A 71,263-nucleotide genomic window follows, 5' to 3' on the forward strand; every position below is an offset into this window, starting at 1 on the left:
CATCTGTTCATTAGATTAGGCTCCCGAAGTCCTCTATTTGCCTTCACATTAGTTCAGTTCAAGTTACCGTGGACCTGAAGGAAAGTACAACTACTTTGTTGAAGTGATCATTCAAAATAGCGAGGAGCTACTGATACAAGAGAAAGAACATAGCTCCTGAGCCAGGAGACCAGGGCTCCAGTCCCAGCTCCACTATTCTTTGTGCTGTTGTGGGTGGCCCACTCAACCTCTCTGGGCCTCAGTTTGTCCATCTGTGAGATGAAATGGCTAATCTAGATCAGTGACTTTCAAAGTGTGTTCCACAGGGAAGGAGACAATCAGAGGGCCCAAAGGCCCCTGTGACCCACCCAGACCCCAAGCTACTCTGTTTCTATCTGTATTATACATTGGAGTTCCAGTAAGGTTTTATTTGGGGGGAGAGGGGGGGAGTATCCACAGCTTAAACAAGTTGGAAAACAACTGAACCAGATGACCATTAATCTCTGCAGCTGCTGACATTCAAAACAACGGAAAGCCAGGAGTGCCCCTATGAAGGTAATTCCTAAAAAGCATGTGAGGATTCTGATTGTGGAGGTTTGCAGAGGGTAGGCCAGCACCTCCATCTGCCACCAGGAAGCCACTGGTTTCATGGGCTTCTACCTCATTATGCAGATCTAGCAGGACACAGAGACATTTTTGAATCCACAAATAACATTTACTTTAAAGGTCTTTACCCCTCAATCCCCTTGATATTAACAAGGAAGCTCAGGCAGAAGACTTTGGCCTCAATGATTTTAAGTCTCACTTTCAGGTGGCTCATCACCCCCTATCTGGTAACTCAAAGCCTGAATGGGGTCACACCTGAGAACACACTGTCGTCCCAGGGTCCTCGCACAGACACGGCCTTGCTCGTGTGGGAAGTACTCCGTAGTTACCGTGTGCCACTCTGGTATGTAGCCAGAAGACCTGGGCTCCTCTCTTAATCTGTTACTTAACGGCCCTGTGCCACTGCTCTGGACACATATCGTTTGGTCTACTTAGCATCAATCCCACACCCACCCTTTCTGAAAACTGTTTTTTCCCTCAGCCCCGTTCTAGTATATGGTTCTATAGGGAACTGCCATGTTCTTAGGTAACCAGCCTTTCTGCTTAATCCAGGGGGAGATCACAGAATTCAGCTCTACTTGAAGTCCCTCCATGAGATCTTTAAATTTGGGACACAGGTCCACTTTTGCAGTGGGGAAAAGCAGAGAAGTGAGGTGTGGAAATTTCCAATGACCATTTGAAGAACACTGGTTTGCATACAGAGAAGAGAAAGGAGGGACAGCGACAGGGCTGGTGTCTGAGTCCTTGGCAGCAGCTGTCCTGGTGCCCAGCTGCACCTGACCTGCCCTTTTAAAAATTGTGGTAGAAAATACGTAAAAAAATTTATGATCTTAACCATTTTATAAGTGTAAAGTTCAGCAGTGTTAAACCACTGTGCTGTGCAACCAATCTCCAGAACTTACTCGTCTTGCAAAACTGGAACACTATACCCACTGAACGACTCCCCATTTCCTCCTCTTTCCAGGCCCTGGCAACCTCTATTCTACTTCCTGCCTCTATGAATTTGGCAACTTTAAAAAAGTGGAATCATACAGTATTTGTCCTTTTTTGATTGGCTTATTTAGCATATCCTCAAGGTCTGTCCACGTTGCAGGATGTGTCAGAATTTCCTTCCTTAAGGCCATATAATATTGCATTGTATGTTCAGATCACATTGTGTTTATTCATTCATGTCAAAGGACACTTGCGGATTACTTCCACCTTTTGGCTACTGTGAATAATGTTATGAACATGGGTGTACAAAAATGTCTTTAAGTCCCTTTTAGTCCTTTTGGATATACACCCAGAAGTGAAATTACTGGATCATATGGCAATTCTGTTTTTAATTTTGGGGGGAACCTCCATACTGTTTTACAGTCTGGAGCATCTTACATGTCCACCAACAGGGCACAAGCATTCCGAGTTCTCCACATCCTCACCAACATTGATTAGTTCCTGGTTTCTTGATAGGTAGGAGCCATCCTAATGGGTGTGAGACGTCCTTGGACTTTTGAACTCAGAACCAGAGAAAGCATCAGCACAATCTCTTGGATGTAAAAGCTCTAAGAGGTAAAGGTTCAGAGCTGCTAGAAGCCCTGTCTTCCACCATCTGGAGAAAGTCTGTTTGAGAGAAGGGAGAGAGGGAGTCTCCCCAGCATCAGACTAGGTCGTACTAGTTGTACCTGGGGCCTTGATGCACTTTTGTCCTTAAATTTGGTGAGACAGCTCAGTAACCCTATCACAAATTCACACTTTTGCTTAAGTTAGTTAGAGTTTGGCCTATTTCATTTGTAACCATGCATCTTAACATAAACACCTTAGTAGAAGAGCTAGTTCTTCAGAAATATTTTCTTTTTCTTGTCTTGATTCTTTCTTATTAGGAGATGGGCTATAATTTGTACATTTTTAAAGCCCTAAATGCCCTTGGAGAAGTATAGCCTATTGGTTAGAACATGGGTTTGGAGCCAGCCCAAATTGGTTTCAAATGCTAGCTCAACAAAGGTTTACTGAGTGCCTTTGAAGCAACAGACCCCTTGTGGGTGAAAGGGATGAGTTAACAATGAACAAAAATCCCTGCCCGCACAGAGCTTTCTTCTAGTCCTCAGCAAATATCTGCGCGCCTACTCTGTGCCTGCACCGAGCTCTCTGAATATGGACGCCTGTTTACAAGATGGGGATAATGAATTGCCTTGTCCATCTGAAGGAATCTCGGTAAGCACTCGGTAAGGAATCACACACAGCAAGCACTCAACATACAGTAGCCACGTTTGCTTTTAGACATGGAGTGTGCCTTGCAGCTACTGAGCGCCCACTGCATGTCCCACACTTGTCTTAAAATGGGACTGACATCCTGACAGAATTTACTCTCCAATGGGAACAAGTGATAATACAGGTGATACGTGTTGTAGCAGAGTAATGAGATAAAAGAATATGATATGAACACAGACACTGGAGCCACCCACCTGCTTTCAAATCCCAGCTTGCCCTCCGGAAAATCACTTAACTCTGCTACTGGGTTTATTGGGTTGGAAAACAGACCTAATAACGATTGGGACTGTTGAGGACCCAATGAGTTATCGTGTGTAAAGTACTTAGAACATGACTGGCACCTAGTGCTATATAAGGACTTGCTAATATTATGTATAAATTGCTATGGGAACACAGAGGAAGGAGAAACTAAGCCTCCCTAGAGGAGCCAAGGGAAGCTCTAAGGAGAGGACATCAGACTTGGACCTTGAAAGATACGCAGGAGTTTACTAGATGAAGGGTAGGGTAGAGGGCATTCCAGGTGAAGAAAACAGTTTAGGCAACCGAGCTAACCCATGAAGAAATCATATGCAAGCCCTGGCTGGGGAGGTAAGTTGATTATACGCGTCATCCTGATATGCCAAGGTTTTGGGTTCGATCCCCAGTCAAGAGCACATACAAGAATCAACCAATGAATGCAGAGATGGGTGGAATGACAAATCGATGTTTCTCTCTCTCACTCTCAAATCAATAAAGTTAAAAAAAAAATCATACGCATTCAAATAACTAAAAGCTGAAACCTAGTTGGGTGGTAGATAAAGCCTAAGGCACCATTTTTGGCCACCAGCACTGCGGACCACCAAACTAGTCAGTTTGCCCTGGTAACTCTTGGAAACTGACACCATACCATAAACCAACACTTTAGTAGCATTAACAATGTATCCCCAATAAAGCACCTCCAATTTATAGCTAGTTTACTGGGCACTGCAATGTCAAACACTATGCTGTCCTCTTTTTTTCTTTTTTTAATATAGCTTTATTGATTTCAGAGAGAGGAAAGGAGAGGGAGAGAGGGAGATAGAAACATCAATGATGAGAGAGTCATTGATCGAGCCCACAGCCCGGGCATGTGCCCTGACGGGGAATCGAACCTCGATCGCCTGGATATGAGGTCTACGCTCAACCGCTGAGCCACGCCCGGCCGGGCCACTATGCTGTTTTCCAAAGGACCTCATTTAATCCTTACGATGTGCCCTGGAATGGAGGTAATAGCTCCATTTTATATATGAGGAAGGTCAGGCTGCTTAAGCAGTTTCCCAAGTCACACAGATAGACTATTAGATAGGAAAGTGTTGAGCTGCACGTATAAATAGCAGTTTCTTTTTCCCCACATATAAAGAAGTCTGGGGTAGGTGGTTACAGCCCTTTGTTCAGTCATCCCACAATGCCACCAAAATACCTCCTATCTTTCCTCCCCACCACCTTTAGACTGTTAGCACTGGCCTGAGTCTCCATCAGTCTCACATTCCCTATAATGCTTTTTAAGTTCTCGTCTTTAAGATCTCACCAGCCAAGATTTTGTTAACTGAAATATTTCAGAGGTCAGCTCAAACAGCTCACTGATTTCACAGATGGGGGAATGAGAGATTTGCCCCTAGCGAGCTATCGGAGCTAATTAGTTAAAGCAGCCTGGAACTTGGTGCTCTTTCCACGTTACTAATTTAGAGGAGACAGCAAGTTGCCCACCAAACTCTGTTCTCCCATTCTTTCTTGGCACATGGCTAGACTACATTTCTCAGCCTCCTTTGCAGGTAGGTATGGCCATCTGACTAAATTCTTGCCAACGGGAAGTGAGCAGAAATACCCTCACCACTGGAGGTTATAGGCCATAAGACACCAGGTGTGCCTCCTCCATGCTCTGTCCCCTTCCCACTGGCTGGAACCAGTGATGACCCAGCTTCAACCGTGCAGGTTATGACAATGCCCCCAAGAGACTGGGGAGACATGATATAAGGAACCCGTGTCCCTGAATGACCGCTTGGAGCAGAGCTGCCCCACTGACCTGAACTCACTTCAGAAATGTTAACTCCCCTCAGAGTTGTTAGGTAAGAAACAAACTTCTTTGTTCTTTAAGCCACTGTATTGTTGAGTCTGTTACAGCAGCTTAGCTTTTTACCCTAATACAACCGTGCAACTTCCTTTGTGCGTATTCAGAACAGCTTTACAAATGACCAGTTAACCATCTTTTTAGAAAACAGCCCTAACCTCCCAAGTATGTGATAATCAAATAATGAAATTCCTTCCTGTGGCTACTATCCCAAGATTTCTTCATCTGGTTAAAGGCTATTTAACAATTGAAACGGATCATTTATGAAGAGACCTACTTAAGTTTTATGCTTTCATACAATTAATTCAACAAATATTCCACTTTCTAGATGCTGGGGATATACAGAAAGTTTCCTACATTTATAAAAGCTTGCTTCTAGTGAGTGTTGTTTTTGTTTTGTTTTTAATGTTGTGCTGTGTTTTAAGCAGAAAAATTACCTTTTTAGAATGTGGAACTGAGGCTGAGAATACAAATAATGACTGAGAGCTACAAAGGATCAAACCATGTGCCTACAGATCAACTGTTCTCTTGCTTAGCCCTAAAAATCAAGCAAAGTATCCTAAAGACTAAGAATCCAGAGTTCTTTTCAAAGTATTTCCTAACTGCTTAGAACTGCATTGTCTGAACTGGTAAGAAGTATCCAAAGTCTAGTCAAGATTTTTACTTTATGTCAATTTCATCTCAATAAAACTGGGGAAAAAGATTTTACTGACTGAGGTAGGTGGACCTAATAGCTTGCTGGGTGGTAGAATTAATTACCCAAGCCATTCAGACAGCACTGCTATGACTGGAGACTCTGGGTACCTGGGCTCACCTGGGGATTAGCTCAGGCCAGATGGCACGAGATGGCATTCCTCCTCCTCACTCCAGGCTGAGCACACAGCCCGAAGCTGGTCCCTGTGGTCCTTCCCCACTCTCAGATGAGATTTGCTGAGATTCAGTTATTGGGTGAGAGGTCTGTCCTGGCTTTGCCACAACTTGCTCTGTGGCTGCGGAACATTCTTGTTTTGGGCCTCAGTCTCCCCATCTGTACAAGGTGATATGGCTCCTTCCATCTCTACATTTATGACAATCACTAAAAAGAACTGTTTTACTTCCATACACTCAACAGCAAAGTCATTCAGAGGGGCAGACAGAGAAGGGAAAGCCTACCTCAGGGCACTGCCTCAGACCAGGGCCCCGGGCAGATTTCTAGTGTCTGGCCTTCCCCAGGCTCTCTGCTGCTGGTGGAGAAATTCCATCTTGCTGAATTTACAATTCCTAAGAACAGGGACACTGGACACAGTCACCGTGCCTTAAATTTGGTAGATACTCCTTAGTATTAGGCACTAGTTTTTTTCTTTCAAGAAATTCCTGATTTCCAACTGCCAATGGCAGCAATTTTCAACTGGTATGTTGCAGCTGGCACACTGCTGTGCCATGAGAATTTTTAAAACATGCAACACCTATTTAGTCAGAGGCATTAATCTTTCCCCTAGTCTGTCAAATAAAAAAATGACAACAGCTATCACAACAATAGCCGTCTGGTACGAATGAATCAAAATTACACCTATTTTTTGGGTCAGGCTGGCAAAACCCTGTTTTTTGGTGTGTGCAGAATTTCAGTAGTTTATGTGCCATGAGATGGAAAGGGTGCAAACCGCAGCGAGATGGCAATGAGCTGAATGGGAAGTTGCTGCTTCAGGTATTTCAGATGGAAGGATTAAAGGCTTTTTGAGGCAGGATTATTAAAACTAGTTTTTCCTGCTTGTCCACTGAAACTTTTTAAAAGCTTTAAAACACATTTAGCAACTTGACTGAAGAGCCTTTCAGAAAGACTAAGGTTCCCCCCTAACAACAGCCAGCTCAACACAGTGCTCAACAGCCTGACTAAAGTCTGCCCGCTTCCCGTCCATGCCAGCTCTGCCACTGACTAGCTGCACTCCTTTGCTGAGCCTGTTTTCCCCACTGGTTAACAGGACTAGAAAGAGCATCTCCCTCCCAGGGCTGAGTGAGAAGGGAATGGATATAGTGTCGGTCCTGCTTGATTCACAGTAAGTTACATCTCCACTCCAGTGGGAAGATGGGGCTTCCCACCCCATTAGCTACTGAAGTAGTTAATACACTGATTGGGAAAATTATACCGTTTAATGTAAAGAACAACATGGGGTGGATAGAATGCTAATTTTATCTTTTGTTTTTTAATATATCTTTATTGATTTCAGAGAGAGGAAGGGAGAGGGGGAGATGGAAACATCAATGATGACAGTCACTGATCGGCTGCCTCCTGCACGCCCCCTACTGGGGATCGAGCCCGCAACCCGGGCATATGCCCTGACCAGGAATCAAACAGCGATCTCCTTGATCACAGGTCGATGCTCAACCACTGAGCCACACCTGCCAGGCCTAATTTCATCTTTGACCAAAGAAATTCTTGAGATTCAAACCAGTTAAAGGGAAGGTAAAGCTCAATAAAAATCAAGGGGCCCAGGACACCCCACAGACTGGGGAAAGAGGGAGAAGCCAAGGAAGTCAAGTTGCGAAACCCAGGTCACATGGTACCACACTTGCAGCCCTGGCCCCGACTCCCGCCCCACCATCATGCCGTGCCACATCAGCAGCCTCGACACAAGCCTCCCCCAACACACGCACGCACTCCCGCACACCAACGTGAGGCACGTCCTCACATTGCCTTTGCAGCCCACATCACAGCTGTAATTCTGTAATTATTTGATTAATGTGGACTTTTTTGATCACCATTGTACTCCCAGAGTCTAGCACAGCACATGGCACATAAGTTCTAAAATATTTGCTGGCTGAATGAAGGGGCTGGCAATAGCTTGAGAATTCCTCACAGGCTGATTTTGGCCTAAACCCTGGCATCTGAATAAAATTCAGTATACAAAGGTGACTATATTGGGAGACCCTAGGATGGTGGTCAAGGCCAAAAACAGGAGAACTGACAGAGGTGGCAGGAGAAATCAATGCATACCCAGGTACTGCCAATAGGTAAGGTGACAGATGGAGACAGTATGTGCTATATGCTAACTTTTGGGCAAGGGAAAAATTAAAAATATATACATTTGTATTTGGTTTTGCTTTAAAACTCTTCAGATATGTAAGAAATTAGTAAATGATTATCTATGGTGGGAGAAGGGCATGGAGGTTGGAGTGAAATTTCTCAATGTCTTTTTATATCATTTTGATTTCTGAACTGTATTAAAAAAATCTGGTAAAAAACCTTTTTTTAAATGTTAGAAGAAAAAGAAGGAGAGTAAGGCAAGTTTGATAGTTCTTTCTCTTTACCTTCTCTCTGTATGCACAGCTAACAATACATTTACCAAGGATTGCTTTTTAAGGTCCAGCAGAAGTGCTCCTTCTTCCATGATCCCTTCCCCTTCCCTCCAAAGTGAAATTCCACACAGCTCTTATGGCCTTTGATAGTCTTACCTAGGTGGGTTGTCTGTGTATATATACGATATTTATAAGCTCCCTGAAAGCAAGAACTACATCTCATTTTATCTCTGTATTCCCTCTTGCCTAGTTCAGGGCGTCTCATATAGTAGACTCTGAACAAAATAATATTACTTGAGAGGGGAATTACTGCTTAATGGGTACAGAGTTTCTGTTTGGGGTGATGAAAATGTTCTGGAAATAGTGGTGATGGTTGCACAACATTGAGAATGCAATTAATATTGCTGAATTATAAACTTAAAAATGCTTGACTTTATGTTATATGCATATACATATACTTAACGTTGTTGGCAGCTCAGGTCATTCCAGAAAGAGAGCTTCAACTGGAGATAACTTAAATCTCTAATAAAATGAACAGACAGCGTGATTATATGAAGAACATCAAATATGAAAAAAAGCCATCTGTTGATAACAAAGCATTTTGTGTATAAACTAGACATGGACATATATATCTTTTCAAGGCCTAAAAAGGCTCTTGCAAACTTTTCCTTTATTTAACTTTCATTAGAAATGTAGATTACTAACTCAATACAAAGACAGTAGTCATAGTAATTTCACACAGGAAGACCTCAACAAATGTCCAAGTCTTTAGTTTTTCAAATCCCATGTCACAGCCATCTTGGTCTGATTCTCTGCTCTATGGAATTCTAAGAACTGATTTGGTTCACTTAATCATCTCACTGGGGCCAGTCCTTTCCTGCCATTCACTCAAATCCAGAACTCCTGATTTGTGGGGTTCACAATACTTCAGTCATCTATAAAAATGTCTGGAAATTAGGTATTTTTAGCCCAAGTCTGAGACATAAAACTTCTTTTTTAAAGGATATAGTGAATCCAGGTATTCATCACAAAAAAGGTCCTCAAGTGTAAAAAAGTGCAATCTGTGCCTTTTAAAAATAGAACCTTTAAGGTTAATAGGAAAAAATCCCTTCCTGAACTCATCATTGCCAGACACATTAGCCACACAGGAGCTGACAAGACCTGCTGTTTCTATGTCAGGCAACATGACACTTTAAAAACCACACCATTAAATGAAAGAAAATGGTGGGAGCTTTCTGTATAGCACTCCCCCACCCAGACTGGAACAGACATAACCCTCCCTCTTAAACTGGATCCCAACACCTTTGCAAAGGCCACTGGACATGTCTCTTAAACACTGGGTTTCAGCTCTTCATCATTCCACCCTGGGGATCCCTTCTCTTTAAGCTCTTTGTCACGGCCTGGAGAAACACTCTGACTTTCTATGGTGGTGAAGGCATCAGAGTCCAATCTTCTTCTTTTCTTCAGATGGTGCAAGTGGGATTTGGATTTCATATGTGCTAAAACAAAACAACAACAACGAAAAAAACATATAAAAAACTCATTAGGCATATATACACAACCCAAGGACATGGACAATGGTGGGGAGAGGGATTGGGGAGAGGGAAGGAACGGGGTGGAATGGGTCATTGGGGAGAAAAAGGGACATCTGTAATATTTTAAACAATAATAAAATTAAAAAAAAAAAACATTAAAAAAAAAACCACTCATTAGGATTTTCCAGAATTAATCCTAGAAGCACATAAAATTAACAATGTAACCCTTCTCTTTAACAATAACAGGATCAACACATGTACTGGTATAGCTGCTTAGCAATCTTAAAGGAGTAAGTTATATGGCCAGCTAGCTAGCAAACTAGAGCGAGCTACCAAGTATCAAGTGCACCCTGCTAGGTGCTAAAGCACCTCCCAACAGTCTTGCAGATAGTACTACACAGCTCATTTTATACAGGAGGGAACTGAACTTCGCAGAGATCTTACATTGTGTCCAAGGCCACACAGCAGGCGAGCTCCTCAGCTTACCTATAGCCCAAAGAGAGGCCCAATTTTCCAGAATGGCGCTTCCTATTACAGATACATTTCAACTCACACGACTAAAAAGGTACAAATCCGAATCCTTATCTGTATTGCAGGACAGTTGCCAGCTGCCCTGCCCTGCTCATAGGCCTGCACCACCCAGGGATGTCCTTCCCACTTCTTTGCTGTTCCACAGGTTGCCCTCCTGCTCTGACATCCCTCTTGCCTGAGTAAGATAAGCCATCTGAATGACTAACCCACAAGGCTCACATTATGCAGACACACAATGCTCCGGGCAGATAACGAGAAACCTTCTTCTCTAACATCCCTTCTGAGGGTCCACAGAAGCAGTAAAGCTACTGTTGCCTGATAGCAAGTTCTGACCTCTCACTCCAAAGATAGTTCCCTCCCTCTGACTAACTCACACAAGCTCCCTTTTCACTAGCCTGTTCTTTTTCAAGGAAATCTTATTTGGGAACACCTAAAGAAATACACAACTAGGTTAAATCCCATTTTCTACATATTTAAACCATCATTTTTAAGGGTTTAGAAGCAAAAATAAGGAAGAGGTTACAAGTCAAAGAAAAGTTTACTTGGGGGAAAAAAGTCAGCTTTGTTCTCCAGCTAGAGCCTAAGGCAAAAAGAAAAGGGGGGAGGGGGCTCTGGACTGGTTCTCCATGGCAGCAGGAGACAGGAGCGAGGACTTGACAGATGGCACCATAGAAGGGCTTACAGAAGCTAAGCTCACAAAGGCTCACAAATGTTGCTTCTCTAAGGCTATCCCTGAAGGACACTGGACAAATCGAACCACTAAGTTTCCTTTAGAAAAAACAATCAGACACTCTCTCTTCCCCTTTCATCATTATAAACCAATGACAATCGAGGCTTCTTCTCCTGCTTGGGCAATGGCAGTCGTCCCCAGTCTCTGACAATGGAGTTCATTTTGCCAGAGTCACCAGTTAATAGAACTAATCATTCTACTGGTTGGTATGGGGAGAAAAACCTACTTCTCAGAGAATCCAATGCAAAGCAGTATTCTGAATAGAAGGATTCAGCCACTAGGTAGCTCGATTGTGCATAAAAGGAGCGAACCTTAAACAAGTTTCTAAATGCAATGTAAATGCAAGGCTTGGAGCCTGAGGCCATTGCTTTGACTGGACTATAGAAATCCAAGAGGGAGTGCAGGGTGACTCTGTGGCCGAGGCAGATCCAGGCTCTAAAACAGAAACAGAGCCTACATGCAGGGCTGACCCTCGGTTGGTCGGAAGTACCTTATAAAGAAGGTAATACCTGTAACCACCTTCTTATACGTGACTGATAGCCATGCGTTCACACTATGCTAGGGTGAATGTTAAGTTTCCCTTGACACTTTTCATTAGTTTTAGCAACCACCACGAGTTCAACATATTACCTTGAAAATGACTGAAGAGACACCACTTCTGAAGAATGTAATCAGGAAGAGGAACTGCACTTCCTGCTCCCTCCCGGCCTTTGCTGCTTCTTTGGTCTCTTGGGTGAGTTACCTGGCTTCCCTTTCAATCCTACCTCACCCAACTGACATCTAAACATGAAAGGCCAAGGAACTCCTATAAGGCAGGATCACAAAAGTCAAAGGAGCCCCGGAAAGTTAACAGTATAAAGTACCTACCCTAGCTGAAGCTAGAGGGCATATGATCTTCCTTTGAAATTCAGAATAGAGATAACTGTCCAACTTGGGAAGGCATCCATGAAATTTGAGTATAAGCTCTCAGAGGAATCCTGCCCTCCCTTTACGAATACGCAGACTCCAGCATTCAACCTAGCAAAGACCTTGAAATTCATGAAGTCGATGTGACCCACCCTTGCAGATTTCTCTGTGCCTTTCCCCAGACTCTACCTGCCCATTCACGGTCCCCAATGATGATTCGACCACACAGGTCACACATGTGATAACTTCTCTTGTTCTCAGTTTCATTGCATGGCATTTTTACTGGAGCGGCAGCAGGCTTACGGCCCTGAAATAGCAAAGGGGGGATGGAGGAGAAGCATTCAATTCAGAGATCTGGATATCATTCTCTGATATTAAGGAGAGTGGGATTGTCTCAAGATTCCTTTTTCTCATCCCAGAGAGCAGGTGGGCTGTGAACAGGTTTTAGTAACAACCTTTCTGAATGTGAAAGTATAAACACAGCCTCCAGAGATCTAAAAGCAGCCAGCCCTTCTGCTCTGTTTCCGCAGAAAAGAAGCCTTGGTTCCCGACATAGCAACAAAGGTGTTAGCGAAGGAAGGCTGTTTGAAAAGCAGACAATACGGTACCATGATTAATAATCACCTGGATGAAACTTTGCACAATTTCAAGTGCAGGTTCAAGAACAGACTCCTCCCACTTCGAGATATCAGATACTTCTAAGCCATATATTGGGGGGACACTGGGACCAGGTCCTAAAGATGACAAAGAAAAAGCTGTGAGAGGTCAGCTTCCAAGATCTAATCTATTCTGCTTCTAGGATTTCAAAATCCTCAAGGGAAACATGGAGGCCAAAGGAATTAACATCCTTACCATGCCATTCATTCTAACCAGAAACATGAACAAAACAGCTACATACAGTCCAAGAAAGACCTAGAAGGTTGACTGGTCTGCAGCCAACAAGTCTAGCTATATAACCCAGAGTCTGGAGTATAGGATATTCCAAATCAGTCAGGAAAACAATATAGAGTAACAGCTTTAATGACCACAGTGTGGCCTATAATATAAAGACAGTGCACGCCATAGCAGGAAATAAACTAATAGCTTGAAGTACTTTTGAGTGGGGATAAGACTGGAGGTAGCCAAAAGTACAAGCTATAGGTATTTCATCCATCTAAGCCAACCATGTATGGTCTCTGCTGGTAGCTTCCCCAGTCTATAGAAACACTAAATTGCCTTCCACAGCTAGGTTAAGTCAGTTGCCTAAAAGCAAAGAGCATTGTCCCATGGACAAAAACATCAAAGTCCTCAGGATGCCAACGGCTAGCAGGTGCTAGCCTTTTGATTGTGCCAACCACAAATAAGATTCTTCTTAAAGTGGACTAGGCTGCACCTGCCACCACACGGAAAGGTGAGACTGGGAGGGTGCAGGCAGCATCCACAGAACACCTGGTCTTGGCTAAGCTCTGCACCTGTTTCCAGGCCACTCTATATTTTCCTTTCCCCTCGAAGTCCTTTGTTGGGCTTCTGTGCCCTGTCTAAGCACCTTTCAACAAGTTCTCGGCTCCCAGCTGCTATTCCTGGCTTGAGTCCAAGGCCAAGCTGGGGTGGGGAAGTCCCTCTGGCTCCTTGCCAGAACCATATCCCAGCAGACCAGCCCTGGCCAATCACACACAGCTCCTGATTTACAGGGCAGCTGTGCCTTTCACACTAGCACCAGGACTGTGCCGGCATATGCATGAATGAGGAATGGGCATATGATGCGCTGTGCCATCAACCCCGCCTGACTCAGAGATGGGGGGGTTAACTGTGGCTTTACCACAGAAGAAAGTTCCAAATCATTACAAAAACCATCTTTTGTTACAGACTAATTGTAGCCCTGGGGAGAAGAGAAGCTGCATTAGAAATTCATAGTAACTTCCATTTCAGCTGACTCAGACTTCCTCTATCTAACAGGACCTGCAGAGAAAGCAGGTTAAGTAGAAGAAAGTGTAAAGAGCCTCTTGGCACCAGAACAACAACGGAGAGCTCCGTGAGAGACTGAGAGCCAGGAGAGAACTTCAGCAATCTGCGGTAAACGACGTGAATCAAGGTGTGTATGTTCAGAGGCACTGAGAAGCAGGGGTGGAGGGCCACTGCTGTCCTTATTTGTAACTGAAAGCAGAAGTAAAAGGTAAATGGGATGATTCAGAAGCATATTTTAAAAGTACCCACAAGATAAAACTGGGGTTTCCACTTATGCTTAATCTCTTAATAAGCACACAGTTTCTTACCTGAGGCCAACACTAATGCTGTCTAGCTAAAGTTATGGCTAAAGGAAACAAGAACGGTGGAAAGCAGAGTGTGGGCTTCAGAGTGAGGCCTGGATTCAATACTCTACTGCTGAATAGCGAGGGGGTTTCTAGTAAGTGACTGAACCTGTCTAAGCCTCCATTTCCTCATCTGCAAAAAGAAAAAAATAACATTGACCTTGAAGGCTCGATAATTTACATATAGCACCAAATTTAGTGCCAAGGATCAAATGAGTGAGATTTTCCTTAAAAGTGCTACCCAGCCCTGGCCGGTGTTCTCAGTGGTTAGAGCGTCGGGGAGCGCACCAAAGGGTCTGGGGTTTGATTTCCGGTCAAGGGCATGTACCTGGGTTGCAGGTTCGATCCTCAGCCCTGGTTGGGGTGTAGGCAGGAGGCAACCAGTCAATGTGTCTCTCTCCTAGCAATGTTTCTCTTTCTTTCTCTCTCTCCCCCCCTCCCACTCCCTCTAAAAAATTAATGGAAAAAATACCCTCAGGTGAGGATAAACAAAAACAAAAAACAAAAAGTGCCATCCAACTAAAATTAAAGGTGAAGCAGTTTGAAGTACCACATATCTGAACACAAAGCACTACTGGTGAAGGTTCTGTCTTTTTATACTGCTCATCTGGCCCAAGAACCATTTCAACTAGGAAAGCCTTCCTATAGAAATGGGAATGCTCTTCAAAATTAGAAACGAAAATCAACCCTGAGCACCAATTCTGCTAAGAGGTTGCTATTTTGCTCTTACCAGTTCGCAGCCAGCATGCATGTGTTCAAGGCATAAGGCAGATTCCTTCCTCACTGCAAAGATTTGTTTTCTGAGAGATCACAAAAAAATATCCCAGGGCAATCATTTATGCAATAGACACCCACCCAGGTAAGGTCACCATTCTTAGAACAGGTCCAGAAACTAAAGTTCATTTTCTGGGTGAGCTGAGGACATCTATATTCTATTGAAAACAGCCACAGGGATAAGGAAAACCATGAGACTTACTGCTCAAAAAACGATTTTTAACCCATCGGTTTTGCTTCCGGGCATATCTCTTAGTCACTTGTTTCAGAGCCTCAATACCTGAAAGATAAAGTACATAGAAGAACCTCTAAGTACTTTTCACCCTGACAAAAGGCAGGCCCACCCAGCCCAGCAGAAAATTAGTCACAGCAGCACACTGGTGGACACTTGGTACACAAAAATCTTAATTGTGAGCTGCAGGTCATTTGGGACTCTTCTAGCTTCAGTTCTTTCTCCAACCATATCAGCAGGGAACTCTGTCACCCAAGGATGTCCAAGGCTAGGTTCGATGGAGAAATTCACACCTTTCTTTAGGAGCTGGTTACTAGTCTCTGGTGTGCATTTTCCCTCAGTGATCAGGTACTCGTGAAATTCCTTGAAGCCAATTGATTGGAAGATACCATGTTGATAGTCCTGGCTGGGAACAGGAGAGCATCAGCAGATGAGCCATTACATCTGAGAGCTAGCAGGGCCTTGGAGATGATCTAGCTGAGTCATTTCATCCCTTAGATGAGGAAATTGAGATCCTTAGCAGTTATTGCCTCTCTAAACTCCTTCCTCCACCACCCCCACCAGCTGCCAAGTTACTTCCCTTGAAAATTAACTCCTGAGAATGCTTGGCAGATTAGAAAATTGCAACTGTAACAACTACACCAAACCTCCTTCCAACAAACCTTGCCAAGGACAAAGGCTAACAAACAAAAAGACCCAAAGCCAATATTATGTTTATAGTCTTTTGACCATAAGGAAGGGATGGAGAGTAGGTTAAAGTAGTAAGTCAAATCCTCACCTACTTTCTGCAACTTTCTTCTGATTATAGCGTCTGTGAAAATCTCTCAGTTCATCCAAGAGCCCAGCAGCGAGCATGTCATCCACCCGCTTATCCAAACGCTTATCTAGAACTTGAATCAAATTAGCTCATCACCAGCAAGCCTGTTGGTGTGTACTATACACTTACATGATGAATGGACAGGCTACACAAAAAAGAGAATTTGTTCAAATGGAGGAAGGGTTCAGAGTCCAAAGACTGTGTAATAATTCATATAATATTTAGTCACACTAAGACTCTGCAATTCCAGTAAAAATAGCCAAAATGAAACACGTCTTCTTCTTATATAAAAAGCAAGCATACAGTTGCACCTCTTACGAGGACAAATATCTTACTCTCATACGGAATGGATATCCACTGTTTATTTTAGAGGCAGCTGAGAGCCCACTGGTTTACCCTTCTTACTTTTTCCATGACATTTGTTATGCTAACTTTGTGTTATTTCACATTTAAGAACTATCAGATAACTCCTTGGACAGGAATGAGGAACTTTAGTCCAAAGCCATCCTTGGTGTATCCTGAACTACTGCGCCACACAAACGAGCAAAGAAAGAGAGGTCACAATCATTCAGATGTGGTGGTCAAACAAAGCTTTATTTTAGATCAGATACCATTATTTTATGCTGAATTGTAGGATGTTTTAATTTACAAAAATTTCATTATGGCCCTGGCCGGTGTGGCTCAGTTGGTTGGGTGCTGTCCCATGCACCAAAAGGTTGCCGGTTCAATTCCCAGTCAGGGCACATGCTTGACTTTCAGGTTCAATCCCCAGTAGGGGGCGTACAGGAGGCAGCCGATTGATGTTTTGCTATCACATCAATGTTTCTCTCTCCCTCTCTCCCTTCCTCTCTCTAAAAATCAATTTAAAAAAAACTTTTTAAAAAATTTCATTAGGAAAACATTACCTTTTTCTATAAACTTATAACTAAAATTAATAACAAAATTTCACCATTTCAGTCATGATCTTCTTCATTTCTGCCATTGCTATTTTGTGGCCTGCAATGATACTAACCCTTGTTTCTACCTTCCTAAGAAGTTTGCATTTATTGTGGACTCTAGATGTGTCAGACACATTCTGAGCCCTTTGTATTATTAACTCAACTAACCTTCAATGAAGCTGTGAGATATGTATTAACATTATCTCCATTTTACGGAGAGAAAATTGGGGCACAGAAAGGTAACTAACTTGCCTTAAAACTCACAAGCTAGAAGAGGATGTGGCAGGAATTTGAATCCCAGACATTCTGGTTCAGAGACTGCTCTTAAAACCATTATACTGCCTATTCTCATAATAATCTCATCTTTCCAGACCTAGCTCATAGGCTACCTATACAGATTGGTGCCTGACTCCCCCGCAGAGAAATCCCTTCTCTTTGGCCCCACAGCACTTTCTAGACCAACATTTATCACAATGTAGTAGTATATGTATCATTATTTGTTGCCCCACCAGACGGGGAGCTTCTTAAAAGCAGGCACTGTATCATATTCACCTCTGAAATCCAAGTACCATGCAGGATGCTTGACACTTCAACCTTCTTCATAGGAGCCTTCCATCTCTTTAGCTTTCTCCTTTGGATCTTCCCTGGATGGCAATCTCTTTTCCATCCCACCCATCCATCTTATCCTACCCTTGGTATCTTATCCTAGTGCCAGGGCTGCCCTTACTCCCTTTCCAGATAGACATTTAGGAGAATGGCACTGTGCCTTACTAAGTCAACAAATAATAGTAATGAAAGTAAAATTAATAGCTAACACTTGTTTAGTGTTTATTATGAGCCACTCATGGTTGCAAGCATTTTATATATAATAATGTATTATTATAAAATCTACCTCGAATGGACTCCAGGGCATCAAAAGGCTTTTACCTGTCTGATCAGCATGAAGCCAGAGTATGCAAGAGTTAGGGAACTTCAGAGGGCCTCCAAGTGGACCACCACCTTCTTCTGCATGTTGACGATGAAGAAATTCACTATGAGAGATTCCCGTTTCTTCAAACACTTGCAAACTCCTAAATCATTTGGGGGGAAGCAGGGAAGTAAAGCCATAAAAACTATTAGGAAATATTAATTCTCAAGGAGAAAGGCTATTTATTATAAAATGTCTCATTCTCATTTTCACTGCATAAGCCCCTAAAGATATGAAAGTCCAGGTTACAACTTTATAGCTACTCAGAAAGGGGTCCTAAAGAAAATTTTAGGTAAAGTAAGAAATAATACTATTCCTCTAAACACACATCAATTTTTCTGAAATCAGTTAAACAGGTTCAGAAACAATGGGTTTCTTCTACACACAGAGAATGGGACTTACTTCAGGTAAGTGGTAAAAGAACTTATTTGGGACACTTTGTTACAAGACAACAAGTCTAGTCTCGCTGGAATGCCTTTCCCACAGCAGAAAAGTATGTTGTATAGCCAGCTCATCAACTTTCTTTCTAAATATGTCTAAAATTCTGACTAATTCAGTACTCTACTAGCACAAAGATCACTGAGAAAAGAACTCACACACTTACTCTTAAGCCACCATCCACTCTGTTGGTATCTGCTATGTTATGCAGCACTAGGTAATTTAACTCCCAAATCTATACTCTACCACTCTGGGCGATTGCAACTTATCAGCTTGAAAGTGATCTTTCCCTTCCTGACCCAATTCTACTTCCTGAAACCCTAACACAAGGGTAGAGACCCCTTGTCATTTCTTATCACTGGTCATTCAAAAAGGACCTATGAGGAAAAAATGTATAGTGACCTATCTCACTTTTCTGGAGGTTAGAATACAGGCTCAAACTAAACAAAGATGAAAAAAGTCCTCCAGTTCTCTCTAAAGAGAGAGTCTAGAGCTCTTGCTTAGAATCTATTGACACATATGAAGACACAATTCTAAACTCATTACTTAATAGTTTAGAAGCAGAATATGAGGAGAGGTGGTAAGAACGAACTACTTGATAAAAGGAGAGAATAACAGACCAAGCTCCAGAGTCATATCATAAAAAAATATAAAAATGAATGTTCATCATAAAGTTCCCAAGTTTTCCAAAAATTTTCTGAAAGATTTCTATTAAAATGTTTGGATACTAGAAAGTACAAACTTCATTTATCTATAATATGTGTTATCACCAGGGTGATACTGCCCTCAAGGAGGCAAAAAAACACCCCTTAGCTATTATAAGATGTGTCATCCTCCAAAGGGCAACCATACCCCAAAACGCTTATTCTTCAGTATTAAAACTTCACTGATGTGGAAAAGGAAGGGGGCGCAATTAGGAAAAAAAAAGTATAAAATGGCTTCTGGGTGGGGTGAGGGGCAATAATGAAAAAATTCAGTAACATGATCTAGAACATTCGAGTTGGACACTTCAAAATCCCTATCAATACCAGAAGTTGCTATAATATTTAATCTGTATAACCACCCACATAGTAGGTACTCTGTTAGATTCCCCCCCCTGCCAAATATAGTATTACTGCCAACACAGAAAAATACATCCAACACATGAGGCTGCAATTTCAAAACAACCTGAGAAAACATGACCTTATGAATTCATTCACCACCTCTCCCTTCCCTTCAAGAAAATCTCCATGTGTAAAGGTGAGCTGGTCTATGAGACAGTTTATAACATCTACCTCCCACTGGGAAAGCTGCTGGGGCAGAACTCAGCATTGCACAATCAATTATGAAACCCAAATCACAATGTAAACCGACTGCATGCCAGAAAAATTTATATGAAAACTGTTATACAAGCAAAGATCAAATAGAAAATGAAGCAAGATTACATAGGCCCCAGGGGAAAACTGCATTGTATATGCATTTTAAATGTAACAACAAAGTAGGGTATAACTACTTATGGGAGGAGGTGGACTGCAGCAGTAACTCAGGGCCTCCTAACCTTCTAAGCTGTAAGACATCAATCTCCACTAACTACAATTACCAAACCTATCTCTCATCACCCAGGCACACTGAAGAACTGACTGCCCTCTAACTCTAAAGGAACTCTGGGGTCAGCGGGCCTGGGCCTTCTTACCTGGCCACTTTGCGCTTGTCATGTGGGTGCAGCTTGGCAGCCATTTCTGGGTCCACCTGGCTTAGGCGTTTGTGAAGTGCATGGCCATCCTCCTTTTCAAGCTCTACTTTCCAGTCAATCTCTTTCTCAGTGCTCATCTCCTGGGGTTATTAAATGAAGGTTTAGAAGTAATTTTAATTCAACAAGCACCAACACAGTTTATGTGCCAGGCACTGGGCGAAATGTTAGGGATACAGAATAAAGATGAATCAGGTCTTGCCATACAGTGTGAGACAAATCATAAACAGAAAATTCCAATACACCATGGTAGTGCTGTAGCAAACAAAAAAGAAGAAAGACTTAATGCCTAGGGAAATATTCAGGTACCCTGCTTCCTTGTGAGAAATGCAAACAGGTACCAGGGCTAGCATGTCTATATTAATACATCGAAGAGTCTAGTGTTCTCAGCAAGTGTAACCAAAGAGTGAATCAGAATGGCTAGCACACTGTAGTTTGCAAAGTCCCACCTATGCAATAGCATCTCTGTAGGAAAGGTTAGAATTGGACATCTCCCTGACACATAAGACTGTTACAGCCAGGAAATGCTGAATCAGACTAGTACACTGCTAACTTACAAGGGGATGCTAATTAATCCACAGAGGAGCATTTTTCCCACACACAGCCCCTGCCCTTAGGCCTGCCTGGAGGAGCACACTTCACCTATGGAGGTGGCATTTGCTTCAGAATATTAAGTAGGAAAATTATAGTTGCTGAGTATAAGAAATAGGCAAGAGTCAACCTTCTTCCCACTAAAATAAGCTGGCAAGAAAAAACCCATTTCCTCAGTGAGTTATAAGTGAACTAAACATACCTTAGCACTGATAAGAACTTTCCAGAGCAGAGACTCAATGTAATAATTGGTTCCTCCCACGACAATAGGAATTTTGTCTCGGGCAAATATATCTTCAATGTGAAGATTAAGAAAGACATCACAATGTTTAACATTAGAAGAGAATCCTGACTCACTCAGAAAGGCGGGTATTAGCAAGAAACCACATTCAATTAATTGTCTGAGAGCAGAGGAAAAAGGGTAGAAACCAAGATGAACTGATACTAGTCTTCAGTTTCCCACGAATTCTCAGAATCATCTCCTATCAGTTCTGAAGGGACTTGCATAAACCAGAGACAGATAAATGATTGTAATTAATTCTAGTTCTAGAACTTTCCAGACCTCGCTGCTAAAATTCAAAGTTTGCTTGGTATTCCAAATCAGCTTAATGAGCACAATCCAAGGACTCTCACAGAACCAAGTGAAAGCTGCTCAGGAAGCCACCAAGGTGACGTCCATTGCTTTCTAAGGCAAAATACAAACTGGTTCTCTAAGCCGTAGTTCTTAGACTCGGCCTTCACCATTATGTGGTAGCAGTGCACATTTCAGCCACTTGAGACTCCACTAGATAAACTGAGAAGCACTGGTTCTAAAGACAGATTTCAATTACCAGCTCCAGTTCTTGGACACGTTATTCAACCTGTCTGAGCTTCAGTTTTCTCACCTGTAAAATCTTCATGAGTTCTTATAAGCATTAAATGTGACAATGCAAATGAGTCCCCACCACAATGCCTGAAATACTTTCTCAATTGAGTAAGCATTCAATTTATAATCTACTTCAGTCACTATTGTTTTTATATCTCTGCTACTTAGAATTCTTCTCTTTAGAACTCTGTTGAACAGATAATTATCTGCTTTAAGAAGGCTTTGCTTTCTGAGGATAATTGATAAAAAGACTTTCAACCCAAACAAAGACTCATTTACACACTTCTTTCCCTTGCCAGCCAGTCTGTGGACACAGACATAGATGACCTCTTTTCTATCAGAAGCCCACTAACCTTTAAGAATTTGGGGTGGAGTGGAAAGATGTTAGCAATCAAGGATTACATAGGAAAAATGTTATGTATTTGGTTTTTTAAAAGAAATAAATTCTATATTCCACTCCTTAAATTAAGTATAGAAAGTATATAATTACACAGTAGTTGTAATAAAACTTCAAACATATAATATAATTAACAAAAGGAAAGGGAACAAGGGAAATAAAAAGGGAAGGCAAACAAGTGAGATACCAGAGGGGGAGAGTGGAAAAGAGGGAGGGAAATGGGTAGGAGATACGGAGTGAAAAAGTTTAACTTGTTTGCACAAGCCATGAAACTACTGTGATCCTGGGCAAAACCGTTCTCTCTGGGCCTCAGTATGGAGTACCTTCATTGGTCTAAACAAGAAGGCTGACTGGCTACTTCTTAAGGTATTTTCGGCTTTGACATTCTGATTGTAGGTTCTTATCTAAATTCATTAAATCGCCAATCCTGTAAATGACCTGATTAAATCTTATTCCTATTGTTGCTGCCCTTTGTAAATTTTAATTAGCTTTCTATTTTCTTTAAGTTCTTCCAGAACAATCCAACTGTCCTACAGCAACAATGTACTTTGGTGATATATTTTAATTTACAAAGAGCTTTCATATACATTATCTCATCTGATACAACTGCCTTGTAAAGCAGGTAGGGCAAGAATTATTATCCACATTTAAATCTCTGCCCATTTGAGAAGCAAAAAAATATTATCTCATTATTTTGATTTGCATGGCCCTGATTAACAGCAAGGACAAACCCTTTTTCATATTTATCACCATTTGTATTTCTTCCTTTGTGAATTACTACTCATGACCTTTAGTTTTTGTACTGATTCATAGTGTTCTTTATATACTAAGTATATTAATATTTTGCCTTTCCTATGTTACAAATATTTTCTCCCTGGTTTGCAGTCTGTTTTTTAACTTTGTTTATGGTGAGCTGTTTTCCTTTTTTTAAAAATTATAAAGTATCCAATATACATATAAGAACATAGATCCAATATACAAATACATATTTTAACATGTAAATTATGAAGCTCAGTAATAAAACAAACACAAATGAACCCAATGTAAGAAAAGGAATATTATTAATTCCTTTAAAGTTTCTGAGTATGCATACCCATCTCAACTCCCAACTCAACTCCCAACTTCCCGTCTCTCTGACGGAACCACTATCTTGAGTTATTTCGGGGGGGGGGGGGGGTGTTGTTTTTCATCATTCCCTTGCTTTTTACATTATTACTGATGTGTATTACCTCTGAATGTATTAATATACAGAATTATTACATAGAATCAATATATAGCAATATATTAATATATGGTTAGTCTTGCCTGCTTTTTTAACCTTTATAATAAATGTATGAACATGTATGTATCCTATAATTTCTCAAATTTTATGTTTCTGAGATTCTTCCACATTGACACATGTAGCTATAACTTACTCAATTTCACTGCTGAAAAAGTAAACTTATATAAAGAAAGCAAATTTTATACATTCTTCTGTAAGTAGGAATTTCAGTGTTTAAATGTTTTTGCTATTTAGAGGAATGCTGTTATAGAATGAGATCTACCACATATCTCTGGGTATACTTGTGACAAAGTTTTTCTGAGATACTCAGAAGTTCTGGTTGTTACACATTCTTGCTACTACAAATTCTTAATTCTTACATTATCAACTCTAGCTATTTTCCTTTTTGAAAAAAATTACTGTTATGGGCATAGATGGTGGTGATGGCTGCACAACAATGTGAATGTATTTAATACCACTGAAATTGTACACTTAGAAATAGTTAAAATGGTAAATTTTATGCTGTGTATTTTAACAATAAAAAAGAGAAAAACTGAGTTTAAAAATCCATTAAAAAATCTATAAAAGAATATCTACAAAGCCCCTCCCTACTCTCAAATCACATAACTACCCAATTATATATTGTCCCATTTGTTTTAAAGTTTCATTAAAAATACATATATTTAACTCTGAAATCTGATTTTATGCACTGTATAAAGAGGATGTGACTTTGTTTTTTTCCAAACAATGAACTGTTTCAGAAATAATTACTAACTACCTCATTATTTCCTTTGTTTTTATTTTATTTTTTTAGATATGGAATGTTTCACAAACTTGTGTGTCATCCTTGCACAGAGGCCATGCCAATCTTCTATGTATCATTCCATTTTAATATGTATATGTGCTGCCAAAGTGAGCACTCTTCATTGTTTTTATTTTATTTTTCAAAATATGTCTTTATTGATTTCGGAGAGAGGAAGGGAAAGGGAGAAAGACAGAAACATCAATGATGAAAGAGTTATTGATCAGCTGCCTCCTGCATGCCCCCTACTGGGGATCGAGCCCAAAACCCAGGCATGTGCCCTGACTCGGAATCGAACCGCTATCTCCTGGATCATAGGTCAATGCTCAACTGAAGAGCCACACAGGTCAGGCTCTTCATTGTTTTTAAATGCTACCTTAATAATCTAAATATATATGTCCATTTGAATTTGTATCTGAATTTTCTATTCTGTGCCACAAGTTTGTCTAGTATATAATTTCTATGCTATTATAATTATTATGAATTTTCAATGTTTTAATATCTGGCAGTCCAGATACTAAAGGGAGTCTGGACATTAAAATATAAGGACAGTCCCCTTATACTATTCTTTTTTCAAAAATTATTGGTATTACCCAGAACAATTTTTTCCCAGCCTTCCCCCCACCACCCCAACAATCCCTTTGAAAGTCTAACTGGAACTCCATTATGTTTATAAATTAATTAAGGGTGAAAAACTGAAGCTCAGTGGGGTAAATTCTTTGGCCAATAAAATTCACATGATCAAAAGAGGTGACTCAAAGACTGGAACACAGGTTTTCTGGTTCCTAAATCAATGTTCTCTCCACTAAAACAGTGCTTCTCAAATTTTAATATGCATATGAATCACCTGGTACTCTTGTTAAATGTAGATTCTGATTCAGGAGGTATGAAGTCAGGCCCAAATTCAGCATTTCTAACAAGCTCCCAAGGGATGCTGATGTTGCAGTCTGAGGACAAGATTTTGCATAGCAAGGATACTATATCTTTCAATCCACATAGTGCTGATGGGATGCTACCTATTGGTAGTTAGATCTCGTGTGTCCCTGCTTAGAAGAAACTGTCACTAGAAAGAAAACTTCTTTCTTGGCTTGGGCTGCCTTGCCATCCATCAAGCCTAGTTGCTGTTTTTCCTAAGGATATCAGAGCAGTTGCCTTGTTCCTGAAGTCCACCACTGTGTAATTTGTCACAAGAGGATCCACAAAGCTGATCATGTGGTGCTGGCATAGTCTCTGCTCTTGGGTAGAAACCTTGTTGGTAATGATGTCTAGGCCTTCATAAACCTAGGAGAAAGAAAATTAGTATGAGAAAGTCATCAGCCTCCATTAAGTGTACACCTGATGGGTGGAAATGGTGATCTGTTCCTCCCTCCAGCCAAACACTTGACTGACCCAAAGCACTAGAGTAGACGTGATCTAACCAGAGCATAGCCAGATCCACAAAACCCAAGACAAAGGAAGCAGAAGAATACACAACATTGACTTTCTTATCAAATACAGGTTTTCCCCACTATCCCAAAGTAGAGTGTTCCTACGAAACTTTTCGTAAGATAAAATGGGGTAAAGGGAAAAAGAAATTATCATCAATTTTTATCTTTCCCAGACCCCAAATTCAATGCATGTACAACGTCTTTATTTTGTTCACCACAATTGAAATGCTTAATTACGTCCAGTTTTACACTAAGCATAACACCCTTACGAGTGCTGGCTTTGCTGATACCTTAGGACACATCTTGCTAATGGATGCACAAAATAAATCGAGATAAAGCATAGATGTTCATAGAAACCATTTGAAGCTATGATGGCTTGATGCTGAAATGATGGGTGTAGTTCCCAGGGAAAGAGCTTGATGCTGCCTTTATAACAACTTGCTGCAAAAAAAAAAGATGAACTGTATTTTCATTTTTTGCTTTTTCATAAAAGCTAACTTTTTCTTTGGATTTCTTCCAGTTAGCAAAAACAGTACAGGTCTTCCCCACCATCTGAAAGAAGGGCACTTCTATGAAACCTTTCATAAAACTAAATGGTGTAAGGCAAAGAAGCAATTACCATTAATTTAAAAGCCTCTTCCTTAATTAATTTAAAATCCTCTTCAGATTTCTTTCAGTTAGCGAAAACAGGTATTAATGTAGATCATACTTGTAAAAGTGAAGTGTTTTTAACGTGAACTTTTGAAAAGGAGGGATACCTGCAGTGGCTGTTAGCTCAGACTTAAAGTTTAAAAGGGTATGCAAATCAGTGCCCAAATGAGAACTAATTCTTCAAGATTAATAGGAGGTCCTTTGGCCTGAACTTGAAGCATCTAAAAATGGATAGGCTGTTTTATTTATTCTACTTATCACAAGTCTCCAGAAAGGTAACATTTTGCATTGCTCATAGTTCTACTTCAAATGCTTACGTATCTTGGCTCTGAAAAGTTTTCAGAATTTGTAATAGATTGGCTCCATTTGTGGAGAAAGGGCCTATCTACAAGAATATATATAAAACACAAAGTCAACTATACTTTAGTAATAAATAGAACACACATACATACTTTGAAGTCAGACCCCTAATACTGCTGTACTCTGTTGGAAATACTGTGATGTATCCAAATTACTGCTTCAGAGGGTCAGCTCATACAGTCTAAATATTCAAAGGCAATATCCTATCTCTGTAAGCTCTTGATATGCCAATTCAACTAAAAAGTTCAAGTGTACTTTTTTTAAATGCAAGGTCTCAGATGGAGAACAGATCTAGTTTGAAAATACTAGTTTGAAAACAGGGATGAATGCTTTGAGATTAAATGTTCTCTCTGTAATCACTGATTCTACAGGGAGCGGTGAGTGAACAAATAATAAGTTCCAAAGAGCCCACAAAGATGTTAAAAGCACTTTTTTCTCACATTTCCCTTTACTTATATGGGTGTTATATAAGTACAGTACAGTACAATGGTTAGAAGGAAGGACCCTGGCGCCAAGCTGCCTGGGATCAATTCCTAGCCCTGCTGCTTACTAGTTATTTGTACTTGGAGTGGTCAGTTACTAACCTCTGTGCGACTCAATGCCTCATCAGTAAAATGAGAATGATCTATCTCACAGGGTTGTTGTGTGGATTAAATGAGTTAATACATGTTAAGCACTTAGTTTTTTGCTTGGCACACCATAAATGCTACAAAAGAGTCATTATATAACTACTTATACCAGGACCACTGCCACTACTACTATCACAACAACACAGGGAGAATGGGAAATAATTTTAGTGTCACTATCATTCTGAAGCCTCTGTGCTCTTAGCTACTGAGGCTATTTATCCAACAAGGATATAAGCTATCTTCAAGTAAAAGAAAACTTAATAAAACAGTACACAGAAAAAATACAGATCACAGAGAAGTAACCAACTCTGCCTTTAACTCATTTCATCTGTGCCTGACAACAGACTTGCATTCTTACACCTGAATATTAACAGAATCTTAAATCACAGAGTATTCTTTCCTGTATATTTTGAACAAGATTTCCTTGTGATGTTATAAGTGCCATAGGGTATACTGTATACTGGGGTCTTCCATGCAAATTAAAACAACCAGAGGGGGAATAGGAGTAATAACTGTGTGTTCCCCTCCCCCTTTCCCACAGCCTTTAATTGGCTCTGTTGTAGCGTAGAGTTCCACATGACCCAATGTTAAAGAATTTACATAGCAACAACTCGATTTTGCCAGATTTCTTAACTCTGTAATTGGAGTCTCATTTTTTAACACTGAGATTAATGTTAAGGAAACGCATAGCTGCAAATGTACAATTATCACCCCCCAACCTCCAAAATGCCAAAATGTAAACATCTCAGAGACCAGTACATTCTATCGGATATGTACATTTTCATCCCATGTCCTGTCTTTAGGTGTATCTTCAAGAGTCCCTTAAAATGGCAAGTTAAAACAAACACAAAAACCTAAATCAATCAGAAGGTAACCTCAGATCTAGGCTCACCTTATTTACTAAAGGAAGTGGCCTACTGCACTGTTTATGTTATATACAAATGCCAACAAGTATCAGAAAGGAAAGAGTATTAATGGTTTAAAGAAAGAAGAGTTCTTGCCACGCCCAGTGTAGCTCAACTGGTTGAAGTGTCATCTTGTACACCAAAAGGTGGCAAGTAGATTCCCAGTCAGGACACATACCCAGGTTGTGGGTTCAATCCCTAGTTGGGGGTGTGTGGGGGAGGCAACCCGTCGATGTTTCTCTCTCTCTCTCTCCCCCTTCAATAAAAACATTTTTTAAAAATCAATTAAAAAATAGAAAATAATAAATGTTCGTGAGAATATAGAGAAATTGAAACACCTGTATACTGTTGGCGGTGATGTAAAAGGATGCAGCTATAGGAAACAGTAGGGCAGTTCCTCAAAAAATAAAAAATACAATTACTATATGATCCAGCAATTCCACTTCTGGGTAGTAACTACCTAAAATAATGAAAGCAGGGAGTCAAACAGATATTTATACACAACTATGTTTATAGCAGTATTATTTACAATAGCCAAAAGGTGGGAGCCACCCAAGTGCCCATCATGGATGAATGGATAAACAAAATGGATTATATAAATACAAAGGAAGGAAATTCTGAGATATGCTATAACATAGATGTACTTTGATGACATTATGCTAAGTGAAGCCAATCACAAAACAACAAATACTGTATTATTACATTTATATGATGTACCGAGTAGTCAAATTCAGAGAAGGTAGAATGGTGGTTGCCAGTGGTTGGAGCAGAGGAAAGGGGAGTTAGTGTATATTGGATACAGAATTTCAGTTTGGGAAGATGAAAAAAGCTCTGGGAAAAACAATTTGGGATGATGAAAAAGACAGAGGGTGATGATAGTGGCAGGCTAGTAAAAAAACACAATACAAGTAACTGGCCAATATACCCTTAAAAGACCATTAATTAACCTAAGACCTGAAATTTCTTTCTTGTTTACCAGACTGACAACAATGAAAAAGACAGGCAATACACAAATTGCTAGGGTGAGGGGAAACAGACATACCACTGGTAAAAACCTGCTTGAAAGCAGTCTGGCTATATGTATCAAAATGTAATGTGCAACTCAACAACAAAGAAAACCAACCCAGTTTAAAAATGGGCAAAGGAACTCTGTGGATATTTCTCCAAGGAAAATATACATATGGCCAACAAACACATGAAAAGATGTCCAACATCGTTAGTCATTAGGGAAATGTAAATCAAAACCACAATGAAGATACCAGTACACACCTATTTGAACTGCTAAAATTAAAAGAAAAAAGACACACCAAATGCTGGAGAGACTACAGAGGAACAAAATTCTCATTCACTGCTGGTAGAAATGCGAAATAGTAGAGCCATTTTGGAATAGTTTAGTAGTTTCCTATAGAGTTAAACCAGTCCTGTAAAGTTAAACAGTAATATACATAAATGTTTATAATAGCTTTCTTTATAATAAACTGGAAATCCAGATGTCCTTTCATAGGTGAATGGTATCATCCATACAAGGGAATAATACTCAGCAATAAAGAGTAATGAACTCATGCAGCAACATGAAAGAATTTTAAATGTATTTTGCTAAGTGAAAAAAGGCAGGCCTCAAAGGCTGCATATTGTATGACCTGCATGTATATAACATGCTGGAAAAGGCAAAACTATAGGGATGGAAAACAGATCAGTGCTTGCCAAAACTTGGCTAGGTAGACAAGTTGACTATAAAGAGACTACACAAGGTAATTTTAAAGTGATGGAACTGTTCAGTATGGTACTGAGATGGTGGATACCCAACTGCCTGCATTTGTGAAAACCCATATAAGTATAGACAACAAAAAATGCACTTTACTGTATGCAAATTTTAAAAAATAACCAGAATGGCTGGGGAACCCAGGATAGAATGCAGGCTGCAACAAATCAATCTATTTTACAAATGTATGACATGACCTCAGTTGTTAAAACCAAAAAGGTTTAAGGAGACTGCTAAATGTCCCCTGAAGTACAAAATTATCTGACACTGAGACCAATGATGTAGACTTGTATACATTAACATATAAAGATATCTGTAACATACTAAGAGAAAGGGGGGGAACAGGACACAGAACAGCATGAAATGTATGCATCAACTTACATAAAAACATATACACATGGATGAAACTTGAGGATATTATGCTAAGTGAAATAAGCCAGTTATAAAAAAAACAAATACTGTATCATTCCACTTATATGAAATACTTAAGAGTAGTCAAAATCATAGACATGGAAAGTTGAATGATGATTGCCAAAGGCTGGAAGGAGGAATGGGGAGTTACTGTTTAAAAAGTATAGAGTTTGTTTTATTTTTTTATTTTTTAAATATATCTTTATTGACTTCAGAGAGAGGAAGGGAGAGGGAGAGAGAGAGATAGAAACATCAATGATGAGAGAGTCATTGATCAGCTGCAGCCCGAAACCCAGGCATGTGCCCTGACCGAGAATCGAACCCTGATTGCCTGGATCCTAGGTCACCGCTCAACTGCTGAGCCACACCCGGCTGGGCTAAAAAGTATAGAGTTTGTTTTACAACACGAAAAGAGTTATGAAGATGGGTGGTGGAGATGGTCACACAACATTACGAATGTATTTAATACCACTGACCTGTACACTTAAAAGTGGTTAACATAGTAAATTTTATATGCACTTTACCACAATAAAAAAATTGGAAAAATATATATATACAAATGTGCATAAATACATAGACAAGTGCTGGAAGGATGTGCACCAAAATGTTAAAGTGGTTATCTCAGGATGCAAAGACTATGGTGATATTTCCTTTGTACTTTTCAGTGTTATTTGGATTTTTTCAATAAGCATGTATCCTTTTTTCCAAACATAAAAAAGGCTTTTGTTCTCCATCATTTTGTTTTCACAATGCTTCCATTTCAATAACCCAAATCCTACAAGTCTGTCTCCAAAATGTCAAAATAGTTACCTGTTTTCCTCACCACAGTCCAACTCCACCCTCTTTCACCCAGGCTAATGTAACAGAATCCTCAACTGTTTATCCCTCCTTAACCCACTCTCCACCCAGCCATTGGAGTTACCTTATGAAACAGATTTACTATCACTTCCCTGTTTAAAAACCCAAACTTCATAATATGCCTTTCAAGGACCTCTAAAATTTGTTCCCAGAGTCTGTATTTTTAGTTTGACCTCCTACAGCTGTCTCTCAAGTATCCTAGATGCCAGATAGTTGCTGGTCTCTCCTTGAACATCCCATGCACTTTTTCACTTTTCCTTTACTTGCTCATAATGTTCTTTTGTCAAGAACAGTCTTCTTCCTTCTCTGCCTGGTGAAATGCATACAGCAGTACAGAGGAAAAGAATAGGATGGAGGATGAATGGGTACATAAACAGGAGGAGGTGGGGCAAAGAACAGAATAGAATGGAGAAGACAGTTCAAGAAAGTAATTTTTGGTAGGCGTGAGATTATTATAGTGCCTACCTCATAAGGTTGTAGTGAGAATATTAAATGAGATAATGTATGTCAAACTTTTAGAATAGTGTCTGGCATATATTATTGTTATTTTCAGTTATTATTATTATTATTATTATTATTCATGGTAAAGTGCTAAAAATTTGAACTCTAGCTGCCACAACGAGGAGGGAGCAGTGGTGAGGCTCCAGCAGGGCTCCAAAAGTAAGCAGAGACAAACAGGGCCCTGGTCTGAGTCAAATTTATTCAACAAACTACACAGGAAACCAAAGCCAAACAGGTTAAGCCATACTAGAGTACATACAGAGCACATAGGTGAATTCTTATACACCCCAAATAGCTTTTACCCCTCAAACATATATTCTTTTTTGGAGAGGAGCTGTTTCAAGTGAAACATCAAGCCAACACCTCATGCTCACAAAATGAATCTGCAAGACCCATTTATGCTCCCCTATGGTTTCCCACTTGGCCAGTAGTCACTTCTCTTTCCTTATAACATAGGAGGTCTGACTACAAAGTTCTTCCCATAGCTTCGAAAATGAATATATATGTACAACCTCCCACACTTAATACTATAGCTAAAGGGAAATTAAATTCACTCACAACAGAGGTGAACCAAGGAAGCTTAGAAACTCATACATACATAATTTTACGTGAGTCAAAAACTCTGAGATTTCCTTATTCACCTCTTATCAGGCTCAGTCCTTTTAAAAGCCTGCCTCCAGAGAGCCCCCATCTCTTCTGCTTAACAGGTCTTCATGACTTTTATTTCATATCCTAGTAAGCCACTGTGATCCACTATCCCATCTCTCCTTTCATAGCCCTCCCCCATGAATCCCAGACCTCCCTTGAGCACTAACAGACAATAGGCCTTTAGTAAAAACACACTGCTCCTAAATTATGTCCCAAAGCAGACAAAAAGAACGCAGAACTTCACATCTATTAAATGACGCATAGCCTGCTTACTAGTCAGCCTGCCAAAAATCATTCGCTTTTCCTCTTGTAGATTTAGACAAACACAAAGGGAGCTGTGCTTCTATGTAGGACTACTGCTTCTTCACAGGACTTGAAGATCTAAGGCATTACAGATACTTCCTCTCTATAAACCCAAATAGAACACTTTATTTTTTCTTGGCATATAGTTAGTAGCCTGTATTTCCAGGCAGTCATTGTACATCTTTTGGCAAGTGCCTTCAAGTTTCTCAGTACAATGTTTCATCCAGTCACTGAAGGCGATGCATTGTACCTTGAATATACATGCCAAGAAAAAGACAGACTGAAAAGAAGACCTTCAGTATCACCTTCCTGTAATATATGAGACACTACAGGAGTTAGAAGGCCCAGATCCAATTCCCAGGTGCGCAAGCGTCTTGCAGTATGATCTCCAGTCTGCTCTTTAATCTTTCTGCACCTCAGTTTTTCCATCCTGGAAAACAGGGATTGTATTACCTGCCCCTCCTTGAATTTAGACTCTTACTGCTGACAGAGTATTTATTTTCTATAATTTATGAAACTGGGGCTTAGAAAATTAAGCATAAATGTTGTTTCTCACTTTTGTCAGAACTGCCATGCAGAATCCACAGAACCTAGCAAGAGTCCCTAAGCAAGTAATCCCTCAGAGAATAGTTCTGACTTCCCACTCAAATATGAGACTGGGAAGCAAGAGGCCAGACAGGATCTTCATTCAGATGCTACATGGCTAGCTACAGAAGAGAGTCATTATAGATCAGGCTCCATGACAATATTATCACCCTAGACATACTACCCTTAACACTCCCCATTGTAGTTTTACCTCAAAGAAGCTACCTCAATACTTAAAGCACTTACTTACTCAATGTTTACCAAAAACAAGTCCTTTCCCTGGATGGGAACTGCCCTAGAAGGGGTTGCCTTGGGGTAACCCTACAATTAAGGTAGGTCAAAGAGATGACATCCCAAGTATGAGATGCAAGACAATTTAAGATTTAAGGCAGTATTTTACAATCCTTTTTGAGTACTAGTACATTTCTGAAATACAAAGTTCTGGATAGTATCCCAAACAGAATTATTAAAATGCAAATACTGGCTTTTAAAAAGATCAACTCGGGCCTATGGCTCGGTTCATTGGGTGTCATCCCTGTCATGAAGGGTTGCTGGTTCGACTGCTGGCCAGGGCACATACTAGGGTTGCAGGCTCAATCCCCAGTAGGGGATGTGCAGGAGGCAGCCAATCGATGTTCAGCTCTCACATCAATGTCTGTCTGTCTGTCTCTCTCTCCCCCCTTCTCTCTCTAAAAAAAAAAAAAATCTTAAAAAAAAATTTTTTTAAATAAACATCAACTTGGAAACTTGAAAAAACTTTCTAATTATCACACTTTCCATTTGGTCCCCCTTTGGTCTGTGTAGCTATTAGAACAAAGAAGTTTATTTCTCTGTCCAGGCTCTCCACAAAGCTTCCCCTTTGCTTCAGTGTACATTCTCAGTCTTTGCTCTCATTGAATTGACATTAAATTATATCTGTCTAGTTACAGCACGTTTTATCCCCCTAAGCAATGCATCATGTGGCTGACACTCAGCTCAACACTCCACGTGACAGACATCACTATGAATTCACACTATGATTCACAATATGAATCCTAAAATACATTTAATATCCTGATCAAAATGCAGCATACCCTTGTGAAAGAAGTTAAGAAATATTGTCTAATGAATAAATCCCACAGCTACTGACTCATTTAAAGGGGACAGCTTTGTGTGGAGAAAGCATCTGGCATGGAAAGCAGAGACCTACGTTCAACTCTAGGTCTGCTACTTACTATAAGACCTTGAGCCTCTTTTCTTTTTTAAAAAAAATTTTTTATTGATTTAAGAGAAACATCAACTTGCCATTCCATGCACCCACGCATGCACTGGTTGCTTACTGCATGTGTCCCCACTAGAGATGGAACCCCGCAACCCTAGCACATCAGGACAATGATCCAACCAAGCTACCAGGCCAGCATGAGCCTCTTTTCCTATCTGTGAAATAATATCTACTTTACGAGGTTATTGTGAGGATAAACAGTGCTATACAAATTTAAGTTATTATTATTATTAAGCTTATAGATTTATTTGAAATTGAAAATGTTCTTTCAAGGAACTGTTGATCCAACATTAAATACTCAGAAACCTAAGCATATACGTTCTTTTTTACAGGCAAAAGGAAAGAAACCATTATTTGTACAGTTGATCCTGGAAAATATATGGAATTTGTATGATGCTGTCTTTTAAATGCCGTCTTTTAAAGGTTAAGAACGTCACTTTGGCCCAGTGAGGGTGGCTCAGTGGTTGAGCATTAACCTATGACTATGATTCAGGAGATCTTGGTTCGATTCCCTGTCAGGGCACATGCCCCAGTTGGGGGCTTGATTCCCAGTAGGGGCGTGCAGGAGGCAGCAGATCAATGACTCATCATTGATGTTCCCATCTCTTTCTTTCCCTCTCCCTTCCTCTCTCTGAAATCAAGACATATAAAAAAAAAAGTCACTTTGTTCACATGCTTACCAAAAGTTTTCTGTGTCAACCTCAAGTCACTGAAAAGCATCACCTCCTTCCACTAGCTAAAAAACAAGCAAAGCTGCACTACCCTAACAGGGGCATGGTAAGAAAAGATAGACATGAAGAACTGAATATTTACAGTGAATGGGGCAGAGATACTTTATTTCATTATTTGGACTGAAAAGTAAAATCAAAGGTCAAAATTTTCCAATGAGGACCAAGAGCAAATGTTATGAATATCCAAAATATAATCAAAATTAAATACAACCTATAGCCGATTCAGAAAGCTCAATAATCATCAAAGTAATTTTCATACATTAATCCTCATGGCATCCCAAAGAAATTTAATTCTTATATTCTAATTACTTATAACCAAAAGAAAAATCTGATTGGACCAAGTTGTGCCATTTTAATAAAGCAGTTCAACAAATATTTTCTTTCTTCTCTATCTATCTATCTATCTTTCTATCTATCCAAACTTCACCTAACTACCTTTCAAGTCCCTTTTCAGAGAGCTTTCCATTACTGTGCCACCCTTCATTGATTTCTCCCTTTTCAGGAATTCTATGGTTATCATAAAATCTAACACTTATAGCCTCTCTTCTCCCTACCCTGTCCACCTTGCAAAGCACCATTAATATCTCAGTTCAAACACTTATTATCTCTGTTTTGTTTCATGTTTAGCTGGACTAAAACTTCTTGAGACAGGGATTATGGTTTTGTCTCTCCAAAAGGGCCTTTCAAAATAGCACCTACTATATTTTTACCACTTACTGTGTACTATATATTGTATTACGTGCTTTACATACTTATCTCATTTAATTAGTACAACAATGTTGTGTTAGTGATATTCTATTTTACAGAAGAAACAACAGTATAAGAGGTTAGGATGAAGTCACATACATTAGAAAAGATAGGGCTGAGATTTGAGCTAAAGTCTCTAGAAGTTGGCACAAAGTAGAGTTCACAAACAAATATTTGCTGAATTATCCTACTCAATTCATGTGTGTTGATGGCTGTATCACCCCAAGTAAACTAATGAGGGCAGAAACCTTGCCCAGAAGTTTATAAGGTAGAGTGAGGAGGACTGCCACGGGTGCTAGGTTCAGGGCCTGGCATTTCACATCAAGAATCTCATTTACTCTAAAAACTCCTAACTGTAAATTCTTTCCAACAAATAACACCTGTAATTTCTCCATCAGAGATTTACCCAAAATGTCACCCTCTCTCAATCTGAACACAAATGTTCCCAGGCACCTTATGTGCTACAGTCCTTCTGGGCCTCCCTCTGCCTCAAGGAAGAAGACAAAGCCTCCTGCTTCCCAACGGCCAGTAAGTTAAAAACCTCAGCTTTTTAAAACAAGCACTTACCCAGTGCCTGGCCTTCTTCAGAACAGGCCACCCTGCTCTTCATTTTAACACTCATGGTCTCAGTTATTAATCACCACAGCCCTGTGAGGCAGGTAGTATTTTCTCCACCTTACAGATAAATAACGTCCCCCCAAAAAGACACTGTTAAGGTCTCGTGGCTGGTGGCCGAGTAGGGGCTGCAATCCAGGCCTCCTGACTACCCACTCTGTTCCATTCCCTCAGCAGAAACTCACAGACGGCCACCGATTTACCTCGGTGTCGCCGGGCACTGTAAAGAGCAAAAGCTCTAGAATGATTTTCATTGAAAAGGTTACTCACTGGACATACATATGTCGACCTTGTCGATTCAAATACTCTCTCCCCTACCTATTTGCTATGTGACACGGAGAAAGTCTGTTTCACCTCCTTAGGTGAATTTCCTCACCCATAAATGTAAATAATAATACCTACCAAACAGTAATGTCGTGAGAAGTAAATGAGATCAAAGTGAAACGCCTGGCACTGAGTCTGACAGATGGTCAGATGGTGGGTGGTTAGTAATTATGGGTTCCTTCACCTCCCTCCGCCCCACAGCTCGGGGGTTCACTACCTACCACCATGCTACGGGGCATCCACTCTGGCCGGAGGCCTGCACGCGGGCCTCCGGGCCTCACAGGCCGGGGCCGGCCGCACTGTCATACCTGCATGGAGTCAGCGCTGACGATCTCGCCACCGAGCCGCTGGCCGAGCTGCAACGCCAGGGTGGATTTGCCGGTGCCCGTGGCCCCGAGAATCACTACAAGAGGCAGTGTCCGTTGCAGGCCCCGAAGTCCAGGGCCCACAGAAACTGCTCGTGCAGCCGCCGCCGCCGCCGCCGCCATCTTGAAGACGTCTGCGCTTGCGCGGGAGCAGCTGTCCCCATGACAACCGTCAGCGCGCCGGTGCAGACCTAGGGCCGGGGGGAGGGGGAGAAGGAAGGAGGGAGCTGCGGGACCGAGGTCCCCAAGCTTGAGAGGCTGCCGCCGTGAGTGCCATCGACTGAGTGGTGTCAGAGCTTCAACGACCAACTTTTTTACGAGGGGGCTGGCAATCCTATCTAAAATGGATCTATCCCGATTACTTTTTCACGGCACCAAGTTATTTTTCTTCATAACATTGATTACAATGTAAAATTATAAGTTGACCTCCTCCCAATAAATTTAACGAAGTGTTAACAAAAATAAAAATAAATTGACCTCCTCTGTTGTCTGACTTTCCACTTCACGCTGTTGGTTCCATAAAAGCAAGGAACAGATCCTAAGTCATTGCTCTATCTTCAGTACCTAGCACAGTACCTGACACCAAATAGACACCCAATATTTTTTTTAATGTTCTTTACAAATGTCAGACATTTTAAAACAGTGAGTCACTTTTATTTATTTTATTTTATTATTTTATTGGTTTTAGAGAGAAAGAGAGGAATGCAGAAAGAGGGAAACATCGATTTGTAGTTCCACTGGCTTATGCATTCGTTAGCCGTTTTCTTGTATGTGCCCTGACAGAGATGAAACCCACAACCTTGGCGTAGCCCTCGAACCAACTGAGCTATGCGGCCAGGGCCAGGCGCCCAATATCGGTAAGTGCAGAGGAGAATGGCTTGCCTATCTAGGGCTGGAGCCAGTCAGCTCAGAGGTGTGCCCTTCTCCAGGATCAGATCTGCCCTGTTATCAGGCCAAGGCGGCTGCTCTAATGTTTTCATCCCACAATACAAACTAGACACAATGAGAAGGCAGGGAAAAACTTTCCATCTCTTGGGGGAAAAGATGCAAGAGATGGGGTGAGAACAGACAAAAACAAACAAGTAAACAACCCTCCGAACATGAAGAGGAAACGTAAGCAAGACAGAGGATAAAAGAGTAGCAATCCTCAGGTTAAAAGTGGGGGTGAGGCCCTGTCCATGTGGTTCCATTTGTAGGAGCATACACCGAAGGCCATACACCAAAGGCCACAGGTTCGATTCCCAGTCAGGGTACATACCTAGGTTACAGGTTCGATCCCTAACCCAAGTTAGGGCATGTGTGGGAAGCAACCAATTGGTGTTTCTCTCTCACATCAATGTTTCTCTCTCTCTCCTTTCCCCTCTAAAAATCAATGAAAATGTTGAGGACTTAAAAAAATAAAAAATACTGAGGATTAAAAAAATTTAAAAATGAGGGGGTAAGGAGAATTAGGACCAGAGAGGACCAAAATCCAGGGGACTCCACAACCTTTAAGAAAGGGCTCTGGAATCAGAATGGACCTGGGTTCAAATTCTTGCTCTGTCACTTATCAGCTGTGTGGCCTCACACAATTAGCCTTGATTTTTGTATCATTAAATACCTTTCAGAGTTACAGGGGAAAAATGAAGTAATGTTTGAAAAGTGTCTACTACAATGCCCTGGCACATAACAACCACCATTTGTTGAACACTTTGTATTATTATAATAGTCACACCCCATCTGCCTCACTAAAGAAGTAAGAGCAGCAGCCTAAGGGCCGAGAAATTTTCAATAATGTGTAAAAGTGTCTAAATATCTATTGTACCCCTTCTTAGCCAACTTAAGAGTTAATTGTTTTCTCCCTGAGATTACTTGTCCCTGTCTAGCACTCAGATCACATCACTGGGATCGCTTGGGCCAGAGGAATTACTCCTGGAAGTTTAGAGCATATGTGCGAGTGTCTGCCAATATGTGGCCTGCCTGGAATAACTGCAAATACATTTCTCAGTCACTTGGATCACCATTGGCATAATGGCCACTTTTGTAGCCACATATATTGTTTGGAGAACACCAGATCTCAGGGTCCCCATACCTCCTTTTCTCAATCCAATCTGCTTTGATCAAAAGCCTTGCTCTCTCCAATTTGTGGTACCTGCCTGGGGCTGGTTTTAAAATCGAGATGTGTGGCCACATATTGGCAGACACTCAACATGATGGTTGTTAACTGTAGAGCCTTTGCCTGGAGACTTTCAGAGGGTACAGTTACCATGACAACCAACAGAAAGATGACAGGCTGGAGAAATGATGCAAATAGAGCAAAAGGGAGGCTAATTTCATGATGACAATCTGACCATGACAGAGTATGCTCACTTGCAGATGGTAAAGCACTGTCCAAGTCATGACCAGGTGACTGTTACTAGAGAGAGGAAAAAAGAGGGGGGTGGAATTTACCACTGAGAGACCAGAAGAGGGAGAGGCTGGTTGCCAAGGCAACTGGGAAGAAAGGAATGAAAAAATGGGGCTTTACCACAGCAGCAGAAAATTGCTTCTAGCCAAGCAACACAGGACTGTTGCTATAGAAACAAAGAGAACGGGGATCTTGTAGACCATGGGGAGAATTATCACTAAAATGCTGAGCAGGAAAGACTCCTAAATCAGAATGGAGCCCATGGTCCAAAACAAATAAGAAGTGAGAAAAACACTGTACCATTTCCATTCATTGTTATTCTACCAGTCCTACCAAAAGAGAATGGGAACGTATTTTGTAATACTTTGGGGTATTACAAAACATATTTTATTTGTACCTCTGTCTCCCTAATGATCCTCTGAACTCTAAATTATACAAAGAATAGTTCCTGCAAGGTAATCTGTAACTTGAAATCCTAATTGGAGAGATTAAGTTCAAGGGAAAATTGGGAAATTGAAGTCTATGACCAAGAGTTAGTAAGTATTTCCAAAAACAACAACATAAAACCCTTGAATGTAAAGCTTTGCAGGGTAGTAAGGAGACAAAGGGTGACAAAAGGAAGTCAGGAAAGCTATTTGTTGTCATGCCCAAGTATTAGCTTTGACCCCTTCTCCACCTTTTATGAGGCCAGATGGGAGGTAGCTCAATCTATTCTGAAAGATAGCTCAAGAGGAAAGGGAGTCTCTCACTTAAAGTGTGTGTATATATATTTAGAGGTGAGGGATGCAAAAGCCCATCTCCAACATACTCCACTGCTTACAGATTATTTGGAGCAAAGAAATTCTAGTTTAAAAAGCAAAAATGTTGGGATAGGCTCAGTCTGGAAGAGCACATCTAAAATGTAGGAATGAGGCACTAGGGATGTTCAAATTACTTGGAGGGTAATGATTCCTTGCCTGCCCTTCTGAAAGTCCACGGCCAGCCACCTAATTGTCACCCACAGTGTGAGTATTGTACCCTGGGGGTAGTTGTCTAGTCAGGCTGGGCCCCTCTGCACCGACCTCACCTTCTTTAGGGAGGTGAGAGCAGCACATTGGCTGGATGCACAGGGGACCATGGCAGAAAAGGAGAAGGGGAGAAGTGCAGAAAGGTAGAAGGGAAACCTGGGTGACAACCCATTAGTGCTTATTATATTATTTTCTATCCTCTGTATATTTTAAACAACTTATTTAAAAAACTTTTGGGAAAAGAAAGAAACATAAGAAGAAGGCTAAAGATGAAACCATTAGAGTGGAGGGTCCATTCAAAGTAAAGCATCCAGAAAGCTCAAACATTCAGTATGGGACCCTGGAGGATGCTGTGACAGTCTGGACAGAAAGCAGAATGTGCTGTGGGAGGCCCGAAGCATCGGTCTCCTACATAAAAGGAGAAAGTTGGGTCAAAGACAAACACTAGCTTTTTGGAGCAACCCCAAGGTGCCTTTGCAACCTAACCCTATACTAATTAGGTATCCTAAATAAAAAATATTTCCTGGGGGGTGTTTCATGATGAACTTGGTGCCTGTAATAGTTTCCTAGGGCTGCCATAACAAATTACCACCGACTAGATGGCTTAAAACAATACAACTGCATTCCCTCACAGTTCTGGAGGCCAGAAGTCCAAAATCAAGGTGTGCACAGGGCCATACTCCCATGCTTCCCTCTGCAGAGGAATCCTTCCGTGCCTCTTCTAGCTTCTGGTGGTTGCTGGCAACCTTTGGCATTGCTTGATCTGTGCAGCATGACTCCAGTCCTGCCTCTGTCCTCACACGGCCTTCTTCTCCGTTTGTATGTCTCTGTCTGAATTTCCCTCTTTTTTTTTTTTCAAATTGATCTGAGAGAAACATCGGTTTGTTATTCCAATTATTTACACATTCATTGGTTGCTTCTTGTATATGCCCTGACCAGGGATCAAACCTGAAACCTTGGTGTATCAGGATGATATTCTAACCAACTGAACTACCCGGCCTGGGCCTGAATTTCCCTCTTTCAGACACTCACTGAATTAGGACCCAGCCTAATCCAGTATGACCTTGTTTTAACTTGATTACATCTGCAAAGGTCCTATTTCCAAATAAGATCACATTCATAGGTTCTGGATAAACCTGAATTTGTTGGAGGATATTGTACAACCCAGTACAGTGTCTGTGAGTAATCGTAACAGCCTCCACTGGTTTGGTGAATTGCTGTTTCCATTACTGTTTCCATTGGTGATTGGTTCATTCAAATTTGGGAGCAGCAGAATTGCTCAAAACAAGCAAGGAGAAGAAGAGAGTAGAGCCCACCATGTTGCAGGGTTTATGTTACACCTAAAGTTGAATTACAGGGTTTGCTTCAGAGCACACCAGAATGTTCTCAGAGGGTGCTCGCTTTGGGCTTTCTCAGCTTCCTAAGACAGCCTGCACACCCACAGGGCATCCCTGAAGGCTGCAAAATCAGAGTAGGGGAGGCACAAAAGAGGAAAAGATGCAGAGCCATTTAGAGGTCCCTGCCAGTTCTAATCTCAGAGCTCTTTTTTATTTTTTAACTATGGAATGCTTCATGAATATGCGTCATCCTTGCGCAAGGGCAATGCTAATCATCTCTGTATGGTTCCCATTTTCTTTTATTTGTATGTTTATTTTTTATCGGTCCAATTTTAGTCTATGTGCTGCAGAAGCGAAGTGAGCACCTCAGGGCTCTTTTAAGTTTTCTCCTGTGCTCCTCCAGCCCTCCTTCTCTTTCCCATGGCTTGGTGTTTTGGGCCTTCAACATCTTTATATCCTGATGAGTTCCAAGCCTGTATCTTCATTTTAAACCCTTTTCTAAAGCTTCAGTGTCACATTTCCCACTTCCTCTGTTTTGGATGACCCCATCACTTCAATCTCTGTGTTCTCAACCATAATCAGTTTCTTTCCCTGACTTCCTTATTTCAAAGAATCGCAGAGGATGTTTTGCTATTGAAAGGATCCTCTTAGAAATCTAGTGCAATCCTTCTTGTTTTGTAAAAATGACACCACTCAGCCAGCAAATCAGAGCAGATTTCTCCTCTTTCCCTAGGTTCCACAGAACCTTCCCAAACCTCTTTCCCCAAAGCTATTCCCTTAGCCTAGGACACCTTTACCTCCTCACTTAGCCAAACACTACCGGAGCATCTAGTTCCAGTCAAAGTCACAATATCCCCAACGAGAACTTTCTTAATGACTCCAAACAAAGTGCTCTCTTCCCCTTCTGAGGTTTGTAGCCCTTGTCTGAGACACATATTGCCTGCTTTTATCGTGTTTGCACACTCATAAGCTTCCATATGGAACTAGAGCTTCATCTTCATTGCTCTTAACTATGTGGGAGGTACTATTCTAGGCACTTTACATATAATAACTTATTTACTCTTCACAACAGTTCTATGAGGTAGGTATTAATATTATATCCATTTTAGAGAAGGAAACTCATTCAGGGAGGTGATTTGCCCAACATCACATAGGCGGTAACCCTTATACAGGGTGGGGCAAAGCAGGTTTACAGTTGTCCATATGGAAAATAATACAATAATTAAGAAATACAATAATTAATAAATAATAATACGAGAATAAACTGTCTTGTATACTCACAACTGTAAACCTACTTTTGCCAAACCCTGTACTATGCCATCTATAGCTTCTCTGAATATTTCTGTGCCTTTGTATCTCTGCACGAATATTTTTGTCTTTTGTATCTCTGGTTATAACCCCCTATTCCGATGTCTTTCTAAGTGTGACCTCAGGAGTCCACCTCCCTTGCTTATCAGGCATGTAGATTTCTGGCCCTGACCTACTGTGTCAGGGTCTTGGAGGCAGTTAGAGTCTAAAGACACTCAGGTTTAAACATCTCTGCCTGAATGAAATAGGCATCAGAGGATTTAATGACTGAATGGAGTCAGCTGACTCAGATGGAAGGCACCACAGTGCCACGCAAGGACAAATGGAGCTGTGCAATGGCATCGTAGACTTGCAGCTCCCACCTGCCATGGGTCATGGGACGCTGTGGACCCATCAGACTCAGGTCTTTATCTCCCTTCCCTCCTCTGCCTATCTCAGTCTCTCCAAACCCTGGCTACTCCTTCCTGGGTAATTTTCTGCAACCAATGAACGCGTGAATGGATGGAACAACAAATCGATGTTTCTCTCTCTCTCCCTGTCCCCCTCAAATCAATACATTTTTTTAAATGGTTAAGATGGTAAATTTAAATTACGTGTATTTTACTACAATAAAAATAACTGGGGGGGAAAGATAATAGCTAACATGCCCATAGAATGCTTACCATGCAGCAAGCACTGATCTAAATTCTCCACATGTGGTAACTCACTGCAAAAAATACTAATCGTTTACTTAGCACTTACTATTGCTCACAACCATCCAATGAAGCAGGTGCTATTATTTATACCTGCTTTACAGATCCTGGGACTAGGAAAGGTTAATAATTTGCCCATGGTTACGCAGCTGGAAAATGCAGAGCTAGATTGAGAACTGAGATCTGCTGGGTGTGAGAGACCACTTAACCATACTGCTTCCCGCAAGTTTAAAGGTGATCCATCGCTTCCTGGGCACTTACTGGACCCCTGGCACTGCGTCTCATTGTTTTTAATAACTCACTTGATTACAGACTTTACGAACAGAAAAATACCCACACAAAAACTTATTTACATTTCCTCCACAAAAGAATGGCAACATTAATACAGTTGATTCCTTTGGCAGCAATTCTAAATAAAGACATTAACAAGAGCTGCCCGCTGGGCTAAATAAATGCCCACACCCCAACGGAATTTCAGCTGGCACATTTCGATATCTCCCCTTTACCCCTCCCGGGTCACCCAGTCATCAATCATCTCCCAACTGGTTATCTTATCCTTAGAAAAGAACCTCTCTACTCTCACTATTACCTTCCAGATCTACAAAGGCATCCCTATCTCCCTTTTCTTTCTAAAGTGAATATTCTGCAATATCCTGACCCTAGGAGCACTTTAGACAAATTTAGCACAGCTAAGATACCTCATCTAAGATAGCTCAACTTTAGTCCCCCCAAAATAGCTGCCAATAGAGGCAGAAGTTGATCACGTTAACCTTTGTCTAACATGAGTGGTTTTTTTTTAATGTTTTTATTGATTTGAGAGAGAGGGAGAGGGAGAGATAGAAACATCAATGAGGAGAGTCATCAATCGACTGCCTCCTGTACGTACACCCCCTACTGGGGATCAAGCCCGAAACCTGGTCATGTGCCCTGACTGGGAATGGAACCATGGAACCATGACCTCGTCCTGGTTCATGGGTCGATGCTCAACCACTGAGCCACACTGGCCGGGCTAACATGACCTTTCTTTCCTATACCAAGGGTGGCTTCTCGGCTGCACCTTATTGTCTATGTCCACATCCCCAAATTGGGTGTGTAGTCTCAGAAATCCAGGAATAAAGTCCTGGCTGCTTTCAAAGACAGAGGTAAAAGTCTGCAGAAATGAGTTAGGAAGGAGCTTAAAATATTTCACATTCCAGAAACACCCTGCCGTCCCCCCAGGAGATGGCTTTATTCCCACTCCTTTCTCAGCAGAGCTGGACTCCAAGGGGCTGAAGCTTGGAGTCAGGCACCTGAGGCTGTGTGGGCTTACATCAATGACTGAAATGTCTCTGAGCTTCAGTTTGCTTATCTGTGAAATGGGGTGATACCATCCAGTTCTCCAGGTTATTGTGAGGATTAAAATATGTAAAACAACTAGCATTAGTGCCTGTGCCTAAGAGTCCCTGCTATCTTATCGAGGGCCCAGAATTCTTTCAAGGTCTAGTAAAGGAAGTTCTACAGATTAGTCTCTTGACAAATGTCTTCAAAAAAGGATGGGAACAGAGTTGACAATAACTAAAAGGGAAATTAGGTTAAGAGGAGTCCCAGTAATCCAAATCTGTTTTTACCAAACAGCTACTTATAAACTGGGTTTGGTGGGATGGGGGCAGTGGGGGTGAAGTGGAAAGTTTACCTGACAGGCGTCTGGTTTGGGGATTCTGATTTTGTTGTGACCTTCAGCAAGAAACCTCTCTGAGCTCCAGTACCATGTGGCAGATAATGCCTACTTGCCAGGCTGTGATGAGGGTCACTTGGTAAACGTGAGGAATTTATAGCAGTTTTTTACCCTACTCAGGCTCCATAGGTGTGCAGCAGGCAACACCAGCTAGGTTTCAGCTCTAAGGTAGGCATAGCTGAGGCCAAGTTGCCTTCTCCCACCATGATGCTCACGGCCTTTCTAAACAGCAGCTGGTTTCCTTTCCGTCCCAGAAGGGACTTTTTTGGGGCAAGACTAACCCCTCCCAGCCCACTAGTAGGCAGAAGGGCTGGTTATGGAACTTTTGCTTCTCTTCATCCCAGTAAGTGGCAGGCACAATGGGCCCAGAGAGAGAAGCAGGTTAGTGATGGAATTCCGTGTTCACCTCCACCACACACCCCATGCTAACAAAACAAGCTGGTCACTACTATGCACTGCTTACGACTTCTGGCTGTGGAGATAGGCACAGCTGGTTTTAACCCCCACTCATTCACTTACTGTGTAATTTTGGACAGTTTTGCTTCACTCTTAGAATCTGAGTTTCCTCTTCTGTAGACCTCTTCTGCATGTGATTGGTATGGCATAATATGGAGAAGTGAGTTTAGACATAGGCAGAACTCTATCAGGAAGAGCTATTATTAAATTCTCTCCTCTTGCATTTACAGCAAGTTTATGAGAACTATGGCAGAGAAAGGGAGCCTTCATTTTCTTTCATTAAATCCAGGGGAAAAGAAAAAAAAAAATCACATCACAAATTCACTGAGAACTTTTAAGAAGATGTCCTGCAAAGGGTCATCATACCACAAACGTAAGAACAGTTCAACCCTAAAGAACATAAAGCTTTACAGTTTAGAAAGTGGTTTATCGTCTACTGCTTCACCGATTACCTGCCAAACCCCTGTGAAGTAGCATTTATCCCCATTTTACAGATAAGGAAACTAGGACTCAGAAAGATAAAGCTAAAGGCACAAAACAAGCAAGTGGTAGAACCAGGATTTCAAGCCTTCTAAAGTACAAATTCAGCACTCTTCGCAATTCACAAGAGAATTGCGTGCTAACCAAGCGCCGAGCCTACATTGTTTAGACATGTCTGAAATGGCATTTCAGGAACCCAAAGTGGAATGACCAGGTTAGCAGCGTGGTTAGAGAAATGCAAGCCTCTGGCTCCCTTGTGGCTACCCTGAAATAGTCTTCCTTGGTTTAGGGAGACTCAGCTGGCATAAGCTGCCCTCACTCTGACATGTTTGAGAAATCTTTTATTAGATGTCCCAGAAGGCAACATTTTAAAATCAGGTGATCAATAACCACAACTAAATACATAATTTCAGGTAAACTTGCCTTTCAAAATAAATCAGACTCTTGCAACAGGAGAATTGCCCAAGAGGTTTTTTCTTGTACAAAAACAACACCACTTTGCAAAAGGCATACAAAAATACAGTATAAAAAAAAAAAAAAAAAAGACTGCTCCCAGCATAATACCCAACAGCAGCTTATAAAACACAAGCTATTCAGGTGAGACATCAGTAACCTACTTCCGACCCATTCTCCAAAGACAGTTCCAGAAGTCAGTTGGCTCCTGAAAACCATGCTCCAAAAGGTAGAGACACATTTTTCCAAACTTCCATGGGGGGTCCTCTGGGGCCAGGAAGCAACCTCAGAAACAGACAATGGTGCATAATAGGTTTCAAAGTAGCAGGTGGCTTTCCAGAGCCACATCCAGCCCTCTACCATCCTTCCCTGCCCCACTTTCAAACACACAGCCAGCAGATAGCTGCTGCCCTGGGCAGAGTTCTGGAGGGGGCTGGTCCTTCTTCCAGACTAGTCTTAGGGGCTCCTGAGTTTGTCCATAAGACACTATAGGGTTGTGTGCCTTTTGCAGACTGGAGGCAGCACCTGGAATCCACTGGGAGGTGCCAAGTCCAGCTGGGGCAAATCCATCATGGTCCACTAAGCAGAGCTCCCACCAGGCCGCTAGGCTGCCTTCTGGAGCACTGGATGAGTCCCAGCAGCTCTCCCAGTAAGAACTTCAGTAAGGCCCAGAAACTGGGAAAGGGATCTGACTCATCACGTCAGGCTGGCAGGTGGCCCAAGGGTGGTTGCTGCAGAGACCAAGCTCCTTGGAGTTGCACGAGAAGGACAGGTTTGCATGATTCTAGAACTTCAAACTTATCAGTCAGGGATTGAGATGAGAGGGAGCTGGGAAAGAGGAAGTGGTACAGTTCTCACTCCTGAGGTGCCTAACAACTGTCTTGAGAAAAGACTCCGCGATGGAAGACACGTGGGTAGGGAATAAGTTCACAGCCAGGACTCTAAGCCTTCCCTAGGCTAGGACCCCTTTCCCTGTGTCTTGGGGAAACATTTCTGGTCTGTGGGAAAGGGGTGCTGTAAATCCCAATGCATAACATAGGCAGAAGGAAACAAAAAAGTCCCTTGTGAGGACAGAATGGACTTTCCCTCAGAGGAAAGGGCCTAGAGGGCTTTGAGACAAAGAATCTAGAGACCAAGCTCTTTAAATGTTCTCAAGGTTGCAGCATTGAGAGTGGGAGGAGGGGTGTCGTCTAACATCATAATATATATATGTATATATTAAAGGTTTCCAACTCCTCAGCTACTGTAAAGTGTCTGACAGTGAGGTAATGGTCCATGTTGATCAAGTCTGCAAGCTTGTCTTCACCCAAGACAGCTCGTGTATCTCCTGGAAAAAAGAGCCTCAGGGAGAGCGTCCAGGCCCAGCTGTCCCAGCATCACCCCAGAGACACCAGTGGGAGCATCCTTTCCCAGCCTAAAGCTCATCCGGAGTATGAGATTTCATGCAGGCTGGAGGCCCCGAGAACGTCCACCACCTGTTGCATAGCATCTGTCAGGCTTTTCTTCAGAGCTAGTGAGCTAGGCAGACCCCAAAGCTACTCAGCTGCCTGCCTGAGAAGCCAAAGGCGCCCGAGAAAACACAGAGCTCCTGTGAGTCAGGGAAGAGGGGAGCTGGGTTTCCAGGTTTCCAAGAATGCAAGCCCTTATTGTGTGCACCGGCTGCAAAACATCCTGGGATCTACTGTCCAGACTGTCCCACCGTAACCAAAATGTGCAAATTACTAAGGGAGAGAGGGAAAGATTCAAAAATAAACTTGGGTCTTTGTAAGACAGAACAGTCAGGCTTTTTGGTCAGTCAGTAGCCACTGAGGTACTCGATTCTTTTCTGCAGTTGCTGCTGCCGGCATCGGAGCTGCCTCTTCTCCGTAGCCATCCTCTTCTCGGCCCCCACCAGGGCCTGCAGGTATTCCAACGCCTTGCTCAGGATCACCACTTTGGGGGCCTTGGAGCAGCTGGCCAGGGTGGGTACCTGGTCCCTCAGGGCCAAGAACCTTGAACGGAGGTCATTCCGCCTTTTGCGCTCCAGGAAGTTATGGTTCTTTCTCTTGGTCACGTCCTCAGTGTCAGAGCTGACAGGTTTGGAGTGGCAGGACTGGGGAGCCTCACTTTCTATAGGCGGGGGGCTCACAACCTCTTCATGTATCTCATCTTTTTCCGCTGGAGCATCTCTCTCCAGAGCCTCTTCTTGGGGACCTCTCTCTGGAGCCCCTCCCTGAGAGCAGCTTTCTGGAGGGAAACGGGCGGCATAGTTGTGTTGTTGCTGATGGATGGAGATGTGGAAGTGTTTCATGCAGGGGTCCAAAGGGTCTGCTCGCACTGTGATGGTGACCGGCTTCCGGACACCCAGGGACTGTCTCTTCTCCACTGTCACAACATCAATTTCTTCACCCTCTGTCCAAGAAAAGAGATCAAGAGAAAAACACACCCCATGAGAAACACATACAAGGACCCTATGCTGGGCCTTGGGAAAGGAGGGGACATTTCTCAATTTAGATATAAGCAAACTGAAGTGAAGGGAAAGACAGCTGATTCGTGTATAATGTAAGGGCAGTGTGAAGGAAAGGGAAATAAGCAAGAAGGAAAATATTCTCCAATTTCCTTTTGCACAGCAAGGCTTAGATAAGAACAAAAGGCAGACCCAAGCCAACAGCCCCCAGTCTGCACAGGCTCTCCCCTCCCCCACCGCGAGGATGGAGAGAAAGAGCTATCGGCCTGGGACAAAGTTTAGCTATAAAGATCTTCCCCAGTCGGGCTCTTTCATGCCCCATCAGAATTGTAAATGAGGGGTCTGTGGGCAGAGTTGCCCTTTGTTCCTGCCCAGCACAGCCTGCACTTGGGGAATTGTTACTTTCCACAAGTTATAAATCCTATTATTCCCCCACCTCTCTATTCTACTATCCCTTTCAGACGAAGATTCAGAGGAGGGAGGGCTACAACGCATCTCTCCTCACCCACAGAGGGAAGGGAAAGGTTTCCCTTAGGGGCATTTTGCTCCTGGGTTCAATGGGTTTCTAAAGTCATCCATCATTTATGGGTTGCCTGCCCCACCCCCTTCCCTGGACCAGAACGGGGTTGGATTTGTAACTGCAGATCGGCAAAGGCTGCAGGAACTTCACAAAGGTACGTACAAGCGACGATTTCCAAGCTACCTGTGCCAGGGGCAGGAACTAAGCAGCAGGAGAATATCCCCATACAAGGGCTGAAACACCAGGGACCTAGACATGCCCCCATCATTCCCTGGCTTGAAGGTCTCTTAGGTTACACACCAAGCAGGAAAGGGGCATTTAGGGGAAAACCTTCCTGGCTCCACGTTTTTCAGCTCCCCACATAGAAGATCACCTTAATGCATTTCAGCCTGACAACAGAAGAGCTCAGTTCTCTGTCTCTTTTGCATATCAGGAAGCTTGAGCCCCTTTGTCAGGAAGGCTTCCATTGTGTGGACAATCGCATTATTTCTCCATTAATAAAACCTGACCATTCAGCCCTCCTGGTCCCAAGGCCCGTGATTGGCTGGCTAAGCTGTGTTTGGAATGCTGTTTTACCCAGCCCCTACCCCCTATTGGCTGAGCTTCGCCATCAGTCACTCTCCCCACCCCCCTCATTGTTTGCAATCTGTTGCATTTTGTTCTGGGCCATGTGGCCTGTGAACCAGGAGCTCGCAAACAGGTTCAGGTTAAAGGGCAGGTCAGAAAATGATCCAGGAGACTCCCCCACATCCCAAATTTTTAATATTTCAACGTTAAACCTTGTGGCTGGGAAGGCTCTGCCTAAGGAAGAAAAAATGTAAGACCACTATTCCCCTTTTCAAAGAGTAGTGGTAGTGTCTAACTATACCCAGACAAGGAAATGCCCTCAGCTGGACAATCAAGGCCAAACCCCTCATGTGCCAAGGGAGAAACAGAGCTAGATCAGCCAAGTCCACACATCACCTTTGTAACATTCTGGACCTCAAACTAAGATCTCCAAACTCCCAAAACAGTGTTCTTCCCACTCTACCACTCAATAGGCCTTTGTAGAGATAAATCTTTATTGGTTTCTTGATCTCCAAATTCCCATTCCAGCCATTAAACAAACACAAGCTCTTGGCGTAGAAAGCAAGCAGGTTAAAAACGACCTTAAGCACAGAGGACTGGAAAAAACTACTTTTAATTTTTCTTGTTATCCTTATTTTTCCCTTCAAGTGTATGACGACTTCCATACCCCATTCCCCAGTTCCCCCTAAATTGTCATGTAAAAGTTATTCTTGACAGAAGTTTTCTCTGTCCTGATTTACCTGATGCTAGCCCCAGTCTGCACCCTATAAAGGTACCCTCTCTGCTGTTTCTCATGGGTACAGAGGTCTGAGAAGAGGCTAGGCTACAACACTGTAGTCTGGTGGCACAGGATGCTGGTCTGCCCTCAGTGTGGTTACACTTGTATTCAAGGATGGGGAAAGGGGCCAGGAGCTCCATATCCTTGACCAGCATTTAGCCCAGAGTTTGGCACAAAGTAGGGACTAGTGAACATTTTTCGAATGCAAGGAGGCAGCTGAAGCTCTCGGATGGACTGAGAGGGAGTTAAAGGGACACCTTTTCACCTTAGGCCAAAGCAACAGGCCAAGGTGTAGCCCTTCTCAGATAAACTACCATAAAGACCCTCTAAACTTCGAGGAAGAGGTACCTGATTGCAATGGAGGGTTGGGCAAAGAGGTTGGCTAGGTGGCAGGAAGCTGGGGCTCACATCTAGTGATTTCCTATTTTTAAGCCTCAGTTCTTCCATCTGTTAATGGGGAGAGTTCATTCCTCCCCTACCTGTCTCATGGGTAATGGTGTGGATGCACAAATGATAAGGGGTGGAAGCATTTTAAAGTAAAGCAGACAGGAGACTAGGTTTTTAAAAGGATGAAGGCTTTGGCTTTGCACAAAAGGCTCCTCAGCTTCTTCTCTCCCTATGGGAGTGTGAGTTTCCCAGGGAAAAAAGGCAGCAACAAAAAAACTTAAAACCTGGGGTGACCCTTAAGGGACCCCTTCCAGCCCCCGGAGGGCAGAATCCCCTACAGTCCAATCCCAGTATTGTCCTCTCTAAGCGCCATGCCTCACCCTGTCTCCCTTGTCCCCTGGGGTTCCAATCATCATCAAAGAAACGCTGGCTCCCACGCCACTTCTTCAAACTGTTTACTAACACACCCACGTGCCAGACAGACACCGCTGGGGGCTACACCCGCAGCTTCAGCCAGAGAAAGGGGGAGGTGGCTGAAGAGCTTGCTAAGACCCAGTGCCTGACCTCAGACAGCGGCAGAGTTTTGGCCACCCATGGGGTGCCCCCCTCTTGATTGGCCTGGGGCGGTCCTTACCCGAGTCGCTAGGGCTCTCGGACCCCGAGCAGGCCTGGGTCTTGGGCTCGCCCAGCGGGCAGGGGGCAGCGGGCACCGGGTTGCTGACTTCGAGGCTGGGAGCGCAATCCGGGGCGGCGGGCACCTTGGGCGGGTTCCCGCGGGGCGCGCCGGTGGCAAGCCGGTCGCTCACCGCTCTCTCCAGCCGCTCCCGGGCTGAGAAGCCGCTCCACATGCAGTCACGGCGGATGATGGAGGCGTAGTTCCTGCCCCAAGCTTTTGAGTGGCCCCGGGATTCTGCCTCATCCCCTGCTCCCCCTCCGGGCCACGGCTCCAGGGGACCGATTCCAGGGGCCGGGTCCCCGACGCCCGGACCGGAGCCCCAGGGCGGCGACGTGGGGGGCGACGGCACCAGCTCGAATTTCTTCCAGATGTCCTCGCTGGGCGCCGTGGAGCGGTAGAAATCCTCCCCGCAGTCATAGTCGTAGAAATAGTGCTGGTACGAGTCGAAGTCCATGTCCGCTCCCTGCGAGAGGGGAGGGGGACGTGCTGACTGGGGTACGGGCCCAGGGAGGTAGGCGTTCCCGGTCTCCAAGCACAGCAAGCTGCAAGGCTATCGTCCCTCCCGAACCTCTGGGCTTGGGACCCACGCCCTTCCCTCGCGTCCCGGGAAGCCCGGGGCTGGGTCAGCGTGTCCGGGGAAGCCGCGCACGGAGCGCGGACGCGGCTGCAGGGAGCGAGTTCAAAGCAAACTTTGCCGGCGCCGCCGGAGCGCAGCTCCCAGGGCCCGGCCGGGCCGGGCGGGGGCGCGCTGTGCCCAGAAGGCAGTCTGCAGCCCGTCCTCCGGGACCCGTGCCCGTCCCCCGGCCGCCCCTAGTCTCACCTCGCTCCAGCCGCCCGCCACCGGGAGCGGACCCGCTCCGGGCCGGCTCGGGGCAGCCCCGCAGCCCGTACACAAGCACATGCGCGCCAGCGAGCGCGCGGACCGCATTCAAGAGCGCGCCCCCCGCCCGCGCCCTCCTTCCCTCGCTCGTGCACGGAGGCCCAGACGCCACCGGGATAGGCGCGGGAGCGCGAGATACAGGCGCATTGTTTCCCGGCTGCTTTATATCTGGTCGCGCAACCCGGGCTCTGGGACCCGGGGGCGGGCCCTACGGGACAAGCCCCTCCCCCTAACCGCCCCCTCCCCGCAGTCGACAGGTGGGGATGGTGGAGTCTCCGCCCCACCCCTGCTGGCTGCTTTCTCCCGCTCTATTCTAGTCGCTGTAGACCCCAAATAAATTGCACACTGGGGAGCGCAGGGCAGGCGACAAGCTGATGCAGCCCGGCGGTTGCCCGGTGGGGACATAACTCTACCAAGATCCGGGCGGCCCCAGCAAACCGAACTAAAACGGCGATCCTTGCCCACTCCAGGCTGGGCGCGAGGGCTACTCCCCGCCTCGCCCTGCCCTGCCCAGCCCCGCGATCCTTCTTCCCAGGCCTCCCCCGGCTTAGTTCAGGTGCGTCTGGCCCGCGGTGGGTGAGGTGGGGGAAGCAGTCGCACCTCCACCGCGCCACCTGGCGGCCCTCAGCCCTGACCTGGGCTCGTCCCCCGCATCCGCTTCCTCGCCCGTCGACTGGCTTCTTTAGCTGGGTGTTCCAAACCTGGACCCCAGCGAAGCGACGTGGTGGAGAGGCCGGACTTTGGAGCCTGAAACTTCACTTTTCTGTGCCTCTGTTTCATCTATAAAACGAAAGGATGGTGATACCTCCCAGAATTGTGACTTTTCAAGAAGACAGAGTATCTAGAGAAGGGAATTAGGCCAAGAGGAGAGGCCAGCAGAACAGACTTAACCCATAGTGCAGCGGTGAAGAGGAGAATTTTCCCCCAGGGCCAGTCCACGACTGAAGGGTCCCTCACTCACACCACACACAAAACAATCCGTAGGAGCTGTATTAGTCGAGGAAAGAATGGGGATTTGCAGTCTGGAAACTTTGTTCAAGCCCTTATTTTGCCACTTGCTAGCTGTAGAGCCAAGATATTTGAGGCCTCTGTCTGCTTACCTGTAAAATGGGAACATTGCTTGCAGCTGCCTCTTTGGCCAAGCTGATGGACATATAAGCCCTTTATGTCATCTTCCATGTAGACTGCCTTCGGTACAAGAAGAAAAGCTAAACTATACAGTTATCCTATTTAGGCCAAGGAAAGTAACTTGGAATAGCTGCCAATTAGTCTAGAATGCTTTACCTGCCACTCAAGGTCTTGTCCCTGTCTACAGGCAACAGCCTGATTGCCTGCTGTCTGTCTCTTTCCCTCCCACCCTGTAATCTAAGAGCACCAACTACTCACTGTTGGCTTCCCAGCAGAGGGAAAGGAGAAGTGCAAGCAGTTCAGTGTTGTTGGAACATGGGACACAGGGTGTGAGTTGATATATGAGTTGGAAGAAGGCAGGAAAGATGATACCCTCAGCTTGGGATATGTTGAGTCTAAGGTGCACAAGGGACATCTTTGAAAATAGGAACTAGCTCTTACGAGCTTTGTAACCTCAGTACCTAGAACAGCTTGTGGCAGGTATTTATGAACTGAGTGATTCAGCCAACCAGATTTTATTGAGACAGCCTGTGTGCCCTGTGTTGTGCTGAACAGAGGCACAGGTCAGAAATATTTCTGGTCTGGTTACAGCCCTGAATCAGAGGGACTGGAAATGCCTTTTGTTGACTTGTTCTCCAGCCCACAAATGTCTGAAATGGTTGCTATACCAGAGTTCTTGGTCACAAATGACAGAAATCAACCCTGGATAAATTTAAGCAGAAAATCACTTTATTGGAAGGATTCAAGGTTTAGAATCCATGGGAAGCTAGGAATCTATGCTTGGAAAATGGGTCTTTTTTCTCTATCTAGACAAGAATCCTTACTCAACAGCCCCTCCCTGTGATTCATTGTAGCAGGTGATATCTGGGGGCAACAGGAAGCCACACCACCTCAAGAAATAGGATAAAGTAAATTAAGTTGTCATCTGAGAGGCTGTTTCCTCACTTTGCACTTTGTTTAATGTCAGTCTTCTTCACAAGACTGGAAGCTAAATGAGGGCAGGGACAAATATCAGTCTCATTGACAGCTTTGTAACTTCAGGGCAGAAAACAGAGCCTGGCATGTCATGAGTGTTTTGTAAATGTGTTGCCTGTTTGACTGGCCCTAAGCCTCTAATGCTTTAAAATAGAGATGTGTCAGCGTCTGGTGGCAAGGTCTGGGGAAGGGGCGGCAGGCGCCCTGTATGGTCATGAAGTTGGCAAGAAGAAGCCTCAAGCCCTGGCCAGTTTGGCTCAGTGGCTAGAGCATCAGCCGGTGGACTGAAGGGTCCCAGGTTTGATTCTGACCAAGGGCATGTACCTCAGTTTCGGGCTCAATTCCATCCCCGGTCAGGCACATGCGGGAAGCAACCAATTGATGTGCCTCTTTCACATCGATTTCTCTCTCTCACTCTCTCTCTCCTGCCCCCCCTTCCTCTCCCTTCCACCTCTCTGAAAAGCAATGGAAAAAAATCCTCAGGAGAGGATTAAAAAAAAAAGAAGCCCCTGAAGCAGCTCAAGAAGCAGGCATTTGAGCAGAAGCAAAGGGGAGCAGGAGAAAGTCGAGGAGCTAAAAGGGAAGGCTGCGGGGAAAGACCTCCTGGCCACAGGCGGTATTAAGAAATCTGGCAAATAAATGGTGATGGGGAAAAAATAAAATAAAGGAAAATAGAAAATAATTAAATTACATTAAATTAAAAAAAAATTGAAATCTGGCAAAGCACTCTTCCTCTCGGGAGCACACCCTCGCCTTCCCTGTCTCCACCCTCTTCCCTACCCTTCTCTCTCCTAAGCTCCAAGGGCCCCTTCTTTTGCCTCTGTAACTTGTTTCCAAGGCCCATTTCTTCTATGGCTCACTTATTCTACGTCTGTGACTTTCTAAATAAACTTTCTCTCACCCTGGCCGGTTTGGCTCAGTGGTTAGAGTGTTGGCCCATAGACTGAAGGGTCCCAGGTTCGATTCCAGCCAAGGGCTTGCACCTGGGTTGCAGGCTCGATCCCCGGCCTCAGTTGGGACACATGCGGGAGGCAACCAATCAATGTTTCTCTCTCTCTCCCTCTCCCACTCCCTCTGAAAAGCAATGGGGGGGAAAATGTCCTCAGGTGAGTACTTAACAACAAAAAAACTTGCCTGGCCAGGCATGGCTCAGCAGTTGAGCATTGAGCTAGGATCCAGGAGATCGAGGTTCAATTCCCGGTCAGGGCACATGCCTGGGTTGTGGGTTCAATTCCCAGTCCGGGGCCTGCAGGAGGCAGCCGACCAATGACAATTCTCTCATCATTGATGTTTCTCTCTCCCTCCCCTTTCCTCTCTGAAATCCATAAAAGACATATTTAAAAAAATAAAAAATTATTTAATTAAAAAAAACTTCCATTAAAAAAAAGGAAGGAAAAGAAACCTGGCAAAAAGTGAGCTGTTTCTTGTCCTGGGGCCATGGTGATCCTTAATTCCACTCCTGTTTTAACATCTGGATTCCCTGTCATAGCATCTGTTACCACCTATAGCTAGAATAAAGTGTTGTCTTGGAGCCTATTATACATTTAAGAATAAATTTTCATAAAATAATAATAATAATAAACATACAGTGGCTAATGTCATTAGCTCTTCTCATTCTGCCATTTCAACCTTAGCTGTGAGGTCAGAGTAAACGCAGCCCAGAATCCTGTCAACCTGTGCTCTTCAGCCTCTGCTCTATTCCAAATTCTGGTACCACCTGAAGTTAAACCAACTCATTTGAAAAGAAAAGAAAATAGAGATGTGTCAACTTTAGAGATGGAGACAGAATAACTGTTAGGCCCAGTCTAGCTATAACCAGAATAAAGGTATTAATGCAGCTAAAGAAAAGAAGGTGCCAGTCAGGAGGGGTCTAGACAGAGATCAAGAAGAGTTATCAAGGCAATCACCAGAGTGTCCATCCTAGCACTGCCTGGGGACAAAGGTGCTGGTCCAGGGACACGGGAGATGGAGGCATCATTCTTTGAAATCACCCAATTCAACCCCACTTCACTGGTGCTGTGGGTCACCAAGCAACATGCTGAAACCCACTCTGTTCCCTGTGTAGATTCGCCCCCAGGGAGAGAATGCACTCATCAGCAAACAAGAAGATCCAGACTGCTTCAAAGCTTTGCTTCCCTTTATAAATTAATGAATTGGTATTTGATTTGAAATATAGGTCTCATGAGCCTGGTTAATGTGTATCTGTTTATAGGAATACTGCTGCTTTTAGGGCTAACAGTTCTGGTTTCTGCGGAGATGTCTGGACCTAGGATAGTGATGAATTCACCAAGGTAACAAATGCTACCCTAGAGACACTCGATTTTTCTGCAATTTTAAATTTTCTTTATTTTTCTTAAAACATATTTTCAATCAAAATAATACATGTAAATAGTGTTTTTAAAAAATCAACTAAATGTATGACAAGGTTAAAAAAAAAAGGTAGCCTTCTGCCTGCCTTCTCCACCCCAATTCCCACTCCTACTCCCCAAAGGCAGCTAGTCTTTTAGCTGGTTTTTGTCCCTAGTATTTACTTCCATGTTTTGACCAATATAGATAATGTATTTTTTTCCTGATTTAAAAATTCTTATTGACATTTTAAAATAGGGGAGCCACTGGCTGGTTTGGCTCAGTGGTTAGAGCATCTACCCATGGATTCGAGGGTGGTGGGTTCCATTCTGGTCAGGGACACACACCTCAGATGAGGCTCATTCCCTGGCCTTGGTTGGGGCATGTTCAGGAGATGCAATGGAAAAATAATGTATATCCTTGGGTGAGGATTTAAAACAAAGAAAAATCAAGGGAAAAAATATCCTCGGGTGAAGATTAGCAACAACAACAAAAATAAATAAATAATAAATAAATAAAATAGAAAGAGAAAATGTAGCTCTTATATTTTCCTCACTCCTACATACTTGGCCTTCTGTTATTCTTTCAATAGAATTATAGTTCAAATTTAAAATAAATATTCAATATTTATAGTATTTTGGCTATATGAGTATGGAATACTCTACCTACAGTTCTTTTCTTATACATTTTTTTCAGAGTTAAATTGTCTCATTTTTTCTTTTCCTTAGATTTCTATATACATGAATTTACATACACATTCCCACTAGAGCTACAAAGATCACTTCATGTGGTCAAACATTTCCGGTTCCATTTTTTTCTTGGGAACATCCTTTCTTGGAGCCCTCTGTCTTTCTGTTCCAATTTGAACTTATTGATCCCTAAAGCCTGCTCCACAATTGTCATTCTGGAACTTCCCCTCACCGTCATCATCCTGGAAATACCCTTTGTCCTCTTCTGTGTTGGCTCCCCTGTTCTCTGTAACTCATTTCTTCTTTCTGGATTTACTTCCTCCCATGGAAGCACACCCTCCAGCAGCTGCCTGAGAAAGGCTACTTGAGACGTAAAAGTTTTTGAGACCTTGCATTTCTGAAATTGTCTTCATTCTACCTGAACCTTTGGGCAATAGTTTGATTGGGTATAAAATGCTAGAATAGAAATAACCTTCCCTCAGAATTTTTTAAATTAAAATTTTTTAAACATTGTTTTTAATTGATTTTTAGAGAGAGAGGAACATCCATGTGAGAGAGAGACACCTATAGGCTGCCTCTGGCACGCCGCTAATGGGGATTGAGCACAGAGCCCGGGCATGTGCCCTGACCAGGAATCAAACCAGTAACCTTTCGGTGCACGGAACAGTCTCCAACAAACTAAACCACACTGGCCAGGGCTTCCCTCCGAATTTTAAAGGTATTGCTTTCCTGTTTCTTAGTAACCAGTGTTGCTATTGAGAAGATTAATATCATTTAATCTCTAAACCATTGTATGTGACCTGTTTCCTCTGGAAGCTTTTAGGATGTGCTCTTTGCCTTGGCATTCTGTTGTATAATAAAGAATTTGGCCCAGCTGGGCGTGGCTCAGCGGTTGAGCATCAACCTAGGATCCAGGAGACCGAGGTTCGATTCCCGGTCAAAGCACATGCCTCCACCCCCAGTCGGGGCCATGCAGGAGGCAGCCAATCAATGTCTCTCTCACCACCGATGTTTCTATCGCTCTCTCCCTCTCCCTTCCTCTCTCTGAAATCAATAAAGATATATTAAAAAAAAAAAAAAAAAAAAAAGAATGTGACTGGCCCTTGTGTGAGTTGCCTCTGCCACCCCTCACTAAGAGGTAGCCTCAAAATCCTCGGAATTTCCTGAGTGATAGAACAGTCTGTTATTCATGGTGGGCCCTAATGGTTTATGCTAATGAAGGTACTCTTGGTGGGTGCCTAGATAATTTAACATGATTTAGGATAAGGGTTGGCCAAGCCATAAAGGCCAATTATGTGATTACAGGGTGGAGGCTTTGAGCCACGTGTTATCAGCCCGACTTCTGGGAAGGGGAAAGGCACTGGAGATTGAGTGGGCAATGATTCAGTCAATCATGCCTACAAAATGAAACCCCAATAAAAACTGGACACTGAAGCTCAGGTGAGCTTTCCTGATTAACAATACTGTCTGTGTATTATTACAAGTTCATGTGCTGAAGGGATCTAACTTCTCTTTCTTTCTTTCTTTCCTTCTTTCTTTCTTTCTTTCTTTCTTTCTTTCTTTCTTTCTTTCTTTCTTTCTTTCTTTCTTTCTTTCTTTCTTTCTTTCTTTCTTTCTCTCTCTCTCTCTCTCTCTCTCTCTCTCTCTCTCTCTTTCTTTCTTTCTTTCTTTCTTTCTTTCTTTCTTTCTTTCTTTCTTTCTTTCTTTCTTTCTTCTTTCTTCTTTCTTCTTTCTTCTTTCTTTCTATCAATCCTCACATTTAGCCAGAAATCTGCTCTTCTTTTCAAACTGCAACAATTCTCATTTTCATTAGGTAGATTCCTGAGCCAGGTTGTCTGGGAGGGCTTTCTGGAGGAGGGAAATTTGATCTGAGCCTTCAAGATGTCTAGGATTCCAGTGGAAGTTAAGGACATGAAAGTGGGAGAGGATGAGAAGGGAGAGTTAGGGAGGAGAAAGGGGGAAGGAAGGGAGAGGAAGGTCTTTGGAGAAAGCATCAGAAGAATTTAATCAGATTGAAGTCTGGTTTCTTATCCCATGTCTGTGGCTCTGTTACCCTCAGCTTGCGTTTCACTGAAAAGCAGTCCTTTCCTTAGAACTCTAAGGAATGTGGCCTTGCCTTGAGTGTAGTGAGGAAGGCGTTCTGGAGACTTTGGGCCTCATTTTCTGCAGCCAACCTAAGGGGAAGGACCAGGCCTAGAGAGACAGGGACAGTTTTCAAGAACAAAGAGAAGTAGGCTGAATATAAAACTTGTCTGTTTGCTAAATAAATAAATAAAAATAAAACTTATCTGTTTGCAAACTGTGTTACCCTGAGCCAGCTTGTATTGGCTCAGGTTTCTCATCTGTAAAGTGGTTATCCTTGGCACCATAATTGGAGAATTAAATAAGGTACTGTTTGCAAAATGTTTATCACAGGGCCTGGCCTAGAAAAGAATTTCAAAAACCTCAGTTTTCTTCCCTTTCTTTCTGGAGTCTCAACCAAGACCTTGAATACCTGGCTAAGGGCTGATGCTGAAAGCCGTGCAGAATTACAGAAGGTTTGTGAGTGGAGGAGTGACACAAATATATCTGCGCTTTGGAAAGATCACTTCTGGAAGAAGAGAGTCCAAGGATAATGCAGGAGAGAGAGTCCTGAGCCCCAACTCTGCATCTAAGTGAGTCCATTTTCTTATATTTGCCCAACACATACGAATAGTCATCAGTGTTTCCCCAGTGGGCTGTAAGTTCATGTAAACAATCCCTAACACAAACAGGGCCTCTCAGTTTGCCTTCTTAGGGATAGATCTAATGGGAGGGGACTCCCCATACTTCTTGAAGGACTGATGTAGCCAGCCTGAGCTGCCATGTAGGGGATAAGATGGGTTTTTGAGGAGCTCTGGAGGTTGTGATAGTGTCTGAAGCCGAGGGGGCCCTCCAAGCACTGCTCCTCAGAGAGGGGGAATACCAAGTGCCTAGTGCCTGAGGACAATTGTGAAACTATGGATTCCCCCTTAAGAAACTTTTCTCTTGACCAATGATAAACCTTATCCACACCCTGCTTTCGGTTCTGAGCTCTGCACACAGGTAGAGCAAGAGAATCACCTGGAATGATTCCTCTGTCCACTAGAGGGAAACCCAGGCTAGAGAGATGGTGAATGCCATATAGGAGCCCTGAGGCCAGAGGAAGCAGGAGCTGCCGTGCTGGACTGGCTTGTCCTAGCTCGTGAGAGCTGGTTGCATTTTCAGGAATTGTGGTGGCTGGTGGTTAAACACAGTCATTAAAAATTAAATTATATAAATGCACACTTAAATAAATTATAAAAACCAATATAGTAAAGACTCTAAGCTCATCATTCCTTACTTATTTTACTATATCTTACAATTATCTATTGTACCTGTTACGGTGGAAGTACTATATAATAGTGTGCTACCGTCCAATTCCAACTTTGGTAGCTTGACATTGGCCATGGTGGAATATTTATTCCACGGAAACCCACAAATGCTACATATCACGGCTTCTCCCCATCCTATGCTCTCTGTTAGATATTTACTAGGACATCACTGCTTAGGCCTTTCCCACTTTAGGTCTTCTTGTGGGAGAAGATATGCTTTTCCAAAGGTCTTGCCAACGCAGACACACTTAGAGATGTCCCCATGGATGGAGCATCCAATTCAGAAGGCAGAGGCTGTAGGTGGGTACAGTGGGGGGGAACACTGTTGTGTTGTTGCAGGAGCTTGACCCAGAGTTCCTCCTCCAGTCTCAGGCTTTGTGCAAGCTGCTGCGCCCTCCTCGCCCCCCAAAATCTCCCTGTGTTTAAGTGCTCAGGCATGCCTGTCTGCCTAGCAATGAAGTGAGTTCCTAGATCATCCAGCATGAGAAAGTGCTCCCCGATCAGAAGGGGTGTTTCCTGAGAGGTAGGAAAGTGCCCACCTGGGTGTGTATCCCCAGACCTGGCTCCTCTCCCTGGGCCAAAATTTGGGGGTGTAGCAGCTACACAGAACATTGCAGGAACAGGGAAGACACTGGAGTCAAATAGACTTGGGGCCCACTACCCCTACCTGCATGACCTGAGAAAGGTTCTTAAATCAGCCTGGTCTTCAGTCTCCTATCTTGTCAGGTGGGTATCAGAAGACTCCCATGCGTGGCAGTTGTGAAGATTAAATAAGATGACTCACGCAAAGCTCTCAGCTGGGCATTCCGTCACCTACGAGGTGTTCCCCGAAGTAGAAGCTATTGTTACCATACTTGTGGAGGGCTGGGGTAGGTATTGAGTTTAAATTGGCTCTGAGTGCCTGACCTCCCTGACACTTTGTGTGTCCCATTGTGTGTCAAGGAGTTGAAGGCAGGATGGGAAGGACCAGGGGGTAACAAATCTATGGTAGCACTGCTGGCAGACATGTCCCAGGCACATCTAAGAAGTGGAATTGGGACGGGGAGCCAGACCTCTAGGCAGAACTGGAAAACGCTGGGTGCAGGGCAAGAGGGCCTCCTTCGTTCCCCCCTTCCCAACTCCAGGGCAGGGTGGGGCTTTGGGACCGGAGGGGGTGGGGGTGGGGGTCTGGCAACAGGACGTGGCAGGCCCCAGGCTGTGCGCAGGAAGCGGCGGCCAGGGCTGTCCAGGAGCATCAAAGTGGCGGAAGGGAAGGGACAGCCCGCACCTGCATTGTGCAGGCCCGGCTCCCCGCTGAGTCCCAGAGTCGCAGGGGACCCCTGGCGCGAGTTCTTGGCCAGCGGGGCTCGGGCAGGGCCTGCGGCTTTCAGGCAGGTAGTAACTGAGCAAAGAAGACTCGTTCATTTATTCCTGCATTCACTCATCCATGCATCCAGCAGTTATTCAGCTGTGACAGGGGCTGGTGAGCAAAGCAGTCCATGATCCCAAGAACTTTCACAGTTGGTGGCTCTGCAGTCAGATGGCTGGATTGGAATTCTGTTTCCTCCATTCACTAGCTGTTTAATTTGGGCAAATTACTTAACCCCTCTGGGCGTCAGTGGATGGAGTGTTGGATTAAATGCGAGGACTTGGTGATCCATTACTTCCTTGAGTGCTGGATTAAATGAATTCCATGTGAAGTACTTGGAACCATGTCTGCAACTAATAAGCATTCATTAAGTGTAGGGGTTTTTATTTTTATTTATTGATTTGAGGGGGGGAGGGAGGGTGGAGGAGAGAGAGATGGACAGACAGATTTGTTGTTTGACTTATTTATGCATTTGTTGGTTGGTTCTTGTATGTGCCCTAACTGTGATTGAACTCACAACCTTGGCAAATTGGGATGACGCTCTAACCAACTAAGCTATTGAGGCAGGGCTAGGATTTTTTTCTTTTTAATAACACTTATTATTGCAAAAGACCATCTTATGAGTGCTGTCTAAGATGCACTAGAGGAGCCCAAAGTTGTATACTGGAGGTCTGAACAGTGGGTTTAAACGCTTTTTTTTACACGAGTTGTGTTTTTTTTTGGAGCCAAACTGATGTCATATGCAGGGAAGTAAGATCTTATAAGCTCCCAGAATTAAAGATTTTTAAAAGCTGATTGCCAACATTTAAAAATTGTGAAATTTCATCTAAAACTCAGATTTTGGCTTCGGTTAAAAAGATCAAAGTTCCAGAAGCTTGTGTTTCATAAGCTGCTATTGGGTATTATGCTAGAGGCAGTCTCTTTTTTTAATAGTGTATTTTTGTATGCTTCTTGCAAAGTGGTGTTAATTGTACCAGAAAAAAACTCTTGGGCAATTCCACTGTTGCAAAGGTCTGCAAGGCAAGTTTATTTTGAAAGACCGACATTCTTGTGATTATTGATTGCTTGATTTTAAAATGTTGCCTTCTGGGACATCTAATAAAATTTCCCAAATATGTCAGAATGGGGCAGTTTGTACCATTGGAATGCCCCGAATCAAAGAAAAGATCTCTACACCATTGAATTTTTCACAGCTAGGCTAGAGGCCAGAAGTTAGAGATTGGGTAGAAGTTGGGGGGTCCGGACCAGGAAGTGAAGTGGCGACAGAGAGAAGGGGCAGATCAGTGACAGGTACTTAGTAGAACTGACAGGATGTGGGGCACAGGGGAGAGAGAGGAGGCAGGGCTGAATCTTGGGTTTCTGGCCTGGAACAGCGGGTGGGAGGTACACCCATTCACTGCCCTGAGGGTTCAGAGGGAAAGAACAAGTTTGCTTTTCGCCGTGGAGGGTCTGAGAGTCTGGGTCTGTCATGAGATTAGTGGGATATCAGGGGTCTGGTGGCCAGGGGAGAGAGTTGGGCTCGAGATGCCCCTTGGGGAGACAGGAGGGCCTGGGAGTGGGTAAAGTTACTGCAGGGCAGTGTAGGAAGAGCTGGAGGCTTAGGGTGGACCCAGAGGTCCTGTTTACGTTAAGATTAAGGACGGTTAAGGGATTGGATTAAGGGCTTTAAGGGATAGACAGGATGTTAAAGGAGGCCAAGAGGAGCTTGCAAGACTACAAAATCCAGCCCAGCCAGGCGTGGCTCAGCGGTTGAGCATTGACCTAGGATCCAGGAGACAGGCTCAGTTCCCGTCAGGGCACATGCCCAGGTTGCAGGCTTGATCCCCAGTGGGGGCCTGCAGGAGGCAGCCGATCAATGACGACTCTCTCATCATTGACGTTTCTCTCTCTCTCCCTCCCTCTAAAGCTATATTAAAAAAAAAAAAAAAAAAGACTGCAATATCCAGCTGCCTCCTCAGATGCTCCTAGCCTTCATCCCCCAGTGGGCAGAAGGGATTCTGACTGGGGCCTGCTGCAACCCAAATGGATGGGGAAGTGGGGCAAGACCCCAGTCAAGTTCAGGACACCTCAGTGCCCTTCAGAGGCTCCTTCCTGTCCCCCAAAGTCACTTGGTGGGCTTCTGGGATATTACTGGGAAGGGGAGCTCAGAGGAAGGGCCTCGCTGTGCCTTACTGGCTGGAGAGTGGGGAGTGAGCAAACAGGGAATCCAGGACATTCTTCTTAGCGGCCAGGGGTGCCTGTAGCTGCCATATGGAAGGATACCCGCAGGTCAGGTTAGGGAGCCCCACCCCTTGTGACCAGGAGGTATTGTGATTGTCATTGATACAGGCCAGCCATCTTGCTTGAGAGCCAGAGATTTGGGCTAGGGCAGGGCTGAGCTTTGACACATGCATTAACTATGTGCCAGACACCACACATGTTTTGTCTAATCTTCATGAAAACCCTATGGGGAAAATAAAATTTCCCCCATTCTACAGAGGAGGAAACTGAGGCTCAGAGTACATAAGTAACATTCCAAGGACATGCAGCTGGTGAGAGGCAGAGTTGGGAGGACGAGGCTGGAGCCTAGGCTCTGTTCCTATGGTTTCTCCTGAGGTGGCCCCACTGCCGTATGGTCTCTCGGCCACCCGGACACTTGGGCTCTACCTTGGGTGTCCTCCCAGCCTTCACTCTCCCCCTCACCCTCAAGCAAAAAATGATCACCAAATCCTATAAATCCTACCCACTCTACAGATCTTGCATCTATCCCCTTCTGTCCATTCCTGGAGGTTTGTGTGTGTGTTGTGTTTTTCAAACTATAAGAGAAAGTTTATTTAGAAAGTCACAGAGGTAGAAGTGAGCTGTAGAAGAAATGGGCTCAGGAAACAAGTTACAGAGGCTAAAGTAGGGCCCTTGGCGTTTAGGAGAAAGAAAGGTAAAGGTGACGTACCTGGGGAGAAGAAAAGGGGGTGACCAGAGGCGCAGCCGTGCTCCCTGGAGGGAGAGCTGCCTTGGAGCCACTGCCCCAGTTTGGCCTCATGATCTGCCCTGGCTCTTACATCAGCTTCTTCTTTGGTCACCCCTCCTTCCAGTTCTACCACCCTCACCCCAGTCCCTTCTCCACATCAGCAGCCAGAGGGCTCTTCTAAAACACAAGTCTGACCATGTCGCTGTCCTTAACACCTGCCGAGGATGTCCCATTGCCCTTTGATAAAATCCAAATTCTTGAACAGGTGGCCTCTGATCACCAGCCTCAGAAGCCTCATGCTCACTGCTCCCTTGGCCTGCTCCAGCCAAATATTACACACGTTCACCCTCCTCTGAACAAGTCCTGGGCTGGGCTTTCTCACCTCTGGACCTTTGCTCCCACTGCCTACTCTGCCTAATGTCCCTCATCCATCTCTGCCCACTGAAGTCGGCCCAGCTTCATAGAGGGCCCTTCTGCCAGGGCCGAGTTGCCTTGGATTCAAGTTCTTTGTGTTCCTATCTGTCTTTCCTGCTAAGCAGCATGAGCTCCTGTGTGTCCCTCCGTACTGTGCCCAGCACAGTACCTGAAATACTGTGGAGGTTCTCTAAGTGTGGAGTGGGAGCACTATGGTCTCCATCTCCCGTCCTCTCCATCCTGGCCTCTGCCTCCTGGCTCAGCCCCTTGCCCTGGCCTGGATTCACACTAGTGATGGTTGTAGCTCCAGGTCAAGCTCTTGACTCAGCTCCAACTCTGATTCTAGCTCTGATCTACTTCAAGCTTTAGCTCCAGCTCCTGGCCTGACACCAACTTTGACTCAATATCCAGGACTAATATTCATTTAGCCTATGGCATTGGGTCTAAACTTACAACCCATCCAACTGTTTCCTACTCTCCTGATCCCTAGCTTTACTTTCCTAAGCTGAAGTTTCCTGCCTCCCTGGTTAGGAGGAGAGAAAACAGAAGAAGACTAAAATAGAGCCTCATGCAGCCTCCCCACTTCTAGGATAACTCCAGCCCTGGAGCCATCTTGCTGTAGCATCCTGGCCCAACCTGGCCAGTGCTGTGGGGACAAATAGTCCCAGGTTCAAAGCAAGACCCTACCATTTACTGGCTGTGAGGATGTAAGCACCTCCTTGAGCCCCCATTCTCTTCTCTGTGAAATGGGATAGGAGATGATGTAAGAATGACAGGAGTCAATGCTGTGGAGACCTGGGCATGGCGCCTGAAACAGAGTAGATGTCAATAACCGTGTGGGCCTTTTCTCTTCACCCCATCCCCAGGTCCATAGGGTCAGCTCTGGTAGGTGCCCAACACATTTCACAGGCCGGTTGCGTAAGGGCTTTTTTGTAACTATGATATTGGTGGGCCTGGCACAGCCTTGCCTCCAGGCTTCTAGCGTGGACTGTTGTCCCTAGGGCCTCTTGGGCAGTGGGAGCAAAGCCAAGGCATCATACTGGATTTCCTGCCCAGAACTCCATGTCCCTGACATCAGGAGCAAACACAGATCCAGAGGGTACTGGGGGAAAGGCTGGTCTCCCCTCTGTGGCTCTCCCTTGTTGCGGGTTGAGTATATGTATTTGGACTGGGGAAGTCAGGGTGCTTCCACCTCATCTCTGATTGCCTCGCTGAATCTCTGTCTCATCAAAGCTCAGAAAGCAAGAATTCCTATGGATAAGGGAACTCGGCAGCCCTGCCCCCTAAACACAGGATCAACAACAGTGGGAGTCTGGGTGTGATGTGGAGGTGAGAGAATGTGTAGGTATGGCTGTATGTGTGGCATGCTGTATGGTAAGTGTAGCCACGTTAGAATACCATGTGTAGTATGTACAGGGTGTCCCAAAAAGATGTATACACACTTTAACAGCTGATAGCTCAATTTTGAAAATGAAATGTATTTTAATAAACACTGCCTTTATAATTATTCATTTTGAATAATTATTAGTTCCAATGGGTTAAATCCAAAGAAAGAAACATCAATTGAGTGAGCTATCAGCTCAGATGAGTGTATACATTTTTGGGGGACTCCCTATATATGTCTGCATGCCATGTATGTGTGTCCCTAAGTGATGTGGGTAGTTGGAGGGCTGTGTTTATATGTAGTATGGATGTGGTGTGTATATGTGACTTTTGGGTATGAATAATTATGTATGCGGAGATAGATGTAGACCTGGGTGTGTGGTGTAAACAATGTGTGTTGATATGCGTGTATCTGTATGCGATGTGTGTCTCATGTGAAGTAGGACAAAGGGAGAGTGTGAGCCGGAGAGCTGTGTTAGGCAAAGGGGAAGCACTGGTGTGTTTGGGATTTCCTGATAAACTCTCTGAGGTGGCCTGGGCCAAGGTCATTGTCTATTCCTTGCAGAAGCAGAAAAGGGCAGTAGGGGCAGAATAAGGGGGTTGGGTCTATTCTCAAAAGAGCCAACATCCTCCACACCCAGCTGACTGTCTACAAACGCCCTGGGGAAATAAATACAACCTTTGGAAGTCTTGGTGATGTGTCTGGGAGAATGCTTCAGCTGACAGTTCATGTGGACAATACCTTGCTTTTGACCTGCAGTAGAGGTCAGTGAGGCCAATGACCTTGCTGCCACTAAAGGTCCTAGATGATTGCCTCAGTATTGACTCAGTACGGTAGCCCTGCTCCAGAGCTTCCAGAGTCTCCCTGCTGATTGGCATCTCTAGAAACTCCAGGCCCAAGAAGGAAAGTTCAGGGACATCTAAGGCCAAGTCATACCCAGGCTTCTGATCTCTGGAGGAACCTCAGTTTAAACCCAGCTGGCTCCTCCTTGCTCCACCTCTAGGGGTGCCTCCCCTCTCAGAATGGCTCCTTAGATCATGTGATCCTGTATGTGTCATCCTTCACTGCCAAAAACACTCTACTCTGCCCTGTTAATTCTGATTCATCCCTCAAAATTCAGGTTAACTGTCAGGTGCTTTCTGAGGCTGAAACTACTAGTTGTCCCCCAAATCCATGATCCCGCTTATCCTTAGTCATCAAAACTCGCTTTTTAGCTGGGCACAAGGTTGGCCTGGAGTAAAAACCGTATTTCCCAGAATTCCTTGCAGCTGGGCATGCTTGTGACTAAGTGCTGGTGAACAGAAGTTGTGAGCAGAAGTTTTGTGTAACTTCCAGAAACTACTTTTAAAGGGAAAGTGTGCTGTTTTCATACCTTCCTCCTTTTAAAAAGAGAAAATAACCCTGGCCAGTTTTGCTCGGTGGTTGGAGCATCGGCTGCAGACTGAAGGGTCCCAGGTTTGATTCTGGCCAAAGGCACATGCTTAGGTTGTAGGCTCAATCCCTGGCCCTGGTCAGGGTGCATGTGGGGGCAACCAGTAGAAGTGTCTCTCTCACATCAATGTTTCTCTCTCTCTCCCCCTTCCACTCTCTCTGAAAAGCAATGGAAAGGGAATTCTTGGGTGAGGGGAAAAAAATGTTTTTATTGATTTTAGAGAGAGAGGAAGGGAGAGAGAGAGAAAGAGAAACATGGATCAGTTGCTCCCCATACGTGCCCCGACCAGGGATTGAACCAGCAACCTGGGCATGTGCCCTGATAGGGAATCATACCGCAACTTTTGGTGCACGGGGACAATGCTCCAACCAACTGAGACACATGGCCAAGGCCTAACTGATACACTTTTATTGGATCAGCTGTTTCTTCTCTTGTCCCTTCAGCTCTCTGCCAATGCGCTCCACTATAATTGCCTAGCTCCATCTGCCTACAAGACCAAGAGCTCACAGCAGGCAGGGTCCATGTCATTCACTAAGTAATAAATCAGTATGTAATAAAGCAAAACATTTTAGTTGTATTAACAAATATGTGAAATACACATTCAGGCATCCAGATGTGGGTGGAGCCATAGCTTGGGGAGTTATAAGTATAAATACGGTCACTAAATGGGATAAAGGGGAAAGAGTAAAGAAAGAAGTTCTTAGAGCTCTAACACTTAAGGTCATGTGAGGAGGAAAAGATCTGGACTGGGGCTGAGAAAAGCAGTAAGTTGGCAAGGACTGGGCAAAGGGCTTCAGGGCAGGTGAGCTCAGAGAGGGCATGTGGTCATGTGGATTCCTCCAGCACCTCCCAGTAGTCTGAGATAGGAACAGAGAAAGAAATCAGCTGGGCCTGACCCCTGATGAAGGCAGGGGAAGGTGTTTGCAAGGGAAATGCCAGCCCTATGGGAGGAAAGACAAAGTCAAACTAGGAAGGGCTGTTAGGCTGGGTGAGGCTAGAGGGGTGGAAAGCAGGTGATGTGGACATGCAGACATGAGAGAGCTGAAGACAATATGACATTTTTTTCAGAGTGTAATCAGGCCCTGCCATGCCTTGGGTAAAAGCAAGGTCACCAAATAGTTTTTCTGGTTCTGCAGGACCTTAGCTTCCTTCAAAGCCTTCCTGAAGAGCTCTGGGAATCCCAGGGGCTTTTCATATATGCCCAGAGAGTTCCTTCCTGAGGTTTGCTTCCCATTTTCCCTTTCTCTTGCTCAAGAGAGGCTGACTATTGTCATGCCAATGCCCAATGAAGGCGCTGCTGCTGGTGAAGCTTAAAGGGGGCTGAAGTGACTGCTGGTGCCCACCTGAGTCTGCACTGAGGCCACCCCTGACCAATGTTAAGGGCACTGGTGTTGAGGGTAGCAGTGGTTCAGGGCTCAGGGTTTTAGAGTCCAGGACATCTGGGTTGCCATTCATGGCTCTGTGACCTTGAGCAAGTTGACTAGCTTCTCTGAGCCTGGGTTTCCTTATCTGCAGACTGGAGGATATTAAAGAACCTACCTCAGGGGATTGTTGTGAAGTGAAAATGAGAAATTTTATGTAAACCACTTAGCACAGTGCCTGGGACAGAGTGAGTGGCTAACAAATATTGGCAATTATGATTTTTGTTATTTACAGTTGACCCTTGAACAAAACATTTGTACTGCACAGGTCCACTTATACGTGGGCTTTTTTTTCAATAAATTTGCAGCTGGCCCTCTGTATCCCCACCCCGGGTTTCACATCCGCAGTGGGGAATTTGTGGATCTGGAGGGCTGACTGTATGCATTGTTCCATGCCGTTTTTTATAAGGGAATTGAGCATACCCAGACTGGTATTTGCAGGGTATCTTGAAACCAATCCCCCACGTATACCAAGGGACGACTGTAGTTAAGTTTTGGGGAGTCTAAAGTTATATGTGGATTTTTGACTGCACAGGGAGGGGATCAGTGCCCCTAACCTCTGCATTGTTCAAGGGTCAACTGTGTAATCCTTCTTGCATTTATTAAGTCATTTAGCAAATAAGCCGTAGACATTCCCTCACGTGTG

General features: G+C 43.7%; 2 protein-coding genes, 1 non-coding gene and 1 pseudogene across 5 annotated transcripts; all 4 read right to left on the reverse strand.

Moving 5' to 3' along the window:
* Positions 1-4,746: 4,746 nt before the first annotated feature.
* On the reverse strand, positions 4,747-37,201 carry TRIT1 (tRNA isopentenyltransferase 1). 3 transcript variants are annotated; one of them, XM_087820332.1, is made up of 12 exons: positions 37,019-37,100; positions 25,131-25,273; positions 20,870-20,966; positions 20,020-20,159; positions 17,870-18,012; positions 15,966-16,077; positions 15,481-15,593; positions 15,158-15,235; positions 12,518-12,627; positions 12,083-12,200; positions 9,494-9,690; positions 4,747-8,713 (listed from the first exon to the last, which is right to left on the reverse strand). In XM_087820332.1, the coding sequence occupies exons 1-11, from the start codon at positions 37,022-37,024 to the stop codon at positions 9,521-9,523; spliced, it is 1,230 nt and encodes a 409-aa protein (XP_087676458.1). In that variant the 5' UTR covers positions 37,025-37,100; the 3' UTR covers positions 4,747-8,713; positions 9,494-9,520. The 3 variants fall into 3 exon arrangements, with proteins under 3 accessions (XP_087676458.1, XP_087676459.1, XP_016060705.1); XM_087820333.1 differs by lacking the exon at positions 4,747-8,713 and having other exon boundaries at positions 8,821-9,690; positions 37,019-37,201; XM_016205219.2 differs by lacking the exons at positions 4,747-8,713; positions 25,131-25,273; positions 37,019-37,100 and adding an exon at positions 24,840-25,038 and having other exon boundaries at positions 8,821-9,690; positions 20,870-20,961.
* LOC148092395 (U6 spliceosomal RNA) lies at positions 24,001-24,110 on the reverse strand. The gene has a single exon (XR_015715135.1). It is a non-coding gene; the product is annotated as a U6 spliceosomal RNA (small nuclear RNA).
* A 4,821-nt stretch (positions 37,202-42,022) lies between the features above and the next one.
* Positions 42,023-42,120, reverse strand: LOC148092396 (U6 spliceosomal RNA; annotated as a pseudogene).
* Positions 42,121-46,781: 4,661 nt separating this feature from the next.
* MYCL (MYCL proto-oncogene, bHLH transcription factor) lies at positions 46,782-53,236 on the reverse strand. Its single transcript, XM_087820334.1, has 3 exons — positions 53,103-53,236; positions 52,241-52,745; positions 46,782-49,299 (listed from the first exon to the last, which is right to left on the reverse strand). The coding sequence occupies exons 1-3, from the start codon at positions 53,208-53,210 to the stop codon at positions 48,704-48,706; spliced, it is 1,209 nt and encodes a 402-aa protein (XP_087676460.1). The 5' UTR covers positions 53,211-53,236; the 3' UTR covers positions 46,782-48,703.
* Between the last annotated feature and the right edge of the window lie 18,027 nt (positions 53,237-71,263).

The sequence above is a fragment of the Miniopterus natalensis genome, chromosome 9, assembly GCF_054644295.1.
Source record: "Miniopterus natalensis isolate mMinNat1 chromosome 9, mMinNat1.hap1, whole genome shotgun sequence".
NCBI classification, from domain to species: domain Eukaryota; kingdom Metazoa; phylum Chordata; class Mammalia; order Chiroptera; family Miniopteridae; genus Miniopterus; species Miniopterus natalensis.

Coding starts and splice junctions, on each gene's coding strand:
- TRIT1 (XM_087820333.1), bottom strand. CDS start 37,198: ATGGCGGCGGCGGCGGCGGCGGCTGCACGAGCAGTTTCTGTGGGCCCT. Junction 16,078..17,869: donor GCTTCATGCTGATCAGACAG/GTAAAAGCCTTT, acceptor ATTTGATTCAAG/TTCTAGATAAGCGTTTGGAT. Junction 15,594..15,965: donor AAGAAAGTTGCAGAAAGTAG/GTGAGGATTTGA, acceptor TCCTGTTCCCAG/CCAGGACTATCAACATGGTA.
- MYCL (XM_087820334.1), bottom strand. CDS start 53,210: ATGCGGTCCGCGCGCTCGCTGGCGCGCATGTGCTTGTGTACGGGCTGC. Junction 52,746..53,102: donor TGGCGGGCGGCTGGAGCGAG/GTGAGACTAGGG, acceptor CCCCTCTCGCAG/GGAGCGGACATGGACTTCGA. Junction 49,300..52,240: donor CGAGAGCCCTAGCGACTCGG/GTAAGGACCGCC, acceptor TTTCTTGGACAG/AGGGTGAAGAAATTGATGTT.